Raw genomic sequence first — 70,679 nt, forward strand, 5'->3', positions numbered from 1 at the left:
TCAAGAATAGGGTAGAAGGTAAGTGTGTGTTTGCATGGCCCACTTATCAGAATCTGTTTTCAGATAGTCTGTCTGGGCACATATGTGAATATACATGAGTGAGCATGTATCTGTGGGTGTAAAAGCCTGAATGGGTGGTTATGTGCGTGAAACATGAGGAAGTATGAAGATGATCATGTGCATGCAGCACGTGAGAACATGGAGATGTGCACGTCTGCAAGCCCACAAGACAGTGATACACACCTGTAAGCCCAGCGTGTAGCAGGGGGACACAGGAGCATCAAGGCCAACCTGGACTACATAATAAAACCTTGTCTTGAAAAGGAAAAGTATACAAAATGTGTCCTGGTCTGGGTGTCAGCTTCAAATTCTCTGATTCTTGGTCTGTGGCCTCATTAACACTGTTGCCTTCACTCAGGCTCTGTTCTACATATTACCTCAATGAATCTTCCCAACAATCTTATGAGGTGGGTTTATTATCAAATATAATAATCCCCATTTTACAGATGAAGAAACTGAGGCTCCGAGGGGAGGCAGAGCTGGGAATGAATCCCAGCTTTAAGACCTTAGCAGTTCTCCTTTATCATTTCCTACAAGTCATGTCTCAAGAATTCAAAAAGCCCGTGGTGAGGAATGTCCCTGGCCCACTCATGGTTGGCCTGGACCTGGCATAGACACTCAGGGCTTCTCATGGGCTGAGTGGGAAGGAATGTCCCTAGAGTCTGGCTCTAGAGGCCCAGGGCTACACACATATAAAAAGTCACACGAGGCTGCCCTTGTTTATCCAAAAACCCCAAAGAATTTGGATCACAGCCAGCTGAAGCCTGTAACCCTCAGTCTAAGCACATGCTGAGTTTCCTGCCTTCTAGAACCACAGTCTGGCTGGAGCGTCACCCCACGCTTGCCTGGGCTAGTTTCTCAGAAGCTATTCACAAGGATGTGTCCACCATACCTGGTTTATGCTGTGCTGGGGATTGGACTCAGGGCTTCATGCATGCTTGTCAAGCACTCTACTGACTAAGGAATAACCTGGGAACCTACATGAGGACACCTCATGACACCTCAGACACCCTCCTGAGACCCTGACCCCTGCCAGCTGCAGCAGCAACTTGCCTTTCTTTTTTCACTGGATGTACTATGAGTGGCCATGTCAAAAGAAAGCAACCAGGTCACACAGAACCATTTTTGCTAGCTTTGGAGATGGACTGATCTAAGTCCAAATGCTTCTTGTATAAGTCACTGGACCTTCTGAGCCTCTGTTTCATCGTCTGCAGCATGGAGATGACACTAAGACCTGCTGTGTGGGTTGTGGTAAGAATTAAATGAGATGATGCATATGGAAGCATCCATCCTGCTAGGCACACAAAATGAACATGCTAAATAGGAGCCGTTAGTATCACTTTTGTCATATTCGTATCCAAAGGGCTGACATCATTCCTTATGATCTTGGAACACATTTAATATTTTTGGACCTCTCTCTTCTGTGTCCACAAAGATTCTTTTAACTGCCCTTTCTTTTCACTCCCTTCATTTCTCCTTCCCTCCTTCTCTCACTCCTTTCCTTCTTCCTGCTTTTTTTCTCTCCCTCCCACCTTCTTCTTTCTTTCTCAAGCTCATTTTACTGACATATAATTCTATACCATGAATTTCGCCTTTAAATTTTTTTAAATTTATTTACTTTTATTTTATGGATGTGTGTTTTGCCTGCATGAATATAAATGCACTGCTATGGTACAATGCCCACAGAGGCCAGAAGAGAGCATCGGATCCCCTAGAACTGAAGTTTTGGATGGTTGTTAGCTGCCATGTGGTTGATAGGAACCAAACTCAGGTCCTCTACTTTTGGGATCCGGATTTACTTTGCTCGGTGGGGAACCTACTGGCTTTGGGAGCAGAGAGGCTGGATCGGCGACAGAGTAACAACTCGGGGACTTGGTTTCTTTCACACAAGCCATTTATTACAAAATTCAGAGGGTTTTTATACATTACAAGGAACTGGCAGTCATGTGGGGTTTGGCAGTTACATAGAAAGATTTATGGCACAAAGAAACAGGACATACAGCCTGTTAGTTGGTGCCAGAAGGATGCTTAAAATTTTACTCAAGGTTACCAATGCCTATCCAGTAATTTATTGGCCACAGTGTTTTCTTTCTTAGGGCTAAAAGCATGGTAAACTTTTAGCTTTTCTCTCAGGAGTAAACCTTTAACCTGGCCTAATCTTTTAGCTAATGACAGCTGAGTTATTTGTTCAGGACAGGGAGATGAGCTGTTGACCAAGATACTTCCCACAGAGCAAGGAGCCTGCACTTTTGGCCTACCCACTTTCTCCTGCTAGTTTCGCAGTGTTCTGCAAGACAGGGATATCAGAGGTACTGTTTTCAGTGCCCCTCCCTTTAGCAGAAAATGCAACCTGGACTTAAAAAGTTTTAGGCTCATCTCACCATAGGGCCTGGCATCCTGTTTCCTACACTCTACAAGAGCAGTCACAAGTCTACAGTTAAAGTCTACAGTTTAGTGGGTTTATTATATTCACAGGGTCCAGCCATCATGATTATCCTATTCCAGAACATTTTTCATCACTACTCAAAGAAATCCTCTACTCATTATTACTTGTTCCCCAATTGTCCTCTCCCCAGCTCCTGTCAACCACCAATCCTGTATCTTTTGGGCCTGGTTTACTAGGACATTTCATATGAATGGAGTTGATGGGTGTAGTGACTCACACCTGGAATCCCAGCACTTGGGAGGCAGGAGGGTCACCACAAATTTGATGTCAACTTGGACAACATAGTAAGTTTCAGACAAGCGAGGGCTACATAGTGAGACCTTATCCCAAAACAAACAAGTATAACATACTGTAATAACACAATCATGCAGAATGAACTTTTTTCCAACAGGGTTATTTCACTTAACATATTTTTGTGGCTCAAATATTGAGTGTGTGCTTCATTCTTTCTATAAATATTTGTGTGTTTTTGTGTGGACATCTAGGAGTAGATTAGCTCTATCTTTGCTAACTTATGTTAAACCATTAACTGCCAAGCTGTTCCTCACAGTATGTAAGTTCTCCAGTTTGACCTCAGCTTTGCCAATATTTACTATTTCTCATCTCTTTTTTGCATATGTATATGCATGTATTTATGTCCGTATTCACACGTGTGTATGTACATTCAAGTGTTTGAGTGTAAGTGGAGGTCCCAGGTTGATGTCAGATGTTTTCCTTGACTGCTCTCCACCTCATATATTAAAGCAGGGTCTCTAGCTGAACCCAGAACTCTCCATTTCAGCTAGTCTGAGTGGCCAACTTGCACCCTGGGATTATTGGCAGGTCACCATGCCCACCTGATTTTTATATGGCTTCTAGGCATCTGAATTCTGGAATTCTCGTCGTCATGCTTGAGTGGCGAGGCTTTCCCAACTGAGTTATCTCCCTAGTTCCCTATTTTTCATCTGTTTGATCATCAGCATCCTTGTGGGTATGAAATGGTATCTTATTGTGCTTTTGATTTGCATTTCCCTATTGACTAGTGATGCTGAACATCTTTTATGTATTCATCATTTGAATATCTTGTTTGGATACAGATAGATTTAAATATTTAGTCCACATTTAAATTCTTCTGATTTTAGTCAACATTTACTAGGTGGCCTACTGCAGTTCAATAGACCATGGAATTAGAAGGGGCAAACAAAGCCAGGACCCTGCTTAGAGCATGAGGACTTGCCCTACTCTGCCTCTCAGTACTGTGACACAGGAAAGGACATTACTCCAAAATAGGAGGAGGCACAGACTGGACGAGCAGCTCAGGTTTCAGAGGCTCTGTGCAATTCACCCTCCCTGAAGCCTATCTCACCACACCCAATACCACTGTGATCAATACTTGGCAGCCAGAAGCTGACTAGGTATGGCAGCTACCAAGGGCACCAACAGAGCAGATACCCTCTACATATGTACCCTTAAGACTCAGTTTAAACCCACCAATACCCAAGTAGGCCCAGCCACACAGCTTTGGTCATCGCTAGGCAGCCCTGTAAACTGAAGGCTGGAGATAGTGGGGTGTTGGGGACTGAATGGTAGAAAGGACCCTGTACTGCCCTGACTGCTGCATGTCTATGCATGTTCCTTGATCTCTTTGATCAGTTTTTTAAAAAAATATTTATTATTGATTATTTTTATTTTATGTGCATGAGGTATTGCTTGCATGTAGGTAGGTGCACCCATGTCATGCAATGCCGGTGGAGGTCAGAAGAGAGCATCAGATCCTCTGGAACTGGAGTTATGGACGGTTGTTAGCCACCATGTGGGTGCTGAAAATCAAACACAGGTCCTCTGCAAGAGCAGTCAGTGCTCTTAACAGCTGAGCCATCTCTCCAACCCTTCTTTCTGATCATTTTTATCTGTGAAACTGAAGAATAATGATACAACCAGTCCAGGTAGTAAGGCTAAAATGAGATAATACATGCTCAAGGTCTCACATATTTTGGGGCAGAGAAAATGATCATTAAATAGAACTCATCATTTTTGTCATATAAAAACTGAGAGGGGCTGGTTGTGGTGGCACATGCCTTTAATCTCAGCACTGGGGAGGCAGAGGCAAGCGGATCTCCATGAGTTCAAGGCCAGCTTGGTCTACATAGTGAGTTCCAGGCTAGCTGGGTCTACAGGGAGGCCCTGACTCAAAAGACAAAAAAAAAAAAAAAAAAAAAAAAACAAAAAAAAACTGAGAGAGGCCAGGCCTGTTGGTGCGTTTTAATTCTAGCATTCGGGAGGCAGAGGCAATCAGATCTCTGGGAGTTCCAGGCCAGCCAGAGCTACATAATGAGACTCTTTCTCAAACAAACAAACAAACAAACAGACAAACACTGAGTAACAAGATGACCTTAAAAAGTCCCACTGCCTTATAGAAAACAAGGTAATAAGGAGGCAGGAGCATCCATCCCCAGGCCAAATGGAAGGAACAAAGAAGGATGGCCTCCTGCTCCCACCATAGCTGTTTCTGTGAGGAAGCCCTAAAAAACTTTCAGAGGCAGCAGCCCTAGCTGAAGCTGCCAGACCACCCCAGAAGCCCTCCTACTTCTGAATTTTTTATTTCCATCCTGGCACCGCCTCAGTCTTCCCAGCCCACAACATTGCCACTAGGATTCTTCTCACTAATCTGCCAAGCTCATGGCCAAGGGGAAATATGCTTCCAGATAGGGTGAAAATAGATCCTTCTCCAAATATGCTCATCATGGCTAAGAAAAATAAATAGAACCAAGAGGGAAAAGAGAAGGGGCAAGATGCCCATGGGAGGGGGTTGGGCTTATACAATAGAAGAGAGTGTGTGAATGTGTCTCTAAGTGTTTGAGTGTGCGTGTGCATATGTGTATCTGACTGAATGAGTTTATGTATAACTGGATGACTGAGCATGTGGCACAATAAATATATGTATGAGTATATGTAAATATTTATGAATATGTGTATATTCCTATATGAGTGTATATGTACAGGCTGTACATGAACATGTGTGTAAGTTGAAAATATGTAAGCATATGTAGGAGGTGAGTGTAGGATATAATATATATTAGCATTGTATGCATGTGTGGTGTGTGACTACATATGTAATCGTGTAAAAATTGGTGTGTGATCACATAGGAGTGGAAATGTGATTGTATATATAGATTTTTGAATACATGAGCATGCATTATATTCTGTGTGTTTGAATGAAGATGTGTATGATTGTATGTGTGCAAGTGTAACAGCATGTTTGCAGGTTGAGTTTGTGTGTGAATGCCTGACTTGGTGTAGTACTGTGTGTATGGATAGCTACACACATAATATCATATAAAATGTGTGAGCATGTAGGAGTATACATATGTGTGATTGTATTTCAGTGTTCCTGAGTGTGTGAGCATATATGAAGATGTATAAATGAGTTTTTGTGTGTGAGAATGTATGAGTACATATGTATGGGTATTCACCTGTGTTGTGTGGTATGTGTATGTATAAGCATATGCACACAACTATATGCAAGGAGTATGTGCATATACCTGAGCTTGTGATATGGATATCTGTGCTCCTCTGTGGGCATTCTTCCTCACATGTTAGGCTGCCCCAAGAGAAGGATGAATTCTCTGGGCTTAGCCAATCTGATAAATATTTCAAAATAGATCTGCTTGAATTTTTCATTGTGACTTTCTGCTTCACAGTAGCCAACAAGGCTTCCTAGAGTTACAGCTTCACAGGGACTTCTCAGAGGCAAAGAATGTTGGAACCCGAAGGATCTTGAAGTCCATATCCCCAAAGACCTAAAGGTATCAATGGAGAGACTGAGGCCCCAAGTCCCAGAGTTGTTAAAGGCAGAGCTGGGCTGGGAACCCAGGCTGTCTATATCCCTCTCTAGTGTTTTTGAGTCTCCCATCAATGTATACCTTTACTTCCCTGCTTGCCATTATCACAAGTACTTGTGAATGCCCATTCAGTGCTAGGCACCCAACAAGCTCTAAGATACAGATAAGGACCCTGCCTCACGGCATTTTCAAGCAGGTGCTGGAAGTTAGACTATAAATCAATAACCATTAACAAGCAGATAAGGTAATTCCAGGTCCAGATAAGTGTCTTGAAGTCAAGAAGGCAGATGTGATCTGGAGGCCTACTTCAGCTAGTGGTCAGTGAGGGTCTCTACAGAGTGACATTGGAGCTGAGGCCAGATAGAAGGACCCAGAATCTCACAGGTGGATGTGTATACCCATATTCTAATAGACCTTGTAGGGAAGGTGGCACCAGTCAGAAGGACCAAAGGTCTTGAGGCCCTGGCCATACCCTTAATCCTGTTCAATAAGGGAGAGAATCTCCTCCCTGTCGGTGCTAGAGGAATTCTCCTTTAGAGAAACCTGAAGCTGGGGGACAAGCACCATGAGGTTTCTGGGGGCCAAGAATCCTACAAGGGTCAGAGTGGGTCCCTGGACCAGTTCTCCAGCATACCACAGTGACCACAGTATTCAGTCGTAATCACTGACATTTGGCAACCTTGTGTCAGGCATACACCAGGTGCTTTGAAAGCTTACTGCATTTGATCTTCTCAACTTAGTTTTAAAATATTTAATATATCATTTTTATTTTATTTTATATATATGTATATTGTGTGCATGTACATAAGTGCACTTGTGTCATGTAATACCCATGGAAGACAGAAGAGGGTGTTGGATCCCCGTGAATTGGAATTATGGATGGTTGTTCACTGCCTTGTGGGTGCTGGGAACCAAACCCCGATCCTCTACGAAAGTAACCATGCTCTTAACCGCTGAGCCATCTCTCCAGCCCTGCAACATACTTTTGTAAGGGACCCTAACAGGGTCACTGAGAGGTAATAAAGATGGCACACCTCTTGCTTCTGCTTTTCTCTGGCAGGAAAGCCTTATTTTCAGTTCCAGCGGGGCCTGTTCAACTGACCTGCTTAGAGTCACATAGACCAGGACACCTCATCATTTGGAGCTATAAGTCTATCAACATCCATTCCTTTGTCTAAGTTGACTGATCCAAAATTAGAGGAGGGGAAACCACTGAAACCTCAAAAACCCTTAAAACCCAGATTCTCCCTAGGGGACATGGGAGTCTCAGTTTCTGGGTCCCCTCTCTGCTTGTGGAGCACTAAAGCTTTCTGTATGAAGGCATATATATGTGTGTGTGTGTGTGTGTGTGTGTGTGTGTGTGTGTGTGGTTCTTTATGTGTATAGATGTGAGTCTTTATCTTTCTTTTTTACTGTTTTTTATTTTATGTGTATGAATGTATTGCCTGCCTGTAGGTAGATGCACCTGTGTCGTATAATGCCTGAAGAGGTCAGAAGAGGGCATCGGATCCCCTGGAAGTGGAATTATGGACAGTTGTTAGCCACGGTGTGGGTGCTGGGAATCAAACCCAGGTCCTCTACAAGAGTAACCAGTGCCCTTAACCGTTGAGCCATCTCTCTAGCCCCAAGTTTTTAATCTTTCAGTAAAAGTCTGTTTGCTGTTGTCTGCTAGTGTGAGATTTCCTCTACCTTTTAATTCTTTAATTAACTGAGAAAATAAACCCCTAGCCTGATAACAATGCCACCTGCAACTCCTTACTTAGAAAATAGGCATCTTGCCAGGTCATACCCCTAGGAAAAGCTGTCATTCATACTCAGTCCTTTGTGACTCCAAAGGCCAGAGCCTCTGAGCATATCTTCCAGCCACTCTGGTCTGACCTTCATGTCTCACTAACATGAGCTCTCTAGCCACCCTAGCCCCTTGGAATAGCCCTACTTGCCCTCCGACCAACTTGAGTCTCATGACCTGCTAGTAAGTCTTGAATTCTGCCTCAGTTTGCAAAGGTCATGGTCAACACCATTGTCCTTGTAGACCTCCTATGCCTCCTGAGTTTTCAGGACTTTTATATGCCTGAGCAGTCTTCACAAGAACCCTCAAGGTCCAGCTTGTGTATATCATCTTACAGCTAAGGAGATAAAGCAACAGGCTCAAGGTCATGTGACCATAGAAAAGGAACAGGTGACCTGATCCCAGAGCTTGACTATTCCCTATCCCTTTCCAGTGGGGTGCTGGCCAAGAGCTTAGCCTGCTTCTTCCTGCTTCTCTTCATTTAAGCCTCAAAATCAGTGACTCCCCAAGCCAGCCTTGATTTAGTCAGGTCTCAAATTCTGTTTCAGCAATGTTGACAGAAAAATGCCTGATCTTTGAGGTCACTCTCAAAACTCTTGAAATTCCAAATATTGACATGGTGAATGCCAAGGGGTCTCTATGTCTGTGCCTCAGGGCTGTGAGAGAAGAAATGTAAAAATAACAGCCCCATCTTAGTGTAACTTGATGCTTCAGAGGCTCAATTTTCCCATCTGTAAAATGGACCTACATAATGATATTCACATAAGGGATCACGGTCCTATAAAACTAAGACACTATAGCAGTGCTTGGCATACTGTAGACACTCAGTAAAGATCTGTGAGTCCATTGGATGGTTGAAAGTTAGTCTCAAGACTGAGTGGAGTGGAGCATGGTGGAACATGCCTATGATCCCAGTATTATGGAGTCTGAGGCAAAAGAACAGTAAGTTTGGCTGGGTGTGGTGGTGTACACCTTTAATCCCAGTACTCTGGAGGCAAAGGCAAGTAGATCTCTGTGAGTCTGAGGCCAGCCTGGTCTACATAGTGTGTTCTAGGCCAGCCAGGACTACATAGTGAGACCCTGTCTCAAGAAAGAAAGAAAGAAAGAAAGAAAGAAAGAAAGAAAGAAAGAAAGAAAGAAAGAAAGAAAGCAAGCTAAGTTCAAGACCAGTGTGGGCTATTGACACAGTAAGACCCTGTCTCAAAACAAAACAAGCAACAAAACAAACAAGCAAGACTGAGTGGCTGGTGCTGGACTCCACACAGTAGGGTAGAGATTTCAATTTTTTGGATTTCTAGGACCGTTGCTCAAAGGACCATGGTCCTTGTCCTTGAGACTATGGTGCTGGGGTTCAGCAGACCCCACTCTCTCCTTGGGCACAATAGGGACAGAGGGCAGAGGCACAGGTCTTAACTTCTCCAACAGTCCTGCAGGGGAAGCAGCAGGGTTTGCAGCCAGCTGAGCTTACAGAGCTGCAGCTGAGGGAGGGAAGTGGTGTGCACTCTATGGGGAAGTTCCTACCACAAATGTTGTTTAGAAACACGGTGGGGAAAATCTGCCAGGCTGCCCCTGCAGACCTCCAAGGTAACAGTCACACTGCTCTCTCCTCCCTCTGTTCCGTTTAGCCCACATGGTGGCTTCCTTTGGTGCGCTCTGGGCTGCCTTTCCATTTCCTGCAGAGCTTCTCCACTCTTCTGTTGCATGAACAACAGATTCCCTGCATTCAACTCTCTCTATCAAATAATGAAGTATGGAAGAATGGCTTCTCTTCTCCTGCTGGCACCTGAGCGCAGAGGTTGGTCCCTCTGTCATAGACAGAGATCACAACAAGGGAAGGGTAAGGAATGATTTGAAGCAAAGAGGCCTGGGCTGGATATGCTCCCCTTCTGGGTTCCATGCCATGAAATGGGACCAGACGGTTGCTAAGGCCTTGCTAGCTGAAAGTTCACAGATCTAGGACACAATTTCCCTCATTCCTATTGGATATGGCCTTGTGATCCCTCTTGTCTCTGATCTTAGTGTTCTCAGTGGAAAGGCTGATGAGGTATCTAAGAGGGCCCTGGAAGAAGTCACTGTGTGTTTGTTGGGGCTAATTTCTCTTCCACATCCAGACCACGAAGCTATTTTCAGGAATCCATGAACTGCATCATCCCTGCTCTTTTGACATCTTCCCCAGCAGTTCTGGGCTCACTTTCTCTAGTCTCCACAGGCCTGTGAGCCAAAGGTCTGGATCCCCACCTTCTGGGGTCATTGATTCCAGCTGTACAGAGCTCCACTTCTGCCTGGACTGAGAAGCCCTCTCCCCTCGGAGGACTAAGAGACACCGCTTGGCTTGTGCTTCCCCTTGTACCCTAGATTCATGGCTTTCCCTGGAGTCCCTTGGTGTGGGCTACAGGTCTGTGGGGCCTAGCCTGCTGATTCATTTGAACACCATCCCAGCTTCCTTTCATGGTTGGAGTGCAAGTTCAAGGCCTGCCTAAACTACAGGATGAGTTCAAAGATAGTCTGGGCAACTTAGTGAGACCTTGTCTCAAAAACGGTATGTGTGGTTGGGACAGTGGCACATGCCTCAGAAGGCAGAAGCAGATCTCTGTGAATCTGAAATTGGCCTGGTATATATAGCAAGTTTCAGGCTAGCCAGGGCTACATAGTGAGAGCAGAAAACCCCAAAAGTGTGTGTGTGTGTGTGTGTGTGTGTGTGTACATGCGTGCGTGCATGCGTGCGTGTGTGTGTGTGTGCTGGGAAGATGGCTCAGTTGGTACAGTATTTGCCATGCAAACTGAGGACCTGGGTTTGGAGGCTCCATACCTCCCCCCTCCCAAAAAAAAAAAAGCTAGGTGCAACTATAACTCCAGTGTTTAGGAAGGAGGGGAGTGAGGCAGATCCCTAGAGTTCCCTGGTCTGCCAATCTAGCCAGTAGGTGAGCTCCAGGTTCAGTGAGAGAACCTGTCTCTAAAACTAGGGTGGAGGGCAATTGAGGAAGACATCTGGCATTGACCCCTGGTCTCCACACACATTCATACAACACATGCATGCACACTCACAACTACACATGCACATGCACATAAACGTGCATTCATTACATGCACATCCACATAAACACATACATCACACACACACACATATACGTTCATACAATAAAATGAAACAAAGATGAGAGAGGTGCAGCATGCTGTCCAGGACCACACAGCCAGGGCATGCTGGAGCACTGTTCTGCCTATGCCCTGCGATGAGTCTCTCCCTACAGCCTATCTGAGCTTTCTCTGTCACCCTTTTCCTGACTTTCCCTAGAGTCCATAAGGTGGGGGCTTCAAGCCCATTAGAACTCAGAACTGTCTAGGCCCTGGCCTGCTGATCCAGAGCCCTCCTTCTGTCATTGCCCTGGGTGTCCTACCAGGGGTAAGCTGCAGGCCACAGAGATTACCTGCCAGGAGCCCGGAGGCAGGAAAGCAAACACCATAAATGATCAGGAAGTCATGTAAATATTTTATAACCAGGGCAGTAAATAATGCAGCTCGCTGGGCGCACCCGACCTAGTTTATTTGTCCCACATCCAGCAGTTAGGACAGTCTATCTGGGCTCCTGCTTTGGATTTTTTTTCATTGTTGTTGTTGTTGGCTTGCTGTTTTTGAGACAGGGCCTAACCATGTAACCCAGACTAGTCTTGAACTTGTAGCAATCCTCCTGCCTCAGCCTCCTGAGTGCTGAGATTAAAGGTTTGGGTTACTGTGCCTGACCTGCCTTTTGGTTTTATGTAGTTGCCATGGCCCACAAGGCTTTTTAAGGTATTCTTGACACAGTTGATGAAAGACACCTTCACAGACACCATCTTTATCACCCCGGACCTTTATTCAGACCTAGAATACTCTTTTCCCCACCTTTTAAAGGGAACCACTCCTTTGGGGGGGAAAAAAAAAGGGCATCTCCCTGATGGCCAAATGCAGAAGATGATGTATAGTAAGTGTTCAGCAAACAATGTTGAAGGCAGAAGAAATTTTCTCATCTAGCAAAAAAAAATTTTTTTTAATTTTTTTGTGGTGCTGGGGATAGCCCAGGGCCTCACACATGCCAGGCAAACACTCTTCCACTAGAAGATAAGTATTATTGTGCCTGTCTTTATTTTATTTTATTTTTTGTCTTTTTGAAGCAGGGTCTCCCTGTAGCCCCAGCTATCCTGGAACTCACTATGTAGACCAGGCTGGCCTTGAACTCACAGAGATCCGCCTGCCTCTGCCTCCCAAGTGCTGGGACTAGTCTTTATTTTACAGACCAGAAAACAGAGGCATTTGAGTATAGCCCATCTCATTCAAGTCTAATCCTTTCTTAAGAAGCCATTTGGGGAGCCAAATGTGGTGGTAACCCCAACACTCAAGAGGCTGAGGAAGGAGGATTGCTATGAGTTTGTCATTTGCCTAAGCTGCATAGCAAAACCCTGGGCTACATTCAAGGCCAGCCCGGGCAACATAGTAAAACCCTTCCTCAAAAAAACAAAACAAACAAGAGAAATGCATCTGGGAACTTGCTTCTTTCCTCTGCTGACCTCAAGCACCTTGAGTCGGGACCCTCTGCTTCTCCTCAGGGCAACCTTTGACCCCCTGACAAGCTCAGGCCAACAGTGGGTGCTGATCCATGTGTTTGCATGACTAGAACAGACAAGGGAAAAGACAGCTCTTCTTCTTGGGAGGAAAATGGCAAGCTGTTCTGTTCAGGTGGCAGTGTGAGAGGCCTGTGATCCTCAGACCCAAGAGAAGCTCTGTGAAGACTTGGATCTGTCAGGGGTTCTAGATGGAGACAGGGCAAAGGCTTTTTAAGGTATTCTTGATACAGTTGATGAAAGGCACTGTGCCACTTTCTGGCCCTGTCCCTAACCAGGAGATTACAGCCTTGCAGGAACCTGAGACAAGAAGACAGATGATCCTGTCTGCATTTCCCCCATCCTGGGTCAGGCTTCGAAAATGAGGACAGAAATCAGGGCACAGACACCATGAGGTGGGGACAAGACACGGACATAAAAAGCTCTAGCCAGAGCCTGGCCTCAATCCTTGGCAGGAGGTGGGGTACCAAAGGGAGGGTAAATAAGTTTCCACTCATATCAGAACTCATATGAGAACCTGGAGCTGTGATAAGAAAGACTGTGAATTATATCCCTGCAGGATTAGCAAGAAATTCAAGGATCAATTAGTAATGTCTGCCTCAAGCACAGAAGTGAGCATGGTAGCCCACCTAGAAATTTGCAACCCTTCCTTCCACTTCTCAACATTCAGTACAGAGTAGGTACTCAGTAAAGGTTTGTATGTCCCTTGTTGATTAGTAACAAGGTCGATGCAGAGAGGTCATCTGGAGATACTATTTAGTGTAAAAGACGAAATATGAACACAGGATCTTTTACTATAAATCACTAAAAGCCAGAAAAGGAATCAGAAAAAGAGACTGTTATACAATATGAAGAAGTCACTTATTAATATAGAAGTTTTCTAGCAGTGTGGACTGAAATCCTGAGCCCAGGGACAAGGGAGATCACAGCTTAGCCTTTACTTTTCAGCGGGGACCAGGAGTTTTTCAAGGCAAACTCCAGAGATATATCTTGGCAAGGGCCCAGGCAGTGAGTCCCTGTGCGGGAAAAGGCAGGCACAAACCTAGCAGACTTAAACATCCTTACTAGATCCCACAGTGTGAAGGGCACAAAGGGGTCCTGGATGGAAACTGTGGCAGGAGACGGGTGGGCGGGAGGCTCCTAATGGGCTGAGAAACTCTGGAAGGCTCTAGGGAGGTGGCATGCCAGAGAGGGAAGGCTGTGAGCAGCAGGTGCCCACACTTGTCTCTACCACTCTGTTATCTTCCCTAGACACGACTTGGAATGTCACATAAGACTTTACAGTCAGGGTACACGCCTCTGAACTGAAAACTCCATCTTTCCCCTCCAGCTGTGGACACTGGTAGGCCAGTGTTGCTCCATTCAGGTCAGTTAACTGCTCACTTTTGTGCCTATGGCTTTACAGATGAGCTAGCCCTAGTGGTTGTGAACTCTGGCACACATTGAGATGTGAGGCCCACTCTTACTATCTACCTGGCTGTGTGACCATAGGTGGGTCTTTTAGACTTCCTGGGCCTCAGTCTTCCCTCCTAGAAAATGAGGTTAATGACGATACTGTCAACATAGGGGTTTTGTGGGTGGGTTGTGGGGAAATGTCAATGTTGGGTGTCAGCTCAGAAGTCAGTAGTGAGCACCCTGTATGAAGAAGCTTGAATTAACTGTTCTTACTAAGGATTCTAAACTCACACTCTCCAAACCCACTGAGGAGTCTGAGCTCCACCTAGATTCCCCAGGGAACTCCTGCCAAGATCAGGGGGCATGCGGACATGCGGGCTAGAAGAGGGTGCCAGAGCTAGGAGCTTGGGATACTTGGATCCTAAAGTTCTGGGGCAGAATAAGATAGGGAGGGAAGGCTCCCTACAGCCCCTGGCCCTGGGCCCGCTGAGCGCTGGACTGTGGGCAGAGCTGGCCATTCCAGGCCACCTATAATTACCTTTCGGTGGAGTTCTGCAGTACTGGGTGAGGGCAGCATTTTTTTTCTCAGGTTTTATTTGGATGCCCAGACAGTGCCCTGAGTAGGCTTGTGCCAGCTGACTGCTGCCAGATAAGGACAAAAGTTGATTTCTTTGGAAGGACGCCCTTCTAGGAGGCTGGTCTCTGAGTACAGGGGTCAGGGCTTGAAACCCCATGGTCTGCAAAGAGACCCCTGTTACCCAGTTCCTGGGGGCAATGCTGTTTTGGAGAACCCAGAGATGCCCGAAGAACCAGCAAGAAGCACTCCAGGGCCTGTAGATGCAGCACAAAGCAGTCAGAAAGAGCCAGGGAAGGGACGAGGGCTCTGGCCGCACTGTCCTTCACGGTGGCCCTTCCCTTCTTCCCTCAGCTCTTTAGGTCTTGACACACTTTACCCAAATTTGCTTTATTTCTTTTTCTTTTTGAAACAAGGAGTCACTAACCCTGGCTGCCCTGGTATTTGCTATGTAACCTAGGATGGCCTCAAACTCATGATAATCCTCCTGCCTCATTCTCCCAAAAGTGCTGTGATTACAGGTATGCATAACATTTGGCAGTTTCAGTGGGAGCGATGTGGAGCACCTCAAGGGTAGTTCCTGAGCCAGAACCATTTCTAGAGGCCATCACTTGTTTGTATTTGGCTGTCCTCTTGCCCTCCCATCTTGCTGCTCCCCAACTCTCCCTACCACCAATAATGCATGCACCAAGAATGCATACATGTGTGCAGCCTCACACACTCACCTATCCACTATGGCTAGAGTTCCAAGAAAGGAAGAGAGCACCCAAATACTCCCATCCTGAAGCAGTGGGAGAAGCAAGGATCCCAGGAGTCAGGTTCTGGCTTCCTGTGTTTGCCTGTGTTGGTCTGGACAATCATGGACATTAGGACAGATGGGCCTATGTATACTGTTGTTCCTGCCTGCTGCATCTGAACCTCTGACAGAGCTCTGATGTCTCTGGGTCCTGGACTGGGTCTTCCTGCATATCTGGGTGCAGAGAGCCACAGAGATCCAGACCAACTTCATCTGTTTTGACTTCCATGGATCTAACTCTCCCTGGCCCTGGTATAACTAGGTCATACAGAGACCTAGTGTGCTGCTGGGGAAAACAACAAGCATGATGACCAATGCTACTGAGTACTGTCTAAAGGCACAGGGAGGCCACCAAGGGAAAGCCATATAATGTGGAGCACCAGCTGCATACCCAGTCTACACACTGTGGGGGATGAGAGGGAACTCACTCAGGTGAGGGGCCCTGCAGCCAAGGAGTGAACAAAGGTAACTGCCAGGATGATGGCACCTGGGGACCCAGAGACCCACAAGCTTCATTCTAGCCTTGACAGTGGGCTGTGGGTATAGCTCCAGGATACAATGCATACACGGGGCCCTGAGTGCCATCCCCAGCAAGGAAAGGAAGGGAGGGAGGAAGGGATGAAAGGAAAGGAGAGAGAGAAAAACAGAAAGAGAAGGATAGGAAACGAAAAGAAAAAAAAAGAGAAAAGGAAAGAATTGGCAGTGAACAAAAGGAAGGAAGGGTCTTTACACCCTGGAACTTCACGTATACAATGACACCATCCATGAGTCACCTGTCGGTCTCCTGCCAGAGTCCCAGCAGTCCATCATTAAGGGATGAGCCAGCTAAACTCCATGAGCAAAGGTCAGAAGGGCAAAGACAGGCCTTCTTGGACTCACACTCATGTGTGCCCTTTTATGTGAGCAGATGCCATATTCCTGGAGCAGGCTGTAATCAGCCTCAGTGCTTTCTTTGGCTAGGGTAGCTGAGCATGTAGGCAGGTGGGAGTATGGGCTCTCAGTTTCCAGCCCTACATAGGGTATGGGCAATGCCTGTGGGACTGGCCACTCTGGTCCCAGCCCTTAAGACTAGGAGGCATGAACATCATTCAGTCAAGGGGTCCCGTGCACTCACAGGTGCCCCCAGGCCTTTGCTCTTATGGTTTCCTCTACCTGGCTTGCCCTTCTTCCAGTTTCTCCCTAGAAAACCCATTTTTTTGGGGGGGGGTCTTTTTTGAGACAGGGTCTCCTTGTAGCCCCAGCTGTCCTTGAACTATGTAGACCAGGCTGGCCTTGAACTCACAGAGATCTGCCTGCCTCTGCCTCCTGATTTACCAAAGGTGGTGGGCAGTATCAGACACCTGAAAAGGTCAACTATACGCTGATGCAATTTTTTTGTTTGTGGCACATTTTGGTTTTACTTTTCTTTGTTGTTTTTTTGTTTTGTTTTTGTTTTTGTTTTGTCTTTTTGAGACAGGGTCTCCCTGTAGTCCCAGCTCACCTGAACTCACTTTGTAGACCAGGCTGGCCTTGAACTCACAGTGATCCACCCGCTTCTGCCTCCGGGGTGCTGGGATTAAGGTGTGCGCCACCACGCCCAGATAGAAAACCCTTTTTCTGTGGTTTCATTTCCCACTCTATTAAGACCATGTCCAGGCTTCTGCCAGGCATCCCAAGCCACTGAGACTGTTTCTCCCCACTGGTCCCTAGGATGAGGCCCACACTCCAACCACTCAGGGTATACACTTTTCCCTGTTTCCTAGAATGGGCTGTGGCTGCAGCAGCTGTGTTGCCCTCATACCTTTGCTTGGGCTGTTCCTTGTACCTGGAGTGTCTTCTCAGCCTCCCCACCTCTGCCACTAAGGAATTCCTTCAGGGTCTTCCTGGTTCTTGCCAAAGTTACCCTTCCAAAGAGCCTGCCAAGCTTGGTCAGCCCTTGCACAGAGGTGGGTAACCCAGTAAGTACTTGCTAGGTGATGTCAGGATATAAGGATCAGGAACTGGAGAGATGGCTCAACGGTTAAGAGCATTGGCTACTCTTGCAGAAGACTGAAGTTTGATTCCCAGCACCATCCATAACTCCAGTTCCAGGTGATCCGACACCCTCTTCTGACCTCCTCGGGCATTGCATGACACAGGTGCACTTACATACATGTAGGCAATACACTTATATGCATAAAATAAAAACAAATAGAATATATTTTTTTGGTCTTTTTGAGACAGGGTCTCCCTGTAGCCCCAGCTGTCCTGGAACCCACTATGTAGACCAGGCTGGCCTCGAACTCACAGAGATCCACCTGCCTCTGCCTCCCAAGTATTGGGACTACAGGCGTGCACCACCATGCCCGCCTTTTGAGTCTTCCATCTTTTCAAAATATGTTTTATTGGCCGGGTGTGTTGGCACATGCCTGTAATCCCAGCACTTGGGGGGCAGAGGCAGGTGGATCTCTGTGAGTTCGAGGCCAGCCTGGTCTACATAGTGGGTTCCAGGACAGCTGGGGCTACAGGGAGACCCTGTCTCAAAAAGACCAAAAAAAAAAAGATGGAAGGATCAATGGATGAAGTCTGTTGCTGGGAAGTCACTTTGCCTCTTGGGACTTTAAGGAGACTAAAGATTCCTATGTGGACTTAGTTGGCATAATTTGCAATAAGCATCTAAGAACCTTAGAAATAATAGAGTACTTCAGGGCATGTAAGCTTCCCTGTCCCACTTCAAAATGCACCCTGATGACAACAAAATTATACAAAAGCACAACAACAGAGCCAGCAGTAATCTATGGAACACTTACTGTGATTCAGACACTCGGCTACCTAGACCCTGCTCTTACCTGAGCTTCATGGGCTTATGAGGGGGCTCTTAAGAGCCCCAACTACAGATTAGGGAGTTGAAGCCAGAGAGGGAAGGTGACTTGTTCAAGGTCACATAGCTGAGTAGTTAGTTGATCTCTGCTAAAAGATTAACACCCCACAGCCCCAAGGGACTCCTGATCTTGGCCACTTTTGTTCAACACAACCTGTAAGGCTGGGGCAGGCACTTTCAGTACTGTCTTTAGCTCCTTCAGGAAGCTCAGATTCTGGGGTCTGGAAACCATATAGTCATGGAAAAGAAGAAAGCAGAGGAACAGGCCAGGAACCCTGAAGAAAAACCCAGGATCTCATCTCCTGCCTTGCTCTCTAGCAACAACTTGTGTGGCCTCAGGTAGGGATTTACCTGAGCCTCAGTTTCTTCAACTGTAGGATGGGTGGGAATACCTCTGTACCCTAGGTGTTGATCATTAATTAGACAGCAATTAGGTGGCTCTCCTCTTCATGGGGCCTGGGAGAGGCTTTCTGCCAAGGGCTAAGAGGGCACAGAGGCAGGAAGAATTGCAGGTAGCTTCTCACTCATGATCCCATCAGATCCCGTGCATAGCTGAGATGGAGGGAGAGGAAGAAATGGGAGATGATAATTCTGCTCCTCCACACTGTCATCACTCTGTCATCACACCTCATGACCACTGACACCTGGGCCTCTCATCATCCTCCCATCATCTTTCAGAGAAGCTGAGCTACCTGTCTGACGTTATACAGAAAAGGAGCACTGAGCTAAGAGGAAGGGCTACAGCCCAGGTACCCCTGCCTGTGAAGCCAGCAGCCAGGCCGTGTGGCCCTCACTGACTGAAGGGGTTGTGGCTGGGCCACTGGACCTGCATAAAAGCTTTGGGCTCACCTCTCTGAGCCTTGGTCTCCTCAGGGTCACTGAATTTGCAGGTTGTCCTGAGTATTAAATAAGCTGGGCAGCCTGCTTTATCACTTTCCTCATCATCCTCTGGCCTCTCCAGGATCTGCCTCCTATGGGCCACATCCTTAGAACCCCTGTCCTCATGCCTTCCTGATCATCCCATGTGCTCAGTTTCTCAGCAACCTGAGGCCAAAGTGGAATATAAAGCTGGGGCTTGGAAGCTGAGCAGGGAGAGTGGGGGATAGGGCAGAAGTGGGAGTACTTCCTTGGGGAAGTGTCATTAAACCAGCATCCACCTAAACACAGAGAAGGACTTAGCTAGGTGTGATATTCCAGACAAAGGGAATGTTGTGGGCAAAGGTCCAGAGGTAAGGCATTGTGGAGACTGTCTACAAGGGAGTTAAGAGTTCTTCCTGGAGCTTGGAGCCTGGCAGGGGAGGGAGGAGGTCCTAGGTCACACGGGCTGATGGCAGAACAGAACTTTGGCCCTCATTATGAAAGATCTAGGGTCAGCCTCAGGGCCAAGGAGTGAGTCCTTGACATTTTTTTTGGGGGGGGTCTTTTTGGGACAGGGTCTCCCTGTAGCCCCAGCTGTCCTGGATTCACTGTGGAGACCAGGCTGGCCTCGAACTCACAGAGCTCCTCCTGCCTCTGCCTCCCAAGAGCTGGGATTAAGGGTGTGCGCCACCATGCCCAGTGAGTCCTTGACATTTTATAAGAGGATTGTATTGGTGTTGTGAAAAGATTGTTGGGAGGGAGGCCAAGGCCTGGGAGCTCTCTCTACTTGCTTCTTCTGTCTTGGAGCAAGGCTTCAACTTGAGGGAAGAAAGTCCATTCTGTCTCCCTCAAGACTACAACTCTGCCATGCACACATGTGGCACCCCCACAGGGGCTGTGTTGGGCTATGGCTTGCCTTCTTGAATGCCTGGAGGTTAGTAAAACATTCTTGGAGCCTTCTAGAAGATTCCAGTGGCTAGTATCAGTGGTATGGAAGAAAAGGGTTTGAGAAACAAGAGAAAGAAGATGGGGCACTTTTATAGCCCTGTCATCCCTGCTAACTCACCCCATACATAGATACCTGTTAGTACCTCTGTACATATACCTGGTCAAAGTCCATGGAACACTCACTGCAGCCCCTACAGCCTCCAGAGAGATGCCCCCCAGGGCTAGAAGCAGCCTTCACCCAGGGGGACTATCCTCCCACTACAGCAAAAAAGCCAGCAGGGTTGCTCTGGCAATGTGAGAGAGCTAGGGCAGACCTCTGCATGAACTTCCCAGGCATTTAGGCTATAAAACCTGAAAGCAAGTTCAAAGCCTAGTTCATCTTTTTCACAGAGCTCCCCAAATAGGTCCCAGATGCCATCTTCATCTTCAAAGACCCATTATCCTGGATCTGGTACCTATAACTGAGGCCTCAATTCCAAAGCCCACCTTGAGGATGCCTGGTGTGGCTGGATGTCAGAAGCTGGTTGAGTCCCCACCCCACATGCTGCCCACCTGAGGGCTTAGATTCTGTACCCTAACTTTTGAACCAAATTCTAACCCGTATCTACCCCATAGGCTTCCTGTTCCCTACTTCCCTGGCAAGATTGCCTGTATTCATAGGCCCTGAGGGGCTGGCCTGGGAACTGACTCTGTTTCTAGCCCCAAGGGCTCACTATTCCTCCTGCCTAAGCCTTCCCAGCAGCTGGATGCCTGCCTAGCCACGGTGGCCAAGATGGCCACAGCCTGTGCCCACAAAAAACTGTGCGCAGAGACTGGACCCAGGCCTGTGAAGGCGAAGGGACAGGGGTAGGAGGGCAGCAGCCTGAGGGTGGGACTCATCCAACACTGAGGAGGCTCTCCCCTGTCAATCTCTGCCTATCACAAGCTGCTGGCATAGGTGGGGAGGGCAAGCCTCTGTGGCTTGGGGCAGAGATGGACAAGCCCAGCTACCTATTTCCAGTGCTGGACACAGAGCTGGGCCCTCTGGCTAATATGTTAATATAGCCTCAAAGAAGCCCCAGGGAGTGGGGATCTCAGATGAGGAAAGTGTGGCTGAGAGAGAGCTAGCATTTGCTCCCACACAGCCAACCAGCATGGGGACTGCTTGCTGGTTCTTCCCAGCCTGGTGCCTCTGCCTATGGGTATCTTCAGGGTACGCCTTGGGTAGGGTGTAGTGGGGTGGGCTCCTAGAAGGCTGAGGGCCATTTGCATGGGGCTTTTATTGGCTGCTAAGAGCTCCATGGAAAAGTATTTCATGGGGCAAAACACAACCTGAGCAGTGAAGAGGAGAGGGGGAGCTTGGCAGACGTGTCCTGGTGCCCCAGGGCTTCTCATACCTCTGGAGGACTTGGGTGTAGGCTGTTGGCTGTGCCAGCACCTTGCTAGGGCTCTGCTGGTCCAACTGGCCCAACCACTTCTTGTGGGCAGTACATATTGCCCCTGCACACAACCCTGCCAGGAGATGTCAAGTGAAGTCTCAGGGGCCTTGGCTCCACTTCACAGTCTCAGGGCAAAGCTGAAGGAGTCCTGAGCCTCAGGCTGTTTTTCTCAGTCTGGGGGTACAGGGTGGGCACAGTCACGTCCTTTAGAAAGCCCACCATGTCTGCAGCCTCGAGAACAACCCCTAACATGCAATGACAGTGTGGCGAGCAGGTTTGGGGAGATTAAATGATTGGGGCAATTCTACTGTCTTCTGTAAATGAGCCTCTCACTTGTTTTACATGACACCCATCACTTTAAACAGCCAATGTATCTTTACTTTTCTGTGTGGCTCTCATTGCCCAGCTCTCATCCAGACAGTCAGGAAGCAGGTGGTGGCACCCTGGCAGCCTTCAGGTGCCTACAAAACACAGGAATAGAGCTGGGTCTTTTATAGTCAGGCTGACATCACATGGAGGGTGGGCAGCTCCACCCCCGGCTCAGAAACACTGCCCTGGGGCGGGGCAGGGCTGAGGGCCTGTTCTGACAGGTGTGCTGGTGTAGTGTCTGGAGGGGGCGGGTATGTGGCACAGGGACTCTGGAGTGTCTGTGGTCCTTGGTACCTCTAGGGTTCTTCTTTCATCTCAGGGACATCTCATCTCAGTCCTCAGTTTCCCATGAGCTAAGAAAGGGTCAATGAGCCATCAGCTGCAGACAGCCTAAGACACTGGCCTGGTAGCAAAGGAGGGGGAGGTGGGAGATGAAGAGGCCAGGGGCCAGCCCCACCCTCGCTGGCCTGGCCTTCCTCCTGCCTTTGCTCTCTGTGGGTAGTCCTGCTAGTGTGAGACCTGGTAGAGGCAGAGCTAAGTAGGTGCTGGGGACAGGACAGTGGAGGAGAGCTGGGTATTCCTTTGTGTTTCTAGCTGTCACTGGTGACCATCCCCAGCTCCAATGACCCTCCTGGCCATGCCTGGGCCCCTATGGGGAACAGACACAGAGGAGCCTGCCAAGGAGATTGGTGGGAGCTGTACTGTGGTCCATGCAGGACTGGGACAGTCCAGGGTTGCATCCATGAGCTCCACAGGAAAGTCCTGTGTCCCTTTGTCACCAAGCACATTCCCCATCTTCCTCTAAGAATTTATCAAGTTTCACTGAACACAAATTTATTGAAGAGAGAGCCTGGAGAGGACTAGCTCAGACTTGATGACTTTGTGTTGGCAGTTGGAACCAGCCAGAAATGAGCTTGCTCCTCTGGTCTCAGAAGCTCAGTCTTAACCACAAGATGTCATGATTAGCATCTCCATTCCACGGATGAGGAAGCTCAAGCTCGGCACAGTAAAATCTCAGATCCAGTGCAAAGTGAGGCAATAACCTGGCCCCTTCAGCTCTTCCCTGCCATGTGGCACTGCCCAGAAGGCCTTCTGAACCTGTCTGTGCTTGTCCTTCATCTACTGTCAGAAGCTGAAACCTCTGTTCATGACAGTCTTGGTGACCTAAGGCATGGGCATGCCCTAAGTGCTTCCTATCTCACTACACCCAACAAGACCCTTCAGGCTCTGCTGTCCCCTGTGGTTGTCCAGGTACATCATTCCTGTTACTCGTGTCAAGGAACACGAGTCCACTCATTCTTGCCCAGGCTGGTGCTCCAAGTGTAGTGGAGATGGCCCTGGCAGCTGAAGTTTCAGGGCATGAATGGTGATGCAGGGAGGCAGAAACAGAGCAAAAAGTGTTGGGTGCGGAAAAAGAACCAACTCCTGGCAGAGATCAAACAGGAGACCCTGTCCTATCTTCATCTGGTGAGCCTCAGGTACAATGGGTGGTCTTTTCAGGATGCTTGATTGGATCCTGGACTTTCCATTCAGAGATCTGAAGGTCTGGCTGTACTCCTGCTTTGCACAGGACTAGGGTGGCAGGGGTTTGCTTCTTCTCTACACAAACCTTAGCTGTTTCCTTGGCTTTTGGTAAACCTGAAGGAAGAGAAGGAAGAGGAGGAAGGAGAGGAAGAGGAAGAGGAGGAGGAGGGAGAGGAGGAGGAGAAGGAAGAGGAGGAGGCGGAGGAGGAGGAGGAGGAGGAGGAGGAGGAAAGAATCACTGCTAAGAGGCTGCTATGAACCCAGCTTTGCTCAGGGATTTGTACTCCATGTCATGAGAGACCATCCAGGGCCCTTTCAAGGCAGAGAGACTGTGACTTGGCACAATAACCATTCCTGTAACCCTGGTACATTCAGATCAAGTCCTTAGCAGATGTCTACCATGGATGAGGTTCTATACATATTCTCTCCTTACTCAGCTGCCTCTTAATTTTTTTCAATTTTACATGTGAGTATTTTACCTAAATGTATATGTGCACTCATGGGTACAATGCCCATAGAGGCCAGAAGAGATGGCATCAGATCCCTTGGAACTGGAGTTCCATATGGTTGTTACTTGCCATGTGGGTGCTGGGAACCAAATCCAGGCCCTCTGTAGGAGTAGCCAGTGCTCTTAACTTTTGAGCCATCTCTGCAGCCCCTTACTCAGCCCCTTTTATAGGTGAAGACTTGGGCTTGGTCCTGGTTAACATGTGACACAACCAAGACCATACTGTTAGCATGTGATAAAGTCAAAGTTTCCTTCCAGGCCTCAGTAGGTTGGTTAGGGGCTCAGAGTGCAGCTCATATGGACTCTGCCCAGGCCTACCGAGTTTCAAGATGCAGTGGCTCCAGCCAACTTGGGCCTGGCTGACACACAAGGCTGTCTTCCCTGGAGCTTTTGGATCCACAGCCTGTCTCTGAAGAGAAGCCCACCTGCATCTCTCCTGCCCTTGCCAAAGCATAGTCAGCACAACCTTAGCTCCTCTGCATCTCAATATATCACAGCTCCCTTTGCTATTCAGCAACTTTGAAACTAATAGTGATCCTCACTTCCTGGGGGCTTGAAGACCATACAGACTATACACATCGACCACCCATGACAGAGTCAGGTATTGGGTAGTTACCATCCCCAATCACCAACATCCTTCATTTCCTTTTAACAAGGCAGAAAGTAGCACATGGGAAGAAAATTTTGGTGGCTGGACCGGAACTCCCCAATTGCTGGCCCTCCCCCCTGTGGTCCATGGCACGGGGCAGGCCCATTGTTGATATGGAGGGAGAGGCTGGGTTACCTGCTATGGACCAGAAGGAGGAGCCAGATAAAAAGAACGCTGGTTCCAGGTGGGCAAAGGTCACCTGAAGCTCACCTTGCACACCCTTTCCTTCAGCCCAACCCCAGGTAAGCTAAAGAATATGGCCCCTTAGCTCAAGGAAATGCCATGAATTACAACTGGGCATCCAAGAGGAGTGGCATTTGAAGAAACACAAACAAAACAGGCGGAGAAATGGTAGGTAGGGAATGACTCAGAAAACAGCATGTTCAAAAGCCTGGTGTGAGAAGAAATGTGCCTGTCTCGCCAAAGGCAATCCATTGTGGCCAGAGGGGCCCAGATTGGTGGGAAAAACCCATTGGCATGAGTGGGGGCAGTTATCAAGGCTGGGGACATACACACTAATTTTCACACTAGGTCCTCCTTTCTTCCAGGGTGTAGGGGACCAGAGGCCCCCCTCTTTCAACAGCAGGAAGAGTCACTGTGGGTATTTTCTCTCTCTGTAGAATGTGATTTTAAATGTGATCACATTTAAAATAAGGTCTGGAGATCTACAGCTCTGTCAGACCCTCCCCCCTCCTCTCTGGAGGTCTCACAGGTCTGTCTCCTTGAGGTGGGGGCATTTCCCTTGAGCTTCAGCAGGGTAAGAGCTGTATAGATTTTCATCCCTTCTAGGTGGTTCCCCAGGAGGAGGAGGTCTGGAACATCAGGAACCTAGCCTCTTTTAGCCTCCTGGGAAGTATCATCTTTTATTTTCATTTTTTAGTTTTGGTTTTTTAAGATAGGGTCTCCCAGTAGCCCCAGCTGACCTGGAATTCCCTATGTAGCCCAGGCTGACCTTGATCTCATATAGATCCACCTGCTGGGATTAAGGGCATGAACCACTATGTCCAATTTGAGTCTTTGTTTTGAGACAGGGTCTCACATTGCCCAGGCTGGCCTCACAGTTGCTACAAAGTGGAGGCTGGCCTCGAACTCCTGATTTTCCTGTTTCTACCTCTTGAGTGCTGGGAATATAGGTATGAACTACCATCTGTAGTTTATGCTGTGGTGGGACTGAAACACAGGGCTTCCTGTGCACTCTGTCAACTCAGTTGTTACATCCCCAGCCAGGGAAGTGTCACTTTAAGTATAAAGTAACAGTTTGGTTTTCTGGGCTTTGAATGCAGGGAAATGCCCTCCTTGGTTCTCATTTAATGCCCAGACTTTGGGCCCAGGGAAAACATAATGAACAAACGAAGGAATGAGTTATGGCTGATGCTCAACTTCCACATCTGGAAAGGAAGGTCAGGCGCCTGCCTGGGGCTAGAAGAGTTCAAAGGTAAGCGCTGGAGAGAGGAAGACTGGGGAGATGGACCTGGAGGCAGTTCCCAGAACTGTTTGAGGAGCAGTGCCGGTTGGCTAGAGCCTCCGGCAGGCCTGGTGGGGGGCACGGAGCCCGTCTGCGGCCCGGCTCCAGCCACCCGGAAGAGCAAGTGACGCTAGGCAAGGCAGTCCAGCTGGCTAGTGGGGAGTCCCAGACGTGGGCGTGGGGAGTCGGGGAACCCCCGCTGGCGCCTCCCGGACTCCATTGTGGATGACGTGCCCCCCACCTTGGCCTCCACATCCTCCGCTGTAAAATGGGGTCCTTTGGAAGGGTAGTTCGCGTGTCGCTGGCAGGCGAGGGGCGGCGAGCGCAGCCAGCCGGGGACTGGAGTGACGACCTGCGCCGAGAAGTCGCACTCGCGGGGCGTCCCCCCAGCTCTCCGCGGGGGCGGAGCTCCGAAGGGGCGGGCGCCAGTGGGGCGGGTCCTGAGCAGGGGCGGGACCGGGGCCGGCACCTGGGTGAGGTCGCGCCGCCCGGCCCCCTTGCACTTCCGTGTGCAGCGGCGCCAGAACAGGAGGCGGCGGCCGCGGGATTCCGTGAGCGACCCCGGCGCATCTGCCAGCCGTGTGGTGAGCCGGGCGGTCCCTCCCCGGACGCCGGGAAGTTCCTGATCAGCCCCGTGCCGACTCCGGTCCTCTGGCGCCGGGAGCCGCGCCGCAAGCCAGACCCCGACCCGCCGGGACCCCTAGCGCCTCGGCCCAGAGCTGGGAGGTGAGTGAGAGCCGGACGGGGCGAGGGGTCCAGGCGCCCTCGAGGGCGCAGCGGCCTCCCTCCCCCGGTTCCCGTTTCCGAGACTGAGCCGCGAAAATGTCCCGCCGTGCGAATCCCGGTACTCGGGTGGTTCTGACCGTCTTGGACGGAGGGGGTCCCAGCCCCGCGGTCCCCACACCTCTGCCCTCCCGTGCGTCCCCATCCTCGCCCGAGGCTGTCGGAAGTGCTCTGCGGCCCTCCGCCTGCTCTGTGGCCCTCCGCCCCCTCCGCGGCCCCCACCCCCTCGGTCTCCCGGGCCGGTACTTCTGCCCCTCGCCCTCCGCGTGCTCCGCCGCCCCACCCCCACCCGGCCCCCTTCCATCACGTCCTCCGGGAGCTGCGCCCGGGGCCCACGCTCGCCGGCCCCTGCCAGTCCAGCCTCGTCCCGTGCCCCGCGGGGCGGAGGCCGGGCCGCCGGGTCCCAGGCCGGGGTACCCGCGCGGCGCCGCCTCCTCCCTCTATCTCTTCTTTCGGTCTTCCTGGGCTCTCTTCTGTTTTGGGGCTGGGCGTGGCTCCAGTCTGCTCCATCCCCCTGCCCGCCCAACCCCTCTGGGGCCCCTCTCTCGGTGGCCTCTGCCTGGTGCGGGTCAGTCTGCGTCCCCCGAGGGCAAACGCCCCCCCCCCAGCGGGCCCAGTAATGGGGTCAGCAGAGATGGGGGCGCCCTGCTAACTAGCGGTGGAGAGGGAAGCCTTGGGCACCATCGCAACTGCTCCCACTTCCCCAACTCCCTCGCTCTGGGGGAGGGAAGAGCCTCACTAAGCACCTCACTTAGACCTGGTGGGGAGGGGTTAGAATGAGTAGGGGAGAATCCTTTCTCTGGTCCCTGCCCTGGCCCCTCAGAGTTTATCTCCTGTACTGTAGTGCCTGTATACAGGTATGTTGTGTGTCTTACCTCCCTGTGTATTGCTTGTCCCGGTGGGACTTCTGTGAGTGTTTCCTCTTCACGTGTGTGGCTTGCCTGTATGTATATGTCTATCTGTGTGTCCTGAGGTTCTTGGTACCCTTGCAACTTTACACATCATGTTTGGTGTGCTGTCACTAGTCTCCTCCCTGTGCTTTGTGATATGTGTGTGTCTTCACTTGTTCATGTGTATATCTCTCTGGATCCCAAAAGTCCTATGTTGTTCACTGAGTGCATCATATCATGGTGACCAACTGGCTCCAGCACATTAAATCCCATAATTGTGGGAACCCACACAATGGGATGTTAGTGTGTATATGTATGTGTACTTGTGTGTGTATATGCGTGTGTCATGTGTAAATGTGTATATGTGTGTGTACTCATATTTGGTTCCTCTCCCTCTGCTGCTGACCCACTGTGACCAGGCTGACCTGGTACAGAGGGAGGGGACTGGTCCTTGGGTTTCTTCATTCCTGCTGTGGACTAGGCTGGGGTATGGTGGGATAGACAGGGGGTGTGGTGTGGTGGCTGTGTAGCATGCTGTGTGTGTGTGTGTGTGTGTGTGTGTGTGAGAGAGAGAGAGAGAGAGAGAGAGAGAGAGAGAGATACTAAGGTGTCTCAGTGACTGTCTCACCGTAGAATGTTGTAAAGCTCTGGTGTATGACAGGACTGTGCTGAAGGGGACACTGGCAGTATGGGGCTACGGTGGGAGTATATGACTGATAGGAGACTCACAGTCTGAGTGTATGAAACTGCAGGTGTGTGACTGTGATTGTGGGCAACAGAGAGTGACTGGGTATGGGTGTCAGCAAGGGGGGTTGTGACAGGGTATGTGGTAGCAGCACTAGGAAGGAAGGTGAAAGCCCCAGTGTGTGAGGTTGTAGGAAAACATGAGGTTGTTGGCGTGCACTCTGCTGCAATAGCCCAGTCCTGGTTCCTGGAGAGATGGAGAAAATTAAGGCAAGTCTTGGGGTTTGTAGTGTTGTGGCCAAGGCCTCGAGTTCTGGACCAACAAAGCGGTACGCTCAAATACTTGCTGTGCCTTTTGAGGGCAAGAGTCCCAAGTTGAGTTTGTCTGTGAAATGGAGAAAGTTCGAGGACTTACAGGTCAAAGATCCTTCAGCATAGCCTTGGCGCACACTGAGAAGTTGTATTTGGGGACCACCCCCAGCTGTGTGTCCTATTTTTACAGGAGTTGAGACAAATGAAAATCCAGGTAGGTCTCAACCCTATTTCTCCCAAGAACAGTATGCCTGTCACCTCTTCCTATACTCTTGACCAGGCTGCTTGTGGGGGCGAAGACTTGTTCATAGCATGCCAGGACCCAGCCCGTCTCAGCCCTGCCCCCACCAGTCCCCAGTATCTATAGCCATGGTGGCGAGGTGTGGGGAGGATAGGGGTGACTCAGGGATGTGATTACAGGGCACTGACACCATTTATCTGGCACAGCTAATTGGAGTTTAAATTAAAACTAGAAATAATTTGAAATACTGACAAAAGATAAAGCCTGAGGGTACTTCTGCCTCCAGGGAGTAGTGATGGGGGTCTCTAGCTGGGGGAGGAGGATCTGCAGAGGAAATGCCAGGAGACCCCAGGACCTTGCTGCCTTTCCTCCTTTCCAGGATATCTCCAGGCTTTGGTTTTTTCAGTGTGTAATGGTGCGACAGTAATGTGAGAAGCACTGAAACCATATAAAGCAGAATAAAAAAGCATCACTATTCATCAGTTACTTTACTTTGTGGTGTTTGGGACTGAACCCAGAGCCTTATCCGTGGTAGGCAAGCACTCAGCATGCACATCCAGCCTCTCTCCTTTTTTTTTTTCCAAATTTTGAGACAGAGTCTCACTAAGTTGCCTAGGCTAACCTTGAACTTTCTACTGTTCTGCCTTAGGCTCCTGAGTAGCTGGGCTTATAGGTATGTACCACCATGCCCAGCTCATCTGTTGCTTTCAATGTGAGTCTAGCACAGGAACTAACACGATGTCTTAAAGCCTTAGCAGCATTTTCGCCACTTAAAAAAAATAGGCTTATTTGTCCCACGTAGTGAGTCTGAAGCCAGTCTGGGATAAAGAAAAAGGCTCAGAGGAATTGTCAGAGGCTATTAAGTGGTTGGTACCCTACTGCACCCTACAATTCCGAAACCTTTAGGGCCACTTTCTGACAGGAGGGTCAGGAACAGGGTTTTGTGTTGTTGTTTGTTTGTTATTTTCTGTGTTCTGTCCTCCTTACCAGATTGGGAAATGTCTTAAGAACAAGGACACAGTTCCACAGCCTAACATGGAAGGGACATTAGCTATAGCTTGATGCTCAAGAGAATTTGAGCCCAACACCCCATTTACAGAAGAGAAAGGCCTGAGTTCCTTAGCTCAGCATACTTGAGCCAGCCTGTGCTGGCTTTGCTGAGGCTGGCTGGTGGGGGAGCCTGTTTGGCTGTTTCCCCACTCAGCTGTTTTCTCCTGTTCCTGCAGGTCTGCTGGGAATTGGTCCAGGCAAGGGTGTTGGACCTACTTAGTTCTGGTGGTTGGTGAGTAGCAGCAGCAGCAAGAACCAGGACTGAGGAGAAGCAGGAGCTGGGAGGCCCAGGTAGGATGGTCATCCCAGGCAGATGAACAGTATGCCAGGGTGGCTTCCTCTTCAAGACTCCTCCACTTCCACTATGGAACTGACTGGGTTATGTGCAGAAACCGTGATTTCAGTGAGAGGCTAAGTGTCTACTGCCCTGCATATACAGGGCTTCCTGCCTGATACCTGGCCATGGCATTTTCCATTGGGGTTCAGAGGACTGGGGCCCAGCAGTGGTAATACTATTTTTGGTCGGTTAGAGGGAAAATGGCTTGTGAGCCAAGGGTTGGGGTGGATGTGTCAACTTCTCTGTGGTGCCTGGATCTGCCTCAAACTGCCCTCATTGTCACAAGGAAACAGGTTCACCTGTGCCCCATGGTAGGTTGGATGCTGGACTGGGAATAGAATGGAATCTCCCAGCAGGACTGAGCGGTTTCCCTCTTTGTATCCTCAGCCTTCTGATTCAGGGCTGGACTAGGCTGGGCTGGACAGGTAGGGCAGTGTCTCTAAGGAATGCCAAGGAAGGCTGAAGGCTCTGAGGCCCCTCATGAAGTTAATCTTCCCTGTGGGGACCACCCTTGCCTCCTTCAGCCCCTGTTACAGTAAGAACAGTTCTGTGAATCTGGGACGGTAGCTCTGTGGTAGTGTGCTTAGCATGTGTGAGCCCTGGGTCCTCAGCACCAAAGCAAACAAACCAAAAAAAAAAAGAGGGGAAGGAGGTCGAGAGGAAGAAAGGAAACTGAGTGACTGAGTGTTTAGTGGACCCCCAGTGAGAAGAGTTCTGCATGTATGTATGCACACATGCATGTATGTGTGTGGGGGTGTATTGGAATCTGAAGAGTAACAAGATGGGATGGCAAGGATGGCCTCCCTTAAGTAGCCTCCCTTGATCAACCCCCACTCCCACCCTCCTGGTGTAGATGTGGGGACATCTGAGGCTTCCTTAGTGTGGGGAAGGAGGAAGTCTGGGCTCTACTAGAGTAGGGGCAAGACAAGGTCAGGATCTTCACAGGGTCTTCTGCTTATCCATCCTACCTCAAACCTGGTGGGGAGGAGGTGATAGACCTTTGGCTTGGGGCCCTCAGCTGCCTGAGGTCAGGGAAGCCAGCTCTTCCCATCACTTAGCCTCATTCTCATTAACCTTGGAGCCCAAGCCTGCCCACTGCAAACTTTCAAACATCATGTCTGGCTAGCAGAGACATGCACTTGCTCGTACAAGTAGATAAAGTCAAGCTGCACTGGACATGCATGGCTCAGGTGCATACTGCCTGCACATGTACTGCATGTGTGGGCACACAAACAGTTGTTCACGTGCACCCCCCCCAAAAGATATACTCAGGTACTCACACAAGACTCCTTTCATGACTGTCCACATACAATGTATTGTGCCTGTGCTGGGTTAAAATTATAGCCCAGCTGGGCAGACTGAGTCTTATCACTTAACAGTGGGGTTCTAAGTGCAGCTATGGTCAGTCACCAGAGCTTGAGGAAGTTGGGTTACAGTAGGGGGGCAGGGGCTCTACTGGCCTGGCTCAGGTCCCTCAGGCTGACCAGGGTTTGGCATTGGAGATAGGGTCATGAGTGTGGAGGAGGGGCCCTGTCAGCTGCTACAGTCTGTTTGTGGCTGTTGCCACACAGGAGGAAGTGAGTGGGCTGTTTGCTTATGGGGCCAAGGTGCTCAGGGGTCAGTGAGGGGTCCTATTCTGTCCCTACAGTATCCATGCCTGGAGAGAGTAGAGTTGCTGAACCCTGGGGCCTGGCTAGCAGGACATTTTTTCTCCTGGGGTCCACTCTCCAAGGTCTGGGCCCAGGGGAGAAGTTCCAAGATGTTTCCAGAGGCTCACTTCCTCTGGGCTGCCCAGGAAGTGGTTTCAGAGTGGGACTGACCAGCTCTGCTTGTGGCTTGCCCCGCCCCAACTCTGCCTGTGAGGGGGGCAGCGTCTGGCCTATGGGCTAGGCCCGACTGACCAGGCTTTTCATACCAAGGCTGCCCAGGCTTGTCTGGGGCCCTGGTGGAAGGACTGGGGGCTCAGACCATAAAGTTTCTGGCAGCCCGACAACCCCAGCTCTTCCCTTGCTCTGAGCCTGTAAGCCAAGGAGCAGGAGCATTGCCTCTGATTGCCACAGCCCCTTGTGGGTGGCAATGTCTCTCCTATCTCAAAAATTAGGTAGCATCAAGTAGCTGTCTGAATAAATCTGGGCAAGTAGCTTTTATTCTCAGTACCTCGGTTTCCCTCTGACAAAATCATGGTAATACCTACTTTGAGTTTATTTGGGAAACCACAGATATGCATGCAAAGTAGCAGGAAATACAGGCATATAAAACACTTAGTGCCTGGCGCATATAGCTATTCAAAACCAGCAAGTGGTACTGACAATGTGCCATTATTATTGTCTGATGAGCTGGGGACTGGCCTGGTGTCACAGTGTCACTCAGCTGTGAAACCCAGCTGGGAAGTCAGGTCTCTCCATTCTGCCAATTCTGCTTCCACCAGCAATGTCAGGGCTTGGGGAGGCCTCTGCTGATTCAATGAGTCCCATGTCCTCTGGGGAAAGTGCTCTAGGGTAGAACAGCTGAACCCAGCCAGCAGCCCAGCCTGCTCCTTCTCTTGCCTCCCTCTCCCCAACTCCCTTTCAAAGTGAGAGAAATAGATCTCACAACAAATGAATACAGAGAAGGCAATGTGGCCCACAGCTGCGTGCTGCCTGCTTTGGGCTTGGAATAAGGGGGTGGGTGGTGAGCCCTTTTGCCAGGCTGTCTACCCTTAGGACCCCTGGAATCAGCTTTTAGATTGGGAAAGGGGGCAGGCATCTGGGACTGATGGGACCAGAATGTGGTAAATGTACACATCCATGCTGCATCCTTGATGCATGGCAGCTGGTGGTAGTAGTGGCCTGTGTAGCTCAGTGAGGACTGGGCTTAGCTTTGACCCTGTTTGGGACCAAGAAGCTGGTGTCTGAGAATGATAGTGATGGTGGTATAGCATACAGGCCCAGGAGGTTGGAAGGCTAGAGATCAATGGAAACCTGCCTGGGCTGAGTGTGAGGGACTACACCCTTCAGGGGCAGGACCTCTGCAAACATCAGATAGATCCTGGTTCAGTCCAGCAGGAGACTAGACTGCTCTTACCCTCTATTGCCTCATCTGTGAAATGGGCAGAGCAAGGATAGCTGTATGAATGACAGTAAGGAGCCACTGTGAAGGGTAGGGGTAGGTAGGGGACAGGAAGACAGAGCAGCAAACATAGGCTGTTGGGGAGGAGTTTGGCGGTCAGGGAAGTGAAAAGGGTCCTTGTGGTAGCTATCCAGATTAGGATCAGGGAGGTCAGGGCCACAGTTTGAAGGGCTTATCCCACTACATTGGGAAATGCTAGGGGCTGAGTCAGGGTGACAGGGCCTGCTTTACTGTCTTTAAAGTCTTAAAAGCCTTATGACTGTGGGAACTAGAGTAGGGCAGGGTGAGCAGTAGACAGGCAGGTGTCCAGCCTGGGCCCAGCAGTAGGGACCAGTTGGGGTAGGAGGTAGAGGTAGGAGACCTCAAGGCTGCTACAGAATCAGACTCAGGAGTGGGCTGTGTGCCAAAGGCATGCAAGCAGAAAACAGGCCCCAGGTGTCTGGCCTGATGACTCTGTGAGCACTCACAGATGAGGACACATGGAAAGAGGGTGCTGCTGTGGACAGATGTGGACATTTCTTGACTCATTTACATGGTAAGGTCAGAGAGGCATCTGGGTTTATGAGCCCACAGTGCAGAGTTCTGGTTCTAAAGTGAGACCCGAGAGTCTAAAGCCTGGGTTGGGGAGGAAAGAGTCTAGTAGGTTTTCTTTGTGCAAGCTTGAAAGACCCCAGACATAGGCTGGGACAGCTGACCCTCAAAGGTCCTGCCCAGGCATCAGGAGGGCAGGCTTGTGGTAGCTGAGCTGCTGTTTTCACAACAGCCTCGGAAGCTTTAGATCAGTCTATGGCTGTGTTGGGTAAACAGGCAAGTCATTAGGCTAAGGTTGTATCAGATGACTGTGGTGTATGTATACTGTGGGGCTGATGGGGGAGCATAGTAGGAGAATCTCTGTGGTCTTCCAGTGTTAGAGCCCTAGAAAGCTTAGGGGTCTAGATTATCAAGATAAGGAGGCTGTGAAACCCCCGAGGAGGCTGCTGATGGCCTGGGCTCTGCCCATGGATTCAGGCTGTATTGGTTTAGCTGAGATCCCAGAGCAGCAGGCAGCCTAGGACACCCCACAGCTGGGTTAATCTCATGGGAACAAGGACACCTGGAGATGGGCAATGAGGTAGGTGGGGGTGAGAGCCATGAGGATGTCAGGGGTGACAGCTTCTGTATATCCCCATGCTAGGTCCTGTGTTCAACATGGCATATGGGCAAAATCAGTCCCATATTACATACTGGGATGCCATAGAGGCTTGGCCATATTCTGAACTAGTCCTATCTGGCTCATTCAGGCCTGAGCTCACCAGCTCCTCTGTGGACTGCTTGTGATAGGAACTTCACACCTTATGGATGATCCTGCCTCTCCCAGCTTTCTCCAAGTCCTTAAGGTCTTTCCTTTGGGCACTACCCATCTTGTAGGTTATAGACAGGCAGCAAAAGGCCAAAGTGGCCATCTTGCCTTCTCCCAGACTCAAAACAGTTTACTGTGGTAACACACACATGCCACACAGCGAGAGAGAGAGAGAGAGAGAGAGAGAGAGAGAGAGAGAGAGAGAGTTTGAAGAAAACACGCGCGCAAAAGGGAGAGAGAGAGAGAGAGAGAGAGAGAGAGAGAGAGAGAGAGAGAGAGAGAGAGAGAGAGAGCGACAGAGACTAAGAAGGTGGGCTTGGGACCACCATCTGGGGTCTGACAGAGCAGTCATTCCTCCCCTCCCCCCCACACACCTGCAAACATACTCCCTCACCCTCTGAAAGCCAGATGGGAAGGTCTGAGAGTTGAATTGGAGACCGTGTCCTGCTCCTGGCCCCCACTGGCTTTGTGGCTTTGATTGAATTGCTCAATGTCTTCTGTAGTCTTCGGTCATCTTCTGTAGTGTGAACCTGGAACTTGTGGCAGTCGTGTGGGCTGCTCCCACCACAGATCTTATAGTCCTCCCCTCATGCGAAAGGAAGGGCTGTGGTGATAACCTGTGAGCCCCAGCCTCAGCTTAAGCCTGCTTCCCCTCAGGGCCCTGCAGGCAGTGGGCAGGCTGAGGCCTGCCTCAGGATGTGACTGACCAGCTTGTCCCTTCTCTTCTATACTTTAGACTTTGCTCTGAACCTCCTAAGGATGGAAACATATTCTGGCCTGGTTCCTTGCTATTGTTCCCATCCCCTCCTCGTCTCCCCAACCATTGTGCCCAAGGGTACTGTGGCAGGAAAATGTGTATTTGATGCCAGAACCTAATCAGGTATGCAAGGTCCTTCCAGACTCAAGTGTTCATCTCTTGGCCTGGAGTATGTCTTTTGACCATCTGTATAGTATGACTTATTGCACACCTCGTGTGTGTGCATGTGCGTGTGTGTATCCTGTATGACTGGGTGTGGTCTGTGTGGGCCTCACTCTGGGTTAATATGTGAAAGCTGCTATGGGTGAGTGAGAGGTATTCCTGTGTATGTCACCATGTCATCCTAGGGCTGTGTGTGCACCTCTGTGTGTCTACCTTTGAGGGAGGCTCCCTATGCCTAACTGTGTTTGGGTTAGTAGGTGTGCCTGTGTGTGCACATGTGTGTAGTTCTTGGAGAGGCACAGATGCCCACAACCCTGGTTCCTCACAGAGAACCCCTTGTGCTTTCAGGAGCTGGCTTCTGGCTTAGGCCATAAAGAGGCCCTTGTTTCTCCCTCAATAGGTACCTGGAACCTTCCCTCTGGCTGAGCCCCAGGCTCCGTGATCAGGGGGCCAGCTAGATGACCCCAGTTCTGTGTCTGATGTGGGGTATGCCTTTGAGGAGTTCCTGCCCATGTGTGTCGACACAGGGTGTGTGAACCAGTTGAAAGCTAGAGTCCCTAGTCCTGGCCCTCAGACTCTGTTAGACCCTCAGACAGGGTGGACTATGACACCCTGCAGACTGAAGACCCTCCAGCTACCCTAGCGGGCAGGCCTCTGTAGCCCCATTTCACCCCAGCCCTCTCACCCACCACTCTCGCTGCTTGAGCAAGGCCTGTTCTTCCTCCTTGGTAATCATGTACTTACCTGTCTCCTACCAGCCTGTTGTGTCTGTGGCACCAACTGGCCAAGACTGAGATGGACTGGGGGTGACCTGGGACTGAGATGACCTTTGGAGCCCCTAGCCCCCAACCTGTTTTGTGTAGAATCATGTCACCATATGTGTATTTTCTTGGAAGACAACCCCAGCTTTCACTGGATTCTTAGGCTAGCCCAACCCCCTGTGAAAAGGTATGACTGCCACCTGGGGTCCACTTCCCATGTTCATGGGCTGAGTTTGCGATTCTTTTTTTGTTGTTTTTGAGACAGGATCCCTCTGTAGCCTAGGCTAGCCTGGAATTTCCAATCCCATTTTTATTTCTTGAGTGCTGGGATTGCAGACCAGGGACCACCATGCCCTGCAACTAATTGAGTTCTTCATGTTTGAATTTTGTCGTGCTGAGGATGAAACCCAGGGTTTTGTATATGCCAGGCAAGGACTGAACCCTACCCTCTGCCCATAGCAGTGGAATTATTGATTAGCCATCTTGTAGCCAGCCAGAACTGAGAAGGCTGAGGTCCCTAGAGGCAAAGGGACACCCCCCCCCCGCGCCAACAAACAGAAGTCCTTATATACCCCCAAGTGGTGACAGTTACCAGCAAGGAAGCTGGTGCCTTCCTGGGGAGTGGGGAAAGATCCCCAGGGCTGGCTTTTGGAACTATCTGGAAGGCTATCTGAGAAGGCCATTCTGTCTGAGGGGGACAGCAGGTAGAGGTTTATGGCGGCTGGTAAGTGAGGCACCAAACAGCCAGAAGGGCTTGAGATAGAGGGCAGGATAGGACCAGGATGTTGGGGGTCTTAAATGCCAAACTAATGTCTCTGGTTTCTTCCAAGGGCAGGAAGAGCCCAGAAAGTTCCATGCTGTGGGAAGAGTCCCAGCTGGGAGGATTGCTGGGGTGGGGAGAGGGGTAAGGAGGAGCAGAGTACTGAGGAGTCTAAGGAGAATACATGGATAGTAGTTGGTCCCATGGGGTGAGGGAGTGGTGGGAGGAGAAGCCCTGGCAGGGGCATGAGCTGTCAATCCTATGGAAAGTATCCCTGCCCTAGGATCTGGCTGAGACCCGAGACCACGGGCTCTGGTGGAACTCTCCTCCCTTCTCCTCCTGCTCTTCCTGCTGAACCCATTTCCTGGGTTGTAAAATCCTGTGGCCTCCTTGACTTGGTTCTATCTGGAAAGTCCATCACAGAGGTCAGTCTCCCAACCAGATACTTCCTGCCTGCCTGCCTGCCAGCTCAGGCTGGTCTCTCTCCATGCCTGTCCTCCTATGTGTCACAACTTCAGGGCCAGCTTTACTCCCACCTGCTGGTTATACTACCTCTCACTCCATTCTGTCCCTTGATCTTCTCTCCTTCATTTGCCCACTCCCCAACCTATATGCCAGGCAGGCCTGCAGCCCCAAGAAGGCCCTACTTTGCTGCCACCTACATCTAGCCTTGCTTAGCAGCAGGTGTCACCTTCCTTCCATGGGCAGGCATCATGGCCACTCCAAGGGTAGGCAAGTGTGGGTGGTAGAGGACTGCAGGAGGTGGCATTGGGCATCCACTGCTCCCCAGGGGTCTGTTCCCCAGGAATGTTTTTAAGGAGCTAGACCCTCCCTTCATCTTTCTTTGATGTAGGCATGAGCTGCAACATTCATCAGGCCTGAATTTAAACCTTCCTATCACTTTCTTACTGACTATGTGACCTTGAGCAAGTCACTAACCTCTTTGAGCCTTGATTTCTTCATACAGAATATACTTACCTCCTAGAGCTACATTAGAACAAAGTGAGCTAATGTAATTACAAGGCTAATTTAACACATTATCATCTTAGAAAAGGACAGTCTCTAGGGAGTGGGTGAGCTGAGATTGACAGCTAGGCTGTTTGACTCTATGTCCAGTGCTCTCTGCCTATAGACAGATTGGAGGAGCAGGAGCATGGAGACTCAGAGCTCCTGACAGTGGGGAAAGGCCTACCTGGCTCCTTGTGGCATGCTATGAGGCTAGCCCCTGCCGTGCTGGGGCCTACAGAGTGGCGATAAACCTGGGGCTGAACCAGTGGCCTATTTGCATGGAGACTATAAATAGTGGGTACACCTTGCCTTTGTGTTTCTGCCTCACCCCCAACCTTCCCACATTGTTCAGACACAGAAGGTAGTAGGGCAAACACTCCGTTGCGCAGATAGGCACTGTAGACTAGAGAGGCCCAGGACCTCTCTCAGAGTCACACAGCTATGGAAGCATCTGCTAGCTCATGGTATAGTCTCCCTTCTGGGGTCTGAGTAGTCCAAATGAGAGCCAGGTGGGTAGGAGCCCAGCAAGGCCTTGCTTTTGTCCAGGAAACTGGGGGTAAGGTGATTTGAGCCCTGAATGACTGCTGGGTAGCCCCATGGCAACCCACAAAGACCACGGCTCCCCCGTTCTTGTGGCACTGTGGCCTTGTTGCAGGTTTAGGGCTGGGGCCCAGACCTGCTGTGGTTGTGGTTTTCCCTCCAGTGGCTAGTAACTGTGAGTTGCTCTGAGTGTGAGCTGAAGGACAGGCCTCAAGGGCAACCTGTGGGTCAGGGCAAAGAAGCTAGTCCCAGGCCTTGCCTCATCCTTCTGAGGCTTCTCTGACACATATCCTCCACATAGCTCCATAAGGCCAGGAACAGCTTCTGAGCAAGCAAAACGAAGGACCTGAGGGCAAGGCCAGACCCCAGCTGCTGGGAGGAGCTGGCAGTAGATGTGTGAAGTGCCCAGTAGCCCAGGATGAGTTGTCACATGGTCTTGCAGGCATGGTTCCCCTGTCTCAGAGGTGGGGACAGTAATCCAACTCTTCCCTGACTGGTGTGCACCTAGAAGAGACACAGTAAGATAACAGTGGACCAGAAAGTGGAGTGTATGATAAGTGGTTGCTGCAGGTAGTGGAGGTAGTATTGATAATAGGACACTCCCTAGTCCTGTCAGGTTGGTGTTGGCCCTTGTCCTAGTAGGCTTCTCATCAACATGACAACCCAAAGCCTAGGAGCAAGCCCTCATCTGGAACACAGGGTTGCAGAGACTTAGCCCAGATAGCCTGCAACACCCCATAGCCAAGACAGCATTGGTGTCAGGGCCTTATATCCAGCCAGCCTGTCCATCATTTGACCAAGTGGATGGCTCTGATCTCTTATCCCCTAGGAGCCCAGCTCCTGCTTTTTCTCTGCCCATTCAACCCTTGTCCCTGGAGGCACTTAGAAAGCTGTTTGCTCCCCCCACTGGTCTCTGGGTTATGGTTATCTTCTTGAGAGGCAGGAGGCTGAGCTGTGCCTGCTGTGATCTGACCCTGTGAGCACAGATCCAGAACAAGTGTGTGCTGTGAGGGGCCTTGCTTACTATTTCGGACACTGGGAGCATTCACTGGGGGGGGCGGGGGGGGGCTGATGCCTTGGGCTCCAGGATCCAAAGTACAAGGTGCCCTTTTTGCTCAGGGGTTTGTGATACCCACCCAAGACTCCTTCACATTCCCAAGGCTAGACCTGTGTAGACTGATTTTCACTCCACCATTTACTGACCTTCTACCATGTCATACCCACATGGCCTTAAGGTGCACACACTTCCGTGACGGCCTAAGTCATACTCTTGCAGACCCATCATGACCACATGTACCCTCAAGTCCACCACCACACAGGCTCATATGTGCTCCAGACCAGTGGGTAGAATCCACTGTAGCCTGCCACTGTCTCTCCCTCACTGCACTCTGAGTGATCATTACTGGTTCAGCACCCAGGAGTTGTTTGCCTGCTGGTTTCAGGCTAGAGACCTGGGGATATGAGTGCAGGTGGAGCTTGCACACCTGCTCTCACTTTTACTGAATGGGACCCAGACCTAGGCAGGTGACGTTGGGATCTGCCTCACTGGTCCCGTCTCTGCGCTGGCAGTGGGCCTCAGAGTGCAGGCCAGGCTGGCTGGGATGGGCTACAGGCTGAGGTCAGTGTTTCCTGTGAGCTCATCTGGGCTGAAACTCTGGGCAGACTTGGCTGCTGTTTTAGAACTGAAGAGAGCTGCTTTGGGTCAGGCAGCTTTGTGTGTGTGTGTGTGTGTGTGTGTGTGCAAGTGTAAGGGTGCTCTAGGTTAAGCTCAAGGTACAGCAGGTACTGGATGTACTCAGGAGTACAAGTGAGCATTTATCCTGCTGTGGTCACTGAGCACCTATGTGTAGGGCTGGGCTGGAAGCCAGCATGCATGTTGGAATATGAATGAACACATGTGTGTCCTCCACAAATGACCTCAGTCATCTCCTGTTGTGACTCTTGACTGTTTGGGCATTATGGAAGCCAAGTTGTGTGAATGTGCTTTGCACATTACAGTCAACACTAAAATACAGTTTTATATTTAAAGGAAAATATGAAACTCCACCCCCTTCCACATCTCCCACTATGTTCTTTCCACCTGCCCACCAGCCCGGGGAGAGTCCTGGTTAATACCCTCATTTTCAGTTTGAAAGGGCAGGAAACTGAGGCAGGCAGGAGGTATATGATCCTGAGGGGCTTAAATTCGGAAGATGAATAAAGTTCATCAATGGCAGTTGGTGGACCTCCAGCTTTCACTCCTGGCTCAGCCTGAGTCTCACTTTTCCCATCTGAAGAGTGGGGATCTTTGGTTGATGAAACAGGACTAATTTTGGCCACATTTGTTTACCTGGTGGTTATGAGCAAAATCAACAGAGGACCAAGAGGGGCTACATGAACCCAGTGGGAGAGGAGGGAAGCTGCTGGTACCGAATGGAGAGCCTAGCACATGCTAGTTCCCTGGAATGCATAGGTGTCCAGCAATTGGCCATGAGGAGGGCATTGGGTGACACCCCAAATGAATGTCTTAGGAATCACAGATTCAAATGCTTCCAGGGTCCAGTTCGGGAATGAAGACAGTGCCTTGGCCTGTGGTAGACAAAGAGGCAGCCATCCCAGTAGCTGTTGTCCAGTTGGTCTGGATTTCACATATTGTGGTCTTACAAAGGATACCCCAAGTCTAGACATACACAAGATTTAGCAGCTTTTCCCAATGAGGCCTGGGACTAGTGCATTTGGTGCACTATGTGGGTCAGTGTCAGTGGTATGAACCCAGTGGGGAGTGGGTACCAGACTATCCCTGGCAGCTGCCTCCACTGCCTCTGCCCTGCTGCCTGGTTCACCCTTCCATGTACACAGTCTTGTTGCAGGCCTCACCATGGCACCATTCCTACGCATCTCCTTCACTTCGTATGAACTGGGCTCCCTGCAAGCGGAGGATGAGGGAAGCCAGCCCTTTTGTGCCGTGAAGATGAAGGAGGCGCTCAGCACAGGTAGGCCTGAAGGCTAGTCCCTGGAGGGACATTGGACTTGGCATGGAGAGTGGGGCTTTCCTTCTTCCTTAGATCCTTCTCTTTCTTGTCTCCGTGAGCTGCCCAGCTGAGGACGCAGGAAAGCAGAGGCCACCCAGCAGATCCCTACAGGGCTTGACACTTGTTAAATTGAGCCTCTCACATCTTGGGTTTCCCCACAATTTCCACATGACTGTCTGGGCCAGGCCCTGAGCTGAACACTAGAATACTGTAGTGTTTCAGGACTGACCTGGCCCTCACTCATGCAGGGGAGCTAGACAGATGACGGGAGGTGGGTCCTATGCTGAGGAAGTCCAGGGGAGGGCTTATCCTAGCCTAGGGTCAGGGGGCCTTTTTGGAGGGGGCATGCCTCCCTCTGCTTCTTCACATTCTGCTTCCTGCTGGTTACTACCTGCTCACCTGTAAGATTCCAGTGGAGTGGTTGCTTCTTCCAAGAAGTCTTCTTCCAGGCTTAGAGAGGGTTAGGCCACTTGGTTGTAGGTGGTTTAGAACCACCAGTTTTGTCTTCTTTAATCCTGTCACAACTGGGACTTAGTGGTTACCTGAGGGTTGGATTGATTATATCTCTGCCTTGGACTTGAACACCAGAAGGGCAGGCCATGTTCCTTGCCTGCAGTATATGGGTGGCACATGGCAGCTCTCAGCATGTGTTACTGAGTGAATACAGAGAGCAGAATTAGGTGGAGCTGGAGCAAAAGGCTCACAGGAAAGGGAACTTAGAGGTTGGATCTACCAAGGCATCCTAAAGGCACTGTTGGCTATTGGGTGTCCAGTGGAATGCTGTGGAGTCATAGCAGACCCTCAGAGCTGGAGAGGAATAGATTGTATGGAGCTGAGGAGGTCTGGGAAAGGAAGGATTGGGGAGTCCTAGCCTGACTCTCGTCTGCCTCACTCTATTGCAGAGAGAGGCAAGACACTGGTGCAAAAGAAGCCCACCATGTATCCTGAGTGGAAGTCAACATTCGATGCCCACATCTATGAGGGCCGTGTCATCCAGATTGTGCTGATGCGGGCTGCTGAGGACCCAATGTCTGAGGTGACTGTGGGTGTGTCAGTTCTGGCCGAGCGCTGCAAGAAGAACAACGGCAAGGCTGAGTTCTGGGTGAGAGGCTTGTGAGTTGTGGTTGAGCATGTGCACGTGGGCTTGTGGGTTGGAGCTCAGTGAGTGAGCACTACTACAGGGACCAGTCACCAGCACAACTCTGTAGCTGCTGGGGCCTAGATCTGAATCCTGATCCTGCTTTTACCAGGTCCCCAGCCCCTCTGAGCCTCTGTCACTGCTTCCCTAAAAGGGAGGAAAAAGTCTCTACCTCAAGGTCCCTTGTCAAGTCAAATGAACACCAAATGTCCAGGGCTTATTGCAAGCTAGGTATGGTGGCCAAGGCCTGTAACCTCATCTGCTTGGGAGACTGAGGTAGAAGGATCACAAATTCAAGGCTTGCCTAGGCTCTAGAGTAAGTTCAAGGACAACCTGGGTAACTTAGTGCGACCCTATCTCAATATTTAAAAGTGTAAAAACGGAGTCAGTTTCAATCTCCAGCACCACAAAGTGGGGGTGTGGGGCTTATTATAGAACCTGACATATAGTAGGTGACAAAGCCATTTTGGTTACAGTAACTGCTTTCTTTCCCTCTACTTTTGAAATGGCAGGCTGTACACTCTAAAGTGGTGTTCTCCTGCCCCAACGCAGCGACTTCCTTCTCAGAGGCACCTGTTGTTCCTATTCTTTGGGGGATCTTTGAGGCTATTTCAGGTGTAGCCAGGCGTGGAACAACATCATAATTTTTAGCAGCAAGGAGGTAGAAGGGGAAAACTGGCAGCCTGCCCACTCACCTGCTGAAACAGGGACTCTGCACGTCTGTGCCATGGTGGCCTCTGGTTGTCAGTGCCAGCTGAATATGTGGGCTCCTGCAGCCAAAATGTCTCCCTAAAAAGGTCCAGTGACCATTGGAGCCCCTGGTCACCTTCCATTGAGGAGTGAAGGGGCACAGATGGGAGGAAGTGGCACAGAGCCTCGCACACTCTTAGCTAGTCAGGCAGGGGCACAGGAATCCTGGCTATGTGCTCTCTCCCAGGGAGACATCACTAGAGCTAAGTCTGTGGGAGGTGATGACTTAAGAGGCGTGGGCCCTGCCCTCTAGATTGTCTGGTCTGTGTGAGGAGCCTGTCCCAAAGTGCACATCATGGGTTCATTAAACATGATGTGTCCATTGTGTGATGTATGGGCACATGGAGGTGGGGGTGGTGGGAGTGGGGAGTTTCCCTCTCTGTTGCTTCTGGGGCCATGTGGCCTGGCTGGGTGTGGGCTGGATCCTTTCACTTCCCCAAATGTAATAATACCCTGGGTACAGGGTAGGGCAGGGCTTGGGCGGGGCCCTGCCCACCCTGGGTGTCTAGGCCAGGTCTAGGAGGCCCCTTGGCCTTGGGGGAGAGCCATGGGGGTTGGTTCTGAGTCTCACCTGGCCCAGGCTGCCCTCACTGACTTGCCATCCCCCTTTCTACCCACAGCTGGACTTACAGCCTCAGGCCAAGGTGTTGATGTCTGTACAGTACTTCCTAGAGGATGGGGGTAAGACCTCCACCTGGGCAGGGGCAGGCTTCTCTGCCAGGTCAGAGACAGCTTTCACTGAAGCCTAAGGAAGCAGCCAACCCTCATGGGGATATATCACTGCTACCTTGGGAGGGAGTTCAGGGGGGCTGCCCTTCCTGGACCCTGGGGCTGACTTCACCCCATGGCTCCCAGATTGCAAACAGTCTATGCGTAGTGAGGAGGAAGCCAAGTTCCCAACGATGAACCGACGTGGAGCCATCAAACAGGCCAAAATCCACTACATCAAGAACCATGAGTTCATTGCCACCTTCTTTGGGCAGCCCACCTTCTGCTCTGTGTGCAAAGAGTTTGTCTGGTGAGGGCTGGTGGCACCTGTTGAGGGTGGCCCAGAACGGGGGGGAAACCTGGAACTCCCCTCATTTACCCTACTGGGGCTTTGCCTTCCAGGGGCCTCAACAAGCAAGGCTACAAATGCAGGCGTAAGTCTTTCCATACCTATGTGTATGCATGTGTGTGTGCCAATGCTGTGTCTCCACGTCAGGATGGTATGACTGGACAAGGGCTCTGTGTATGTGTGTGTGTGCTTGTGTGTGCCATTATTGTATCTCTGGGTTGGGGTGGTGTGTCGGGACAAGGGCTCTGTGTACGAGAGCATGTATACTGGGTTGGCTTGCTGCACCTCTCCAGAGCCAGTTCTGTGCGTCCCTTCCCAGCTCTGTGCAGGTTGTCAAGTTAGCTACTGTTATAGAGATAGATACAGAAACTAGCCACAGCTACATAGGAGGGCTCTTCCTCCAAGGAAGGATCTGAGATCTTCACTAACACCCACCCCTGACTTTGTGTGCTTAGTGTGGATGCAGGTGTTTGTGGTGCACAGGTGTGAGCATGCCTTTCACCATGACAGGTGTGCGGGAGTCTCTACAGACTGAAGGTGTGAGCATGGCCTACTCTGCTACTTACTTTAGGGCCTTGGGCAAGTTCCTTAACCTCTCTGTGCCTTGTCCAGAAACTAGGAATAATAGATTCAAGGGTGAAGATCCATTGAAATAAAATATGTAAGCTATGTGTTGAGTGCTTTGCAGGTGGTCAGCATTCAGTGTAAGAACTCTATTGTCATGATCATGCATGCTTTGAAAGTATGCACAGGTGTCTTTGTATTGGGTGTGTCATGTGCATGTATGAGAGAATAGCTTAGCACCTATTTGCTGACCTGAAACACAGAAATGGGAAAGAGGGCCTGTCCTGCCCCTGCTTGGCATGCACTTTTACTTCTTCCCACCTGGAGTCCAGGAGCAAGCCTTCTCTAATTTCCACAACCCTTTAGATTGGCCATCTCTGGCCTCATGCTTTCTAGGCCCCTCCTGGAAGGGCTGGTAGGAGGAGCCTAGAGCTCTGGGCTGAGGGCTGTGTAGGGTAAGGATGTGGGTGGCCAGTGAAAAGGCTGGCTTTGTGTGGAGGGCTAGACTGGGCCAGCAGTGCCAGCTCAGACTCTGCCCCTTCTGGTGCTTCCCCTCCTCCTGGGCCTGTGCCTCTTCAAGAATGCAACGCTGCCATCCACAAGAAATGCATTGACAAGATCATCGGCCGGTGCACTGGCACTGCCACCAACAGTCGAGATACCATAGTGAGCTGGACCCAGGGTCTGGGGGTCTGGGGCTTGGTTGGTGGGAGAGCTCTGGGTGGCCCATTCTCTCTGTGGGGCTCACCCTTCCTCTCTTTTGCCTTTCTTTGTCTCTCGCCTGGGCTCATTGGGCTTCTAGATTTCCTAGACCTGGGGAGGGGGCAGCCCTCTTGGGAATCTGTTAATATATGGTTGGGGGAGAGCTAGGGGTTGTGAAAGAGGCTGGAACTGGCCTTTGACCACTGACCTATGAGTCCCTTCCTCTCCAGTTCCAGAAAGAACGCTTCAACATCGACATGCCACACCGATTCAAGGTTCACAACTACATGAGCCCTAACTTCTGTGACCACTGTGGCAGCTTACTCTGGGGACTCGTGAGGCAGGGGTTAAAGTGTGAAGGTATGTGCAACCCAGCTCCCAACTGCCCCCAAACCTCCTAACCCTAGCACCCCCATGCCACCTTCACCCCTTACCCTAAGACCTCTTATCCTGACCCTAAGGTCAAAGGACTCTCATCTGTCTGTCCCTCATTTGGGGAGGACCCTCCCTACTGACTGTGTTGTATGTCCACAAGACAAGGCTCCACCTCTCTGAGCTGCATTCTCAAGTGTAAAGTGGGGCTCACTGAAGGGCAAGAGAGTGGAAGTGCTTAACCCAGGCTTGCTGTGCACTTCAGGCCCTGCTTCCAGACCTTTCTTATGCCAGGCTTTCCTTCAAAACCTCAAGGCTCTAAAGAAAGCTGTCTCCCACTTGTCCCAGATGATTGTTAGGGTTTACAGCTAGCACCCATGCCTTATTTTTCTTTTCTTTTCAAGATGGGGTCGTACTGTGTAACCCTGGCTAGCCTAGAACTCATTATATAGACCAGGCTGGTCTTGAACTCTTAGAAATCTGCCTGCCAATGCTGAGATTAAAGGCGTGCGACACCACATCTGCCTGGCCTGGCCTTACTTTTCCCTTCCTTTTTCCTTTCTTTTTCTTTCTTTGACTATCTGTCCATCTTTTTAAGACAAGTTCTCATACTGTAGCCCAGGCTGACCTCAAACTCACATCAGTCCTGCCTCAGCCACTCAAGAACTGGGATTACAGGTATGAGCCCCCATACCTGCTATTTTCTTTTTTCTTTTTTCTTTTTTTTTTTTCTTTTTGAGACAGGGTATCCCAGCTGTCCTGGAACTCACTATGTATACCAGGCTGGCCTTGAACTCACAAAGATCCACCTGCCTCTGCCTCCCAAGTGCTGGGATTAAAGGTGTATGCCGCCATGCCCGGCATTTTTCTTTATTTAAATAATGAAATATTTAAAATGCTCATAATGGTCAGATTTTTAACCCCAAGGAAGCCCAGCGGTCCTTCAACGTCTTCCTGTCCCCCACTCCCTCCCACTCTACTCCTTGCCCATTTCTGAGGTCTGACGCTGGTGGCCCTGCTTCTCCCTCTCCCAGATTGTGGCATGAATGTGCACCACAAATGCCGGGAGAAGGTGGCCAACCTATGCGGCATCAACCAGAAGCTCTTGGCTGAGGCCTTGAACCAAGTGAGCCAGGTAGGCAGGGGCTGTAGGACCTAAACATGGGGCAGTGGAGGAAGGATGTGTCAGGGCTCACAGTGTTCCTGGAGAGCTCCAGCAGGGGACCTTGTACACAGAGCCCATTTCTGGAAAACCATTGATGAATTTAGGCAGCAGCGAGAGGTGGGGAGAAACTTATCATTCAAGCAGTTCTTTACCTGAGGGGAAATAGGGACTATAGGGTTGAATGTTGGGATACTTTGAACTAAGACGAGGTATGTGTGTGGTGTGTGTTGTGTGTATATGGCATGTGTATGTGTGTGGTATATATTGTATATGTGTTGTATGGGTGTTGGGTGTGATGTTCATATGGTATGTAGTGTCTGTGCCCAGTTTGTGGTATGTAGGAATGTGAGGTATATGGTATGTGGCACATATGTTGGTGTATGCACATTTGTGGTACATGCATGTGTGTGGTATATGAGTTTGGTAGTGTGTGTAGTATGTGTACATGTTGTGTGTGTGCATAGTGTGTGTGGTATGTATATGTAAAGTGCCACGATGTGTGTGGTGTATAAGAAAGGGGTTCTCATGGTGTGTATGGGTGTGTGTTTAGGTATGACTGGGGCTGAAAGGATGACACAAAACTTCAGAGTAAAATTCTAGAATCAGAAATGAAATCAGTAGCCGGAGATGTTTTAGCAGGTGAAGGCATTTACCACACAAACCTGACAGCCTAAGTTCAATCCTGGGAACCCACATAGAGAAAGGAAAGAACCAAATCCCACAAGTTGTCCTCTGACCTCCACACGTACCATGTTATGTGTACATGCATACACATAAACACACAAAGAAATGTAAAAAAATTTTTTAAAAAGAATTAAAAGTTTATTAAATGTTTAAAAAAATGTGCAGTTCAGTTTACAAAATTTCTGCCTATAATCTGTGCCTTTCATATTGTAAGGGGCAGGGAAAGGGAGGGATGAGGCCTGGACATCTGCCTCTGCTGTCACCATTGGTATTGATGGGGGTATTGTGGTTGGGGTGCTCTTCCTGGGCTGGGAGTTCTGATAATGGTCTGACCTTCTGACCGCCTCCTTCTGCCCTTTCCTAGAGATCCTTGCGGAAGCCGGACTCAGGAACATCAGAAAGTGTTGGAATATACCAGGGATTTGAGAAGAAGCCAGGAGTCACTGGGGATGATGCCCCAGGTGAAGCTGAGTCAAATCCTCCCCCTATTAAAGCTTCCATTCACAAACTTGTCTCAGAAAGGGGCCAGTGTTCCTTGCTGAGTGAGTCCTGGGATGAGGTACTGTCCTTGGGAAACAGGCCCGTTCCTCTCCAAGGCCCCTTCCCTGTCCCACCCTTGGGACTCCAGTGAGTCCCTCCCACTGACCAGTAAGTTCTGAGAAGAGGTACCACCTGTGGGCACTGAGCCCTCTTCCTCTCTCCTCTTTGAGGCCTCTTGCCTGGGGAGGAAGTAGACTGAGACCTTAGTCATGCCATCTCTCCAACAGACAACAATGGGACCTATGGCAAGATCTGGGAGGGCAGCACCCGGTGCAACATTGAGAACTTCACGTTCCACAAAGTGCTGGGCAAAGGCAGCTTTGGCAAGGTGAGGGCAGCTGGAGGACCAGGGCCTAGGAGCCCAGGGTACCTGCTTCTGCCGCTTCCTGTTGGGCACCAGAGGCTAGGTGCCAGGGGCCTCCAGGACCTTTACTCAGCATCTTGCTCATTGGTAGGTGCTGCTTGCAGAGCTGAAGGGCAAAGAACAGTTCTTCGCGGTCAAGTACCTCAAGAAGGACGTGGTATTGATTGATGACGATGTGGAGTGTACCATGGTGGAGAAGCGGGTGCTGGTGCTCGCCTGGGAGAATCCCTTTCTCACTCACCTCATTTGTACCTTCCAGACCAAGGTCTCTGTCTTCCCTGTCATTGCCCATGCTTCATCCCCATTATCCTCCCTGAGGTGGGGCTGTGTCTACCCAGTTACAGCTCCCAAAGCTAAGTTATCACCCTCAGCCCAGGTCCTGTGCCCTCTGTTTCCTGTTGGGGTGCCATGGTTTTTTTTGTAAGGGTGCCTCTCACCTGTCCTACATCGGCTCACTCCATGCCCCACCCCAGGACCACCTGTTCTTCGTGATGGAGTTCCTCAATGGGGGTGACCTGATGTACCACATCCAGGATAAAGGACGCTTCGAACTCTACCGGGCTACGTATGTGAGAGCCTTTCATGAGGAGAGGGACTTCAACTGAGTATACTGCTGGTCTGCCCTCCATCCCTTCTTCCCTCCCCTGGAAAAGCCCAGCCAAGCTAGAACTGGCATTGGGGAGACCTGGGACTCACCGCGTGGGCATGTGGGAAGCCACGGGTAGTGAGTCAGGTCTGGCTGAGGGAACAGTAACAGGCACTCTGGGTCCTATCCTCTCCTCTGGCCTCAGGCAGAACAGAAGAGTAGACAGTAGTCTGAGCCTGTACAACATAAGAGCCTGGTGTGTGGCCCCTAGATTACCATGGTAATGCCTTCAGATACTTGAATACCCCTAAAGTAGCTATATGTATGTCTAGGTAAAGCCTCTCTTTTGATTCATTTGCTCATTGAGGGCTTTCACTTCAAAATTTTCTGCCTGGGCTGCCAGCCCCAACTTGCCTAGTACAAGATGTGCCTGATTGGGCCCAGGTTATCAGTGGAGTTATTTGCAGTATTTCCTGCCCTGGGGTGGGGTGATGGGACCGATGGATAAAAATCCTGGAACACTGTCTCTCGCTCAGGTTTTACGCGGCTGAAATAATCTGTGGGCTACAGTTTCTACACAGCAAAGGCGTCATTTATAGGTACGGGTACTGGGGCCATGGGGCACTTCTGGGAAGAGTGGTACTTAGCCTGGTCATAGCTCCAGCATTGCTTAGAGTGAGCCTCTAGCTGAATATCTACCTAAACTCTAACTAGTTCTAGTGCAAGAATTCATATGTCTCCCTCAGCCAAGGCTGATGTAGCTCCAGGACTTGGGAACTCACTGACCATACTCAGTGCTGTTAGCTGGAAAGGCAGCACTGGCAGGTACAGGGCCTTTCTGCCTTAAAGACTCATCATTCTCACTCCCAAGCCTCACCTAAGCAATCTAAGCTTTCATCAGTACAAATTGGTACCATAAATAGTCATCCAGTACATTAGGATCCCATGCTGTGGTGCCATGCCATATACTCATCAAAAAGGCTGTACCCTGTGTCTTCATGTGGGAGGACACTTAGCTATATTGTCAAGTAGAAATCAACGTATGAGCCCAAGTGTAGTGTAGTTTCATACCTCTGTAATCCTAGCACTTAGGAGACTGAGATAGTCGGATCAGGAATTCAATATCAGCTATATATTGAGACTGTATCTCAAAAGAGCGGAAGGAAGGGAAGGAAGAAAGGAAGGAAGGGAGGGAGGGAAGGAGGGAAGGAAGGGAAGGAAGGGAGGAGGGAAGGAAGGAAGGAAACCAATCCATGAGGCAGTATATATAAAATTCTGGCATACCCGTTTTTTTTTTTAATTTGTTATTTTTTATGTGTATGAGTGTTTTGCCTGTATGTATGTATGTAAGTGCACCTGTGTTATACAGTGCCCATAGGGGCCAGAAGAGAGCATCCAATCCCTTGGAACTGAAGTTAAGGATAGTTGTTAGCCATCACATGTGTGCTGGGCACCAAACCCAGGTCCAGCCAGTGCTCTTAACCATTGAGCCATCTCTCCAGCCATTCGAGTTTTAAAAGGTGAGAGCGAGGTGCTGGAGCAATGACTCAGAAGACCCAAGTTTGGTTCCCAGCCCACCCATGTTGGGTGGCTCATATCCACCTATAGCTCCAGCTCCAAGGGAATCTGATGCCATTTTCAGGCCTCTGGGAGTGCCTGCGTGCATGCATGTACACATACACAGACACATACATATAAATAAAAAAATAATTAGAAGTAAATAGTATTAAAAGGTAGGAGTGAGATATGTATTCCCTGTTGCCTTGTCCATGGCTAGAATCACTGGGAGCTGTCTAGTGATTGAGCTTAGTGGAGATAAACCTTGTACTGTTTGCTTATTTCTATTACTTGTTCCCATGTGCAGAAGTTATCAGACGACTAATGCCCTTGTGGAGTCTGACAGACCTGAGATGGGGAGAAGGGAGCTCACGGCTGCTACCAAGCTAGCTAGCTGAGAAAGCAAGCGATGTCAGTTCTTCTGATCTTCCTTTTACGCTTCAGGGAGTAGGCTGTTGTGTATCCAGCCAGCACAGCAGGTTGCTCTCAGGAAGTGCCTGTTTGGCTCCCTGTGCTCCCTTTTCTCTCCTACATTTCCATATGCTCTGAGGGAAAGTCCTGGACTTGCAGGGCTGAAAGCCAGCAGTGGCAGCAAGGCTAGGGGACCAGACCTGGCTCCTGATGATGTTCTGTCCTATCCTCTCCTCAGGGATCTGAAGCTGGACAATGTGATGCTGGACCAAGATGGCCACATCAAGATAGCTGATTTCGGGATGTGCAAAGAGAACGTATTTGGGGAGAGCCGGGCCAGCACTTTTTGTGGCACTCCTGACTACATTGCCCCTGAGGTGAGCAGGTGCCTCTGAGCCTGACCCAGCTATGCACTGAGCCTTGACAAGGTGGGGCTACTGAGGCTGAAGAGGCCTGCTATCCTGCCCTGACTACTGCTCTCCCCAGATCCTGCAGGGCCTGAAGTATACATTCTCTGTGGACTGGTGGTCCTTTGGGGTCCTCCTCTATGAGATGCTCATTGGCCAGTCCCCCTTCCACGGTGATGATGAGGATGAACTCTTTGAGTCCATCCAGGTGGATACGCCACATTATCCTCGCTGGATCACTAAGGAGTCCAAGGACATCATGGAGAAGGTGGGGCCTGGCTGATGCCTGAATACAGGGCTGCTGCCACCCTGGGCCTGCATGCCCTTTCCTTGTGTTCCCAGGATCTCCAGTCTGAGTCCCCGGCATAAATGTACAGGGCGTGGTGACTAAGGGCTCAGGGTCAGGATACAGACAGACCTGAGGCCAAGTCCTGGCTCTGCCTGTGACTAGCTGGTGACCATGGGTGGGTCACTTTAACCTCATCTCTGAGTCTATTTCCTTATCTGCAAACTGCCTCAGAGTTGCTAAAAGCCTGGGCAGATAGTGTTAGTAAACAGCACAGCTTTCTATTCTGAAAAACCCCCTCAGCCTCAGAGCTGCCTGGGTTGAGCCTGGCCTGTCTTGGAACCCTTGGGCCTGTTAGCAATTTGCTGAAGCTCCCATTTTAAATGGCCTTGAGTCCTAACTAAGGCCCCTGTGGATTGCAGCTGTTCGAGAGGGAGCCAGTCAAGAGACTGGGAATGACAGGAAACATCAGGGCTCACCCCTTCTTCAAGACCATCAACTGGCCCCTGCTGGAGAATCGGAAGGTGGAGCCACCCTTCAAGCCCAAAGTGGTATGTCATCCCACCCCTGCTCCAGGACAGGTTCCTCCTTTGCTCATTCCTGCATCATTCACACACTCCCCTCCTTTCCTTTCTTCCAGCAAGCTTGCTTCCTGATTTCCCCTGGCTGCATCACAGCCTCTGCTCTTATATCCTTGTCCTTTCCTCACCCAGCTACTCACTGCACATTTAGAACTGTGGGTTGAAGGTCTTGCGCTGGCTCAGTGGTAGAGTGATTACTTAACAGGGACAAGACCCTGCGTTTGCATCATCATCGTCATCATCATCATCTAGGCATGGTAGCACACACCTGTAATCCCAGCACTTGGGAGGCAGAAGCTGGAGGGTCACCACAAGTTTGAGGCCAACCTGGTTTTCATAATGAATTCTAGGCCGACCAGGGCTATATAGTAAGGACCAGTCACTAAAACAAAACAAAAAAGTAAGGCCTTATGTGGTGGTACATGCCTTTAATCTCCAGCACTTTGGAGGCAGAGGCAGGTAGATCTCTGTGAATTCAAGGACAGCCTGGTTCTATAATGACATAACAAGTTCCAGGCCAGCCAAGGCTACACAGTACAACCCTGTGGTACAACCGGGTGTGGTGGTGCATGCCTGTAGTCCCAGCACTTGGGAGGCATAGGCAGGCAGATCTCTGTGAGTTTAAGGCCAGCCTGGTCTACATAATGAGTTCCAGGACAGCTGGGGCTACAGGGAGACCAAAAAGACCAAAAAAAAAAAAAAAACCAAAAAAACAAAAAAACAACAACAACAAAAAACGAAAAACAAAAATAGTGCCTGCACTTTAGGGGTGGTGGGTGGGAACGAGGGACAGGGGATGACTGAAGGATTATAGTGAGTCTAGGCCAGCCAGAGGTACATAGCAAAATCTTGTCTAAAACAAAACACAGAGATAGACAGGATTTCACTATGTTGCCCAGTATGGCCCAGAACTCCTGAACTCAAGCTATATTCCTACTTTAACCTCTTGGGAAACAGACTACAGATGCATACCACCATGCCTGTTGTCAGTTACCTTTTCCCATATATTCTTTAGCACTGTATGAGCAGGGAACTATGCTTCAGACACCAGAGTTAGGACTTCACTTCCACCTTCCTTCCATCTATCTATCCATTGATCCCATCCATCTTCCAATAAATATTGGGCATGCTGAGCTTTGTTGGGTGCAGAGCACTGTGCTGGACTTTGACGATGTGGGAAAATACCCTGGAGCTGGGGGAGTCCAAATAAGACTTTTGTACACTGATGATAGTCTTTGATAGAGGGCAATGATACTAGACACATCACAGGCCACAGGATCTGTTGCTATTGGGACAATCTGTTGATCAGTGTCTGAAATGCAGGGAACAGGGTGGTCTGAGAGGCTGCCTTGGAAGGAGTGGTATGTAATAGGGGCTTGTGACATGAGGCCAACAGAAGGCAGCTGGGGTTGTGATGATTTGCACCAGGGCCCAGAATCCTCAGAGGCCACTGGGACTGGTATGAGAGCAAAGGTGGATTGGATCATTAAGAAGTTGGGGCTCACTGGGTGTGATGGTGTACACTTGTAATCCCAACACTCAGGTAGAGGTAGAAGGTCCTCAAGTTCAAGAGCAGCCCAGGCTACATAGCAAGAATCCATCTTTAAAAAAGAAGTTAGGACGCACTGTCCCTTCTGTGATTGCAGTTCCTGCTCTGACTGCCATTTTCTACTTGCTTCCTGTCCTCTGCCAGGACATCCTGTTCCCACTGGGCCACCTCTGTAACATACCCCACATTTGTGCTTTGGGACTGCAGGACACTTCCCCTTGTGGAGCCACATTCAGAAGCCCTCTGAGTGGGGTCAGCTGACAGGCTGACCCAAATGTAAGAGCAGTACCTGTTCTCAGGTACCTGCTGCTGAGAGAGCTTTCCTTTTCCTCCGCACTGTGCCACTCAGCAAGTGTGGTGACCAGTAGTCTCTGCCACCTGGGGCAGGGTAGATGTGGCAAGGAATGCAGGAGGCTCTCAACACCAAGAGTGGACCTACCAAGAAGTGGGCCCAAGGACTCTGATGTAGCTCAGTAGGAGAGTGCTCACCTAGCATATCAGAGTTCCCCAATGTCCTCCCCAAATGGAGGTAAAGATAAAAGACCAAAGCCAGACATGATACCACACACCTGTTAGTCTCAGCCTTGGGAGGTGGAGGCAGGAGGATCAGGGGTTCAAGGCCAGCCTCAGTTGCATAAGATTCTGTCCCAAAAAAAAGCAAAAACAGTAAAAACCAGGTTCTAGTCCTTTGCCATCAAATTTTTAGTCACAGAGCAAGGCCTGATTTCTCTGAACTTGTTTCTCTGCAAATGGGATGGTCGTACTTAGCCTTTCGGACATGGTGGAGGATGAGATGAAAGAAGGAAGTAAAGCCCAGGGCTGATCTAATCTGCCAGTTTTCAAAAGAAGCCAGAACTCTGAATTTCCATGTTACAAATTACATTCCGAATTGCCCCCAAACCCAGCACTGAGGGTGGAGGAGTAGCTCAGTGGCAGAGTACTTGCGTAGAACGCACAAGGCCCTGAACTGGATTCCCAACTTAAAAAACAAAACCAATGCTAGCCTAGATCCTTGTATGTTCCAGCACAGTTTGGCCTTAGGGCCACCGGAGACCTGTTACCCTCTTATCTAGTCCTCAGGAGCAGAGAATTAGGAATTTTTCCTGTGAACATCCTGAGAGTAAATATTTGGAGCTTTGCAGGCTGGGCGATGTCATCACAGCCATGCTGAGTGTGTCAACAAGTGAGCATGATTGTACAGCCATAAAACTTCCTGTGGAACATGAATTTGAATTTCATTTTATTTTCATATACTATCAGATATTCTTTTGATTGATTTTTTTTTTCCCCAACCATTTTAAATCGTAGAAGCCAGTGCTGAGCATGGTGGTGCTTGTGCATAATTCCAGCACTTGGGAGGCTAAGGCAGGAAGATCATGAATTTGTAGACAGCCTGGGGCTGGAGAGATGGCTCAGCTGTTAAGAACACTGACTGCTCTTGCAGAGGACCTGGGTCCAGTTTCCTGCACCCACATGGAGGCTCACAACCACCTGCAACTCCAGTTCAAGGGGCGCCAACATCCTTGAGGCACACACATGGTGCACATACATACATTCAGGCAAATACTCATACATATTAAAAACAAGACAACAACAACAACAAAACTCCACACCAAAACAAAAAGAAAAAGCTATTTTTAAGCTTATAGGCCCCACAAAAACAGGGAGCCAGGCGTACAGACTGTGGTTCACAGGCCCCTGCTCCAGAGGATGTCCCTTGTCTTTACCCAGTACCCAGTACTCTCTGCCTGCCTTCCTCATCCTTTGTGGAAATAGTATCTCCCTATGGTGGGACTGCCCTGAGGCTGCCAGTGACACCCCTTTCCTGATTGGAGTAGACTCCCCTTAGCTTGCCCTGGCCCAGTCTGACAGGGACCCCAGGCCCGGGTGCCTCCCATGCCTTTGAAAAGTTCAGAGGAACCCCTGCGGTCACATTCATCCACTGCTGCCCTGTGCTTACAGAAATCCCCTTCAGACTTCAGCAATTTTGACCAAGAGTTCCTGAGTGAGAAGCCCCGCCTTTCCTACAGCGACAAGAACCTCATTGACTCTATGGACCAGACTGCCTTTGCTGGCTTCTCCTTCATGAATCCCAAATTTGAGCAACTCCTGGACAAGTGAGCTCCCAGACCTTCTCTACAAGCCCCAGCAGAGCAGGCCAGTCTGCCCTGGTCTGCATCCGTGCTGCCCACAGTGAACAGCGGGTGACTGGTTGATTGCTGCTTCTCCCTCTTCGTCCCCAGAGGGCTTGGCTTCTTCTAGCTGGGTTCACGGTACTTCCTCTGTGAACTGTGTGTGAATTTGCTTTCCCTCTGCCTTCAGAGAGAAATTGTAAATTCGGTATTTCATTACTTGAATGTAGGTATTGAAAATACATATATTATATATATATATATATGCACGTATATATAATAGGCTGTATATATTGCTCAGTATGGAAAGCATGGAGGGGACTGCTGATGTGTTGACCTTTTTAAATATATGTATGACCAAAAGAAAAAAAAGGGCACAAGCTGTTTGAACTACCAGGTTCTTTTATGTGTGTCTAAATAAACACTGAATGGTACCAACCTAGCTGTGGGGACACTTCTGTCCCAGAAACCTGGGGGCAGGTGCTCCTGCCACTGCTGCAGATGCCGACTCCTGGGTCCTCATGCAAATGTGTTTGTATTTAAGGGTTTCCTCTGGCCCCAGGGCCCAGGGCCCGGCCCAAAGCACAGCCTTTCCTGGGTGGCTACAGGAACCCCAGATGTCTCTGTGTGATGGGAGGAGGTGGGAGTAACTGCAGTCTCTCTGGATAGACAGCCAGCCCGGAAATTTAGAGATGTGGAAAGCCTGATCTGAAAGTGTGAACAGAAGCTTAAAGGTAGGGGTGTGGCTCAGTGCTAGAGTGCTTGCCTAGCATACATAAAGCTCTGGATTCCATCCCCAGCACCATCCCTGTGCGGGCACACACACACACACATACACACACACACACACATACCACCTAGCTGCCAGTCAGAAGTTAAAAGTAAATAAATGCAAATTTTTAAAAGGGTGTGGGGGTTGTAGCTCTGTTGGAGTGGAGTGTCTGCCTAGCATACATGGAGCTCTGTCCTCAGCAGTGGATAAACCTGGCACTTGGGAATTGGAGGCAAGAGGATCATCCTTAGCTACACAGCAAGCTCAAGGCCAGTCTGGCCTGTTTAAGGTTCTGTCTCTAGTAATAATAATAGCAATAATAATAATATAATTTTTAAAAGGCTTACATGCTGGCCCCAGACTAAGCAGGACAACCAGAAGGAGGAAGGAAATAATAGAACTCATCTTTCAGGTATATCTGGGACCAAATCCCAAAGTATCTAGCAAAAAAAGGGCATGCCCCTTGATCATTTAAGCTTTAAGATCCTCATCAGTAAAATGGGAGGCGACAGCTGTAACTCACCTCATTATTTTTTACCTTCATTCTTGCTGAGAAGAGTCTGCATCTCAGTTCTAGAATCATTTCCTGGAGCCTTGCCTACCTAGGGAAGAGAGGGGCAGGATGGGAGAGGAAGGAGAAACTGTGTAGCACCTGGGCAGAGTTGGAAGGCACGCTCCAGGGCTCAGGCAGGGAACCCGGCCCCAAGACAGAGCAGAGCAGCAGCCTGAGAGCTGGCAGGGTTCTGCAGTGCAGACTTTCTGGCTGGTGTCTCTCACACCTTGAGCTTACCACTCTGCCACTTCTATTTAGTCTTTCTCCTCTGTGTACCTCCCTCTGTTCCTGCCTGCTGCCTCGGTCACAGGTCTCAGGCTAGACCCTCCCTTGGCCCCTCCAGTCCAGCCCCTGGGGCCCAACTGGCCCTTTGTCCTGGAGGTAGGCAAGGTGGTTCCTGGTACCTGATTGGCTGGTCTAGTAGCCAAGCAGTTGACTGCCAGCAGTTCATTCTTCTGGGCTGAGGTAGAAATTTCCACAGTCTGGGAAGGCAGGACAGGCTGGAACTGGCCAGAGCAGGGGGCTGTAGAGATGGAAGAGCAGCTCCCTCCTTTCTCTACCCTCCAGCCTCTGGAAACCCTCCTGTCTCCTGCTGTTCCTGTGCTGGACCAACCAGGACACCCAGGACAGTGACACCCATCCCCTTGAACTCACGGGCTGTGTGATATGGGCTATGCTGGGGAACTCTCCAATTATGGAAGCCCAGAGAAGGTGCCTAGGGTCCCCAATCTCTTGACTGCCATAACATGCACAGGTCCTGCAGAAGCTCTGTGGGGCCATGGGAAGTGACTTGAGCACAGAAGATAGGGGTGGTGTTTACATTGGGTCCTCCCATCATCTTGCAGCTCTAAGGCAGAACCTTGTACACAGTGCCTTGCATGCCGAGATGGGTTTCCTCACCCTGTGGAAGGGAGGAATAAAGTTTATCAGTTCAGGCAGTGAGGAGTGATGAGAACATGGTGTCTGGAAGCAGAAGTCTTGAGTTCCACTCTGCTACCCACACATTGGGTCACCTGGATCAGATCCCTCGTCAGTCCTGATTCCTCACCTATAGAATGGGACCACTAATCCCTGCTTGCCTTCAGGAGCAGCTGGCTGGAATGGAGGTTGGGGGATGGATGAATGTGCTGATGCCCTGTGCTATGGACTAGGCCTAGGGGGTCTGCCTTAGGAAGCCTGATTCTCTATGGGAGGCAGTTGTCAGGGACATTGCCTGACTTCCTGGAAAGCCACAGGACTCTAGACCTGTTCCCAGCTTTTGGGTAGGTGCCAGGCCTGGCCCAGCAACCTCAGGAAATGCCTCTTGTGCTGGGCTCAAAGCCACACTTTCACTAACATCTAGGGGCCCAGAAGCAGACAAACTGCCACCCTCCCCTTGCCAAGTGGGTGTACAAGCAGCATCAAGCTCAGCTCTCACTGTAAAGGCCAGATAGAGCAAGCACCCTACTCAATGCAGGCAGAGGAACACAGGTGCAGCAGAACTGGGGGGCAGGAGCACAGTCCCTGTGGTTAAATTGCCCTGGGTTCAAATTCTGAATGTCCTAGTGACCTCAGCAAAGGACTTAGTCTCCCAGAATCCCACTTCCATTTCTTCTACTGGAAAGTGGGGCTGCTGTTGATACATGGTATTGATATCACGATACTGCTGTTAGCTATGATGACTACAATGGTGTTTGTATATGTGTAATGTGGGCTCCGCACACAGAGGGTGCTTAGTAAAAAACAGCCACTGTGACCCCACTCAATGCTCAGGACAGTGGCCTGTCCGCTCCACACTGGACTCCTAGGAGCTTCTGACTGACTACAGGTAGGCAACTAATATGCACCCACTCAGTGACCCAGTGATCCCTCTTTAGGCAGAACTACCCAAGAACTTCACCTGCAGACTTGCCAGGATGCCAACCTCTGCATGGGTTAATTGGAAGAAACTGGAAGCAAGCAGAAGTCTCAGCATTTGGGGAACTATTTAAATATTTTCTTGACATGGAAAGTGGGTACAGAGCCAAGAGGTTTGCAGTAAGAGCTCAGGAGAGAGCCAATGGTTCAGTGTGACTCCACCCAGTGCTCCCCTATCCTCCCGAGGACACTCGAGTCTGGGAGCACAAGGCAGAGCTACAGAAAGGAAAGGTGTGAGTGAGTGAGTGAGTGAGTGAACGAGTGAGCGAGTGAATGGATGGGTGGATCGTCTAGACTCTGTCCATCAGGCAGTGACTCTTGAATTCAGGTTTCATTGGCAGTGCATACTGATAAAAGGCACATGTCAGTCATGCCAAGTTCTGACCAGGGGTCTCAAGCCCTTGCTAAAACATGGTAACCCAATGCCCAGGTTGATCAGGTCTAATTGAATGCTGATCATGGAAGAGGTCCAGGCATCAGTATTTTGAAAGGTCTATTGGGGCCCCGGGTGCATCAGGATGGAGAGCCAGTTAGGCAAGGTGGGAGAATCTACATATTGCCCAGTGATGCTGGGAAATGCTGTCAGAACTGGTCACGCCTTAGAAAGCGAAATCACCTGCCAGCATAATCCAGCCCTTGTGTGGGGGAGGCCTGAATCTGGCTCCTGGAGGGCTGCCCTGTGCACAGAACACAGGCAGAAAGGTTGGTGGATCTGGAAGCCTCTGCCTGGCTGGGCTATATCGTCCTCTGGTGGCATCCACCTGACCAGACACTGCAGACCAGGAAAGCTGGACTTCCACCAAGCTTCCTACAGGGACCATGCTGAATGGAGCTTCCTCATCTCATACCCTTGGTCCCTGGCTGCTGGAGAACTATTTTGTAGAGAACCAGAGATGTGGAGGCAATAGCTTTCTTTGCATAAGAAGTTCTCTGGTTTGCCCGAGAATGAGAATGGCATTCATCCTGAAGTGGTAGCGGTAGCCACATTCCCTAGTGCATTCTTTATTGAGGTGCGAATAACTGACATGAACTGGAAGTTCCCCATTTTCAATGAGTTCTAATAAGAGCAAATAAGGGTGCATTCAGCATTTGCAAGTCAGGGAGGGGCTCGGAAGTTTCCAGGACTTCTCCCTGCTACCCTTAGCCTCCTTCTTACAGGCTAGGGCTCTTTGCTCTGCAGCATTCTCATGCACCTGCCTCCTTGGCCCCCTTACAGCTGGATTGGCCCTCTAGACCCCTCCTGTCCTCTGACTGTGCCTAGCAGAGCTATCTCGGATGACTGCCCTGTGGGAGACCAGAGGCTGGTTAGCTGGGTTTGTTTTGAATCCTGATCACCAACCCAGGCCCTTTCTTATCTCCTTAAGAGGCAGAACAGAAAGCACAAGACCTGAAAACAAAGAAGGGACTGAGGATAAAGAAAGGCTTCCAGAGTGGGGACCCTGGGCTGAGTCACCATGACCCACATGGCATCAGGCTCCTGAGGTTTGAGGCATTCTCTGGGTCTCTTCGTCTGATTGACGGCAACCCTCCACAGCTATAGCCTCTGTGATTTAAGTCTTTGACTTTAATGCCCTATGCCCAAATCAGGCCTTAGAAGACCCACAATTTCTTCTCTCTGCCTGCTGTTAAATACATACTCAGAAGGCCGTGACATTTGCTGCTCAGCCCACAGTTAAGTGCTGCACAAAGGCCAAGGCCCTATGGGAAAGTACTTTCCCTTGCCCCATTCTGAGAGGCCAGAGTAGAGCTTTCTACTCATTTCACCTGGGATGGTTAGACATATTGTCTTGTGGGTGGGATTGGCATGTGGGATCTGTGCCTGTTGTTGTTGTTATTATTATTATTACTTTGGTTTTTTTGAAGCAGGCTCTCCCTGTAGCCCCAGCTGTCCTGGAATTCACTCCTGTAGACCAGGCTGGCCTTGAACTCACAGAGATCCGCCTGCCTCCGCCTCCCAAGTGCTGGGATTACAGGCGTGCGCCACCACGCCCGGCTGTACCTTAAGTTTTATATGCCTCGCTGAAACAGGTGCCTGCTGTGTGCCAAGAGCATGACAGGCATCACTCAGAGCCATCAACAGGTGTGTGCATGTCCCACAAGCTCCCGACAGTGGCATTCTGTGTCAAGCACTGTGCTTAATGCTGTCCTTCATTGTGGGCTATAATTAATTCTCACAACAGTCCTGTGAGAAAACAGTTGTTACAGGCTGTCATGCCTCCCCATTTCACCAATGAGCCAGGTGGGTCTGAGAGGTGAGGGATTTGTCCCATGGCTCTGAGCTGGAGGCTCCTTAGAGCCCGTGAGTTGGTTCCTTGGTCATGTTTTCTGTAGAGATTGGCATAGTCGTCCACAGGCTCTTGGGCCTGCTCAGCAACTGTCGAGACAGAATTAGAAGATACCCTTTCCTCATCATCAGGGGCCCCAGGAAGAAAGAAAGTGAGCAGGAGAGGGCACAGACATGGCCCCGGGCAGACTTGGAGATTGTAGATCTGCAATGGGGCTCTCCATTGATTCACAATTTAGTAACAGAGGCCAGAGGGAAGAAGGGGGCCAGCCAGGGTTGCACAAGGAGGCAGTCACAAGGACACAGGGAAACCTTCACAAGGGTCAGTTCAGGCATGTCCCCAACATACCACCTCCTATAAGGCAAAGCCCAGCACCTCCTTTCTGCCCTCTGTAGGCTCACAGCACAATGAGCCTGGCTCACAGCACAGTGAGCCTGGCTCACAGCCAGAGGTCAGGAAATGTTGCTGGAAGAATACAGGTAAGTTAGCAAACAGGGTGTGTCCACCAAACACTTATACTCCCAGCACAGGCCTTCCCCTCATTCTCCCCCTAAAGTGATAAGGGGAGGAAGCTGGTAAAAGCAGGGTTAATCTTCAGTCCCACCTGTGACATTAACAGTGGCATGTGACCAAAGCCCAGGGCCCTCAGAAGGTGATATCCTCCAGCTGGTAGGTGACAGAGGCCCACCGCCCTGGCTGAGGGTTGAGAACTGCTTCAGAAGCAAGGCAGCTGCAGCAGGCCCCAGTACGTTAGACACCATTAGCCTCTCCAAGTCGCTTCTTGGACTTTAAATCATGAGTTCACAAACAAGAAAGCCAATCAGATGCATTTTGCCTCAATAGTAAGCTTAAAAAAAAAATAGCACATTTCACAAAATGGGTTTTGTTAGCTTAATTGTTCTTGAATACCCTGTTTGGAAACAAGGTATTTTTTAAAGTTTAAGAATTTCTGAAAACATATTTTTTTTATTTTTAATTATGTGTATGCATGCAGGTGCCCATAGACCAGAGGCATCAGTTCCCCCGGAAGCCAGAGTGATAGGCAGTTGTGAGCCATCTGACATGGGTGCTGGGAACTAAACTCAGGTCTTGGAAGAGTAGTACCCACACTTAACCACTGAGCTATCTCTCCAGCCCCCTAAAGTTTTACTATTTTATTTTATTTTATTTTATTTATTTATTTATTATTTTTTTGCTGGCCTTGAACTCACAGATCCACCTGCCTCTGCCTCCCGAGTGCTGGGATTAAAGGCGTGCGCCACCACACCCAGCCTAAGTTTTATTTTTTAAAGACGTTTTTAAACTTTGGTTCAGATATATCAATAGCTCAAAAATAAATGCCCCATTTATAATGGACCCATCCTCAACTTCCATTTGGCATGTTCAGGAGTCAGCACTGCTGATGGTCAAACTATAGAACATAGGCTTAGAGTAAGATCTGGCTCTACACTTCCTGCCCTGCCCCAAGTGTGAGACCCTAGCAGGTTCCTCAGTGCTATAGTTTGGGTCTTGAATGTTCTCCAAAGGCCCATGTTTTTTGTTGTAGTTGCTTTCTTTTTTAATTAAAAAAACTTTATTTATTCATTTATTTTTATGTGTATGAGTGTTCAGCCTGCATGTATGTAAGTGCACCCATGTACTGTGGAGGCCAGAAGAAGGCATCAGATTCCCTGGAACTGGAGTTACAGACAGTTGCTAGCTGCCATGTGGGTGCTGGGAACCAAACCTGGGTCCTCTGCACGAGCAGCCAGTGCTCTTAACCACTGAGCCATCTCTGCAGCACCTTGTTTTCTTTTTCTTTTCTCTCTTTCTCTCTTTCTAACTTTTTTACATTTATATTTTGTGTGTGTGTGTGTCCACGTGGAGGTCAGAGGACAACCTGCAGGAGTCAGTTCTCTCCTTCCACCATGTTGGTTCCAGGGCTAGAACTCAGGTTCTCAGGCTTCGTGGCAAATGCCATTACCCACTGGAGCCATTCTCTGGCCCTGCTTCTCTGTCTCTGTCTCTGTCTCTGTCATTCTCACACACACCTTTCTCTCACGCACACCTCTCTCTCTCTCTCTCTCTCTCTCACACACACACACACACACACACACACACACACACACAAAGGTCTTACTGCATAGTCCATGCTGACCTAAAAATCAAGACCCTCTTGACCTACCCTCCCAAATGCTGGGATAACAAATCTACCACCATGCCTCACTCCATGTTCTCAAGGCCTGATCCCCACACTCTGATGTCCTAAGAAGGAAGCAGAATCTTTAGGAGGTGACTAGTGAAAGGAAGTGAAGACACTGAGCATGTCCTCTTGAAGGGACTACTGGGACATCCACCCCTTCCTGTTTGTTTTCAGCCACCATGAAGTGAACAGGCCTCCTATACCAAGCACTCGTGCCACAAAGAAGGAAAACACCACACGCACAGAGCAGCAGGGCCAAGTGACCATGCACTGAAACCTCTGGAACTGTGAACTACCACGAACCCTTCCTCCTTTTAAGGTGATTGTTTTTGTCACAGTAAAGCTAAGCTGACTAAATACACTCAGCCTCTTGGAGCCTCAGTTTCCTTATCTAGAGCATGGACATAATAGTGCCTGCTGTGCATGGTCATTTCTAGACCAAGGCACAGAAAATTCTTCCTGCTGCTTGAGACCTAGTCAGCAATCCAGAGACAGACCATTCTTATTCTTTTGAAAAAAAATTTTTAAGTATTTATTTTTATGTGTATGTGTATTGCCAGCATGCATATAAGTGCATCCATATGTGCAATGCCTGAGGAACCAGAGGACAGCACTGTATTCCCTGGAACTGGAGTTACAGACAACTGTGTACTACCATGTGGATGCTGGGAACCAAACCTGGGTCCTCTGCAAGAACAGCCAGTGTTCTTAACTGCTGAGCCATCTCTCCAACCCCTGTTCTTATTCTTAATTCCATGAGCATTTTACATGTCTTCATGTGTGTTTACAGCTAAAGATGTATAAATGTAGTGTATGGCTGGGCCTTGCAGTGCCCAGAAATCCTGCCCAAGGGTGTGGGGTGGGGGCACAACTTTCCAAGCATAGCAGTAAGGTGACAAGCCCAGTTTTGGGAGTCAGGAGTGGGTTCCAGGTTCTGCAGCAGGGCCCTTCACAGGCTCCCTCCCTCCTGGTGGACTTGGGGCAGGAAAATAAGTGCTCGAAGCTGATAAAGACAGCAAGCGGACCCCGTGCAGCTTTCAATTATGAAAAAGAAAATTTGAATGTCAAATGCCCCAGTTCTTGCCACAAACTAAAATAAAGGGATATGAAGGTGGTAATTACCAGTCAGGAAAGTCCATTGAAAGCGACAGCAGCGGAAAGAGCATGTGGCACCCTTGTTTGGTCTCAGGGCCCACATGAAAAACCTCCCTCCACTCTCATGATCTTCCACTCACATCCCAGGGCAGAGCCTGGAGGCACAGGTTGAGACGGTGTCTCTTGAGCAGCTTCTGAGGGCACAGCCTGTGCCGGAGGCTCTACTGATGCAGCAGCGGGTCATGACCCTGAAGTAAAGCCTGGACTCATTGATTGACTCCAGGAGCATTTAGTGACCACTGACCACACTTGAGGGCTCTGCAGATTGGAGGGAAATGGGCAGATAAGTAGCAGGCCTTGAGGTCTCCTGGGAAGGCAAGTGTGTAAGCAGCTGATTACAGCACAGGGGATTTCTGGGCAAGGACATGCTGGCTTTTCTGGGATGAACACCAAAAACCAGTGAAAGTCGCCTGGGAAAGGGGCCAGCTACTCCTGATGTATACCCAAGACTTAAGTCCCACAATGAAACATGCAAAATGTTTAAAGTCTGATAAAACCAAGTGCTGGTGGGATGCAAAGCTCTGGATCCCTACTGGCAACAGTGGGAATAGAAATTGGCCCTGTTCCCCACCCAAAGTAATTTGGCACCATCTGCCAGCCTTGAAGCCCCAATGACTCCATTTAGAGACAGCTTGGTGGTAGCCTGAAGAGCCTCACAGACAAGAATGTTCCTGGTGAAATGTTTGTAAAGGGAACAATTAGAAATGACTGGAATGTTTTCAGGAGAAGACAAAATTGAGAAGCAGGGCTGAATTCCTTACACAACACTAGTTTTTCCATTTTTGAGGTCTACGGACCAAGGGAACACTCTGACTCCACTCCAGTAACATCTCCAGTCTCTGTTAAAAAGGGGTGAGTGTCCTAGTACTCAGGAGGTTAAGGCAGGAAGATCACTGTGAGTCTGAGGCCAGGCTGGGCCACATAGTGAAACTCTATCCAAAAAACTAACCTCTCCCCATCTAAAAAAAAGGAGAGTTGGGAAGGAAAGCAGGCTGTGATGTCTCTTGCTCAACCTCCTTTTGTTCCTCTTCTTGCTCTTCCTCCTTTATCTGGCAGGATCTCATTCTTTCCCCAGGCTGGCCTCAAATTCATAATCCTGCTGCCTTAGCCTCCTGAGTGTCTCTATTGCAAGTATGTGCCCTGCACCTATAATGACCTTTGTGAAGCCTGAACTGGTGAAGACCCTGGATGCCTGATAGGCATTTAGGAGGATCAGGCCTTACTAGGACTCTAGCTCCAGAGGTGAAAGAGGGGTCTGAGAGCCTAAGGATACTCCAAGGCCTCAACTTCCATCAGTATGCTTAACTTATTTAATAAAGTCTGAGATCTAGAGTGTGGCTCCTTGATAGAGCACCTGAGCAAGGGCAAGGCCCTGGGTTCTAGTCCCAGCACAACTAAAAGAAAAAGGGGAGCATGTAAGAAAAACTGGGGCTGGAGAGATAGCTCAGCAGGTAAGAGTACTACTCCTCTTGCAGAGGACCCAGGCTTGAGTCCCAGCACCCTCGTGGTGGCTGACACCTGTCAGTAATTCCAGCTCTAGGGGATCTGACATCCTCTTCTGGCCTCCATGGGTACCAGGCATGCTTGTGGCACACATATATACATGCAGGCAAAACACACATATAAAATAAAAATATTACAAATATATCTTCTCAAAATATGAAAAGGGGGGACATGTGAAAAACTTAGAGTTTCATAACAACACAGTGGAGAGTCTGTAGATACTTATTTTAGTCTCTGTGCTTTTCTGTTCAAAGGGCTCATAATTTTAAAAGTGCTTTTTAAAGAATAGGTAGGCGTTCTGACTCTTGACCTGTGGGCTGGTTACCCAGGTGTCCTTTTATAATGATTCCTTTCACTGTACTTTTGTTCTATGTGTTTCTCTTTATGGATGTGCCATTTCTAAGTTTTGGAAAGTTAAAAAGAATTAGTAGGTGAGAAACTGGGTCAGGAAAGCTGTGGGCGGAGGAAGCTGCAGCAGCAGAAAGGCCTGCAGGCATGCAAGGATGCATGCTTCCCGTAGGTGCAGTGGCCCCCGATCCCACACCTCCTGAGACTGGGCCAGGGTACTGGCACTGCAAGCGCAGGCCTGGCAGTTCTATTTCAATCTGACTGGAGGAGAGTCAATGGGTTTAAATGAACAGAGTGCATTAACCAGATCCTGGGGTGGTAAGAGATGGGTGCTGTGGTCTATAGGTGGGACTTATGAACCTGGTGCTTCTGGACAGAGGCTTTGACAACACTAACTCAGGAGCTCAAGCAGTAGCCAAGTGACTCCCCAGTGCCCCAGCCGCCTGTCAACTCAAAGGCCTGCTGTGTTCTGAAGCTTGTGCAAGTTGGAGCTGATGCAGCACCTTAGGGGTTGGTAGGAAAGCGGAGTTTTCCCCTGGAAAACAAAAAGCTTTAACACAAGAGGCCGGAGCAGGGTGTTTAAGTCTCGGTGTTCTTTCTGCATAGGCAAAGAGAAAGTAGAGCCTGTAAAGGTGATCTACAAGCACAGAAGGGAGGGTCCCTGACATCAAGGAAGATGTTGGAGGGCTGGAGAGATGGCTCAGCAGTTAAGAGCACTAGCTGTTCTTACAGAGGACCCGGGTTCAATTCTCAACATGCACATGGCAGTAACTCCAGTTTAAGGAGATCCAATGCCCTCCTCAGGCCTCTGTGGACATTGCACACACAGTGCACTTACATATATGCAGGCAAAACACTCATACACATAAAGTTTTTTAAAAAGGAAGTTTTTTTTCTGACACATAATCTTAAACCTTCAGACATTAAAAAAAAAGTGTATGGGGGCGCTGGAGAGATGGCTCAGCGGTTAAGAGCACTGACTGCTCTTGCAGAGGACTCAGGTTTGATTAACCGTCATTAACTCCAGTTCCAGGGGAATCCGAAACCCACTTCTGACCTCCGCATCATTCCACAACACGGGTGCACTCACATACATGCAGGCAATACACCCATACACATAAAATAAAAACAAATAAATAAAATATTTTTTAGGTGTGTGGAGAGTAACTGTCTCAGACTGAGAAATAAAACACTAGAGCTATAACTGCAGCCCTTTTAACCTCCTTCCCAACACAAGTGCTATCCTCCTATCACCTACACACACTTTGTTTCCTCTGTTTCTCCAAAGGCTGGAGGCATCCTCTAGGACATGTTGCATGACTTTTCCTGGACAGATGTGAACAAACACCTACTTTTTAATATTTTTCATTTCATATATTTCAAGCCTCACATAAACAGTGTCAGCCTGCAGCGACCTTCTGTCTTTGGCCTGTGGGACAGAGACACTCCACACACAAAAGCACATGTTATTCCTCCTCACATGCTTTTAAAACCTGGTCTTTGCCAGGCCCAGTCACTCTAATACATTTATTTCTTTTTCTTTTTGATAGTAGCTTTTTGGGGGAGGGTAGGGGGACAGGGTCTCCCTGTAGCCTCAGCTGGCCTGGAACTTGCTATGTAGACCAGGCTGACCTCGAACTCACTCTGCCTCTCCCTGCCTCCTGAGTGCTGGGACAACAGTAGCTTTATTGAGCTTTATTTATAATTCATATATCATATAATCCACCATTTAAAGTGCTCAATTTGGAGTTTAGAGATGGCTCAGTGGTTAAGAACACTGGTTGGGCTGCTCTTGCAGAGGACCAGGGTTCAATTCCAAGCACCCATGAGGTGGCTAACAATCACCTGTAACTCCTCTGCAGACTGCATAACACAGGTGCACTTATATACATGCACGCAATACACTCATACATATAAAATAAAAATAATAAAATATTTAAAAAACCAAAATGCTCAATTCATTGGGGTTTTTTTTGTCTAGTTAATTGTGTGAGCATCATTACAACGTATTTTTTAGAACATTTCTATCACCAAACCAAAGGAACCCCTTACCCTGTAACCCTCAGGCTTATTTTCTGTCTCTATAGACTTGCCTGTTTGAAACATTTCAAGCAGCAAACCATCTTTTATGGGTGGTTGTGTATTATTCCTTTCTGTGGCTATATAGTGTTCCATCCTGTAAACTTACAACAATTTATTTATCTAGATAAAAGATGTAGAATTGTTTTCACCCAAATGGAATAAAAGAGACTCTGTTTGCCTTCCTGTCAGAAAATATTAAAAACTTGACAAACTGGATGAAGCAACAGTTCTCAACACATTGGTATCAGGCAACCAAGGCCAGTGTTCTCCAGAGATGGGAAACAAAGGGGTGGAGCCTCAGGACCACCTTGTTTATTGATGATGTCAAGGTTGTGCAGAGGGAGGGAGCAGCCCAGGCAAAACTGTGGATCCCTGAGATGAGGATGAAGCTGAGCATCCAGGAGGCCAAGGTGAATGCAAGCCCAGAAACACAAGGCACAGTCACAGTGCAGTGTTCCTTACTGGGGACAAGAGAGCCATGAAGAGAGACAGAAGTCTAGAGACCTGCAGAGACTCCTCTTCAAATCCTTGGCTGAGGACACTACCCAGTGCTAGGGGAGAGAGCCATCAGAAAGACATGGACAATCCTCAGACCTCACATGGGGCTGTCAACAGCACCTGATGCAACAGCCAGACTGGAAAAACCTCATAATTTAAGGGTCATTGTGTATAATTCTCAGAGAGGTTTTGTGCAGCAGCAGAATAAAAGTTAACTCCAGGCTAGAAACTGTTGTGGACTTTCCTAATAAAGCTTAGAAGCAAGACAGAAAGGATCCATTGGTTTCCCAGAAATTTAAGCATATTCTAGAATGAAACCCAAGAATATTTATGAAAATTGAAAACAAAAACATTCAAAAGCTGGAGACGATGGCTCCCATCTGTAGTCTCAGGACTTGGAAGACAGAGCCAGGAAGCTTACAGCAAGATTGAGGTCAGCCTGGTCTACATAGCAAATTTCAGGCCAGCCAGGACTAAGTAGTGAGAACCCCCACATACTTAAAAAGATTCAGTACCTAACAAAATAAAATCGACAATGTATGACCAGGTTCCAGCATAGTGGCACATGCCTGTAATTGCAGCACTTGGGAGGTAGAGACAGGAGGATCACAAGTTCAAGGTCATCATCAGCTACATAGTGAATTGAAAGCCAGCTTAGGCTAGATGAGACTGATCTCAAAAAAAAAAAAAAAAGTTAAAGCCAAAGAAAAATTATTCCAGATGGAAATGTGAACAGAAGAGCAGAAACAATCATTTCATTGAC

At 49.5% G+C, this 70,679-nt stretch overlaps 1 protein-coding gene across 3 annotated transcripts; it reads left to right on the forward strand.

Annotated features, from left to right (window-relative positions):
* Positions 1–26,504: 26,504 nt before the first annotated feature.
* On the forward strand, positions 26,505–57,080 carry Prkcd (protein kinase C delta). 3 transcript variants are annotated; one of them, XM_029555397.1, is made up of 20 exons: positions 26,644–26,780; positions 30,191–30,305; positions 35,535–35,678; positions 41,625–41,758; positions 42,700–42,899; positions 44,306–44,366; positions 44,541–44,703; positions 44,796–44,827; positions 45,887–45,972; positions 46,239–46,368; positions 47,415–47,515; positions 48,594–48,690; positions 48,997–49,097; positions 49,225–49,398; positions 49,607–49,698; positions 50,256–50,318; positions 51,926–52,064; positions 52,174–52,362; positions 52,803–52,931; positions 56,473–57,080. In XM_029555397.1, exons 4-20 carry the CDS (start codon positions 41,644–41,646, stop codon positions 56,629–56,631), a joined length of 2,031 nt encoding a protein of 676 aa, XP_029411257.1. In that variant the 5' UTR covers positions 26,644–26,780; positions 30,191–30,305; positions 35,535–35,678; positions 41,625–41,643; the 3' UTR covers positions 56,632–57,080. The 3 variants fall into 3 exon arrangements, with proteins under 3 accessions (XP_008850041.1, XP_029411257.1, XP_008850042.1); XM_008851820.3 differs by lacking the exon at positions 35,535–35,678; XM_008851819.3 differs by lacking the exons at positions 30,191–30,305; positions 35,535–35,678 and having other exon boundaries at positions 26,505–26,780.
* Positions 57,081–70,679: the final 13,599 nt, after the last annotated feature.

This window comes from Nannospalax galili, unplaced genomic scaffold (genome assembly GCF_000622305.1).
Source record: "Nannospalax galili isolate Female #2095 unplaced genomic scaffold, S.galili_v1.0 scaffold485, whole genome shotgun sequence".
In the NCBI taxonomy this organism is placed as follows: domain Eukaryota; kingdom Metazoa; phylum Chordata; class Mammalia; order Rodentia; family Spalacidae; genus Nannospalax; species Nannospalax galili.

Coding starts and splice junctions, on each gene's coding strand:
- Prkcd (XM_008851819.3), top strand. CDS start 41,644: ATGGCACCATTCCTACGCATCTCCTTCACTTCGTATGAACTGGGCTCC. Junction 44,367..44,540: donor GTACTTCCTAGAGGATGGGG/GTAAGACCTCCA, acceptor CATGGCTCCCAG/ATTGCAAACAGTCTATGCGT. Junction 48,691..48,996: donor CACTGGGGATGATGCCCCAG/GTGAAGCTGAGT, acceptor TCTCTCCAACAG/ACAACAATGGGACCTATGGC.